Source organism: Glycine soja, chromosome 6, assembly GCF_004193775.1.
Source record: "Glycine soja cultivar W05 chromosome 6, ASM419377v2, whole genome shotgun sequence".
In the NCBI taxonomy this organism is placed as follows: Eukaryota; Viridiplantae; Streptophyta; class Magnoliopsida; order Fabales; family Fabaceae; genus Glycine; species Glycine soja.
The window spans coordinates 5,854-77,942 of record NC_041007.1 but is presented as its reverse complement, the minus strand read 5'-3'; the positions used below and the strand labels follow the sequence as shown (position 1 = coordinate 77,942).

At 33.7% G+C, this 72,089-nt stretch overlaps 4 protein-coding genes across 6 annotated transcripts; 1 reads left to right on the top strand and 3 right to left on the bottom strand.

The window, feature by feature from the left end:
• The first annotated feature begins 18,321 nt into the window (after positions 1-18,321).
• Positions 18,322-21,517, top strand: LOC114414384 (protein NLP2-like). Of its 2 annotated transcripts, XM_028378629.1 has the most exons (5): positions 18,322-18,539; positions 18,791-19,557; positions 19,656-20,526; positions 20,616-20,689; positions 20,880-21,079. In XM_028378629.1, the coding sequence occupies exons 2-5, from the start codon at positions 18,820-18,822 to the stop codon at positions 20,940-20,942; spliced, it is 1,746 nt and encodes a 581-aa protein (XP_028234430.1). In that variant the 5' UTR covers positions 18,322-18,539; positions 18,791-18,819; the 3' UTR covers positions 20,943-21,079. The 2 variants fall into 2 exon arrangements, with proteins under 2 accessions (XP_028234430.1, XP_028234429.1); XM_028378628.1 differs by having other exon boundaries at positions 20,616-21,517.
• Positions 21,518-24,634: 3,117 nt separating this feature from the next.
• On the bottom strand, positions 24,635-49,139 carry LOC114414388 (alpha-1,3-mannosyl-glycoprotein 2-beta-N-acetylglucosaminyltransferase-like). 2 transcript variants are annotated; one of them, XM_028378633.1, is made up of 18 exons: positions 48,832-49,137; positions 48,699-48,749; positions 48,514-48,601; positions 44,155-44,217; positions 42,858-42,892; positions 42,695-42,771; positions 42,549-42,594; positions 42,370-42,432; positions 40,700-40,766; positions 40,561-40,629; positions 39,291-39,360; positions 39,126-39,187; positions 34,729-34,819; positions 33,237-33,330; positions 26,083-26,145; positions 25,958-25,996; positions 25,703-25,873; positions 24,635-25,155 (listed from the first exon to the last, which is right to left on the bottom strand). In XM_028378633.1, exons 1-18 carry the CDS (start codon positions 48,898-48,900, stop codon positions 25,039-25,041), a joined length of 1,335 nt encoding a protein of 444 aa, XP_028234434.1. In that variant the 5' UTR covers positions 48,901-49,137; the 3' UTR covers positions 24,635-25,038. The 2 variants fall into 2 exon arrangements, with proteins under 2 accessions (XP_028234434.1, XP_028234435.1); XM_028378634.1 differs by lacking the exon at positions 44,155-44,217 and having other exon boundaries at positions 48,832-49,139.
• A 1,829-nt stretch (positions 49,140-50,968) lies between these two features.
• LOC114414386 (monosaccharide-sensing protein 2-like) lies at positions 50,969-57,139 on the bottom strand. The gene is made up of 6 exons (XM_028378630.1): positions 56,648-57,139; positions 56,426-56,533; positions 55,762-56,328; positions 54,082-55,019; positions 52,264-52,451; positions 50,969-51,631 (listed from the first exon to the last, which is right to left on the bottom strand). The coding sequence occupies exons 2-6, from the start codon at positions 56,502-56,504 to the stop codon at positions 51,187-51,189; spliced, it is 2,217 nt and encodes a 738-aa protein (XP_028234431.1). The 5' UTR covers positions 56,505-56,533; positions 56,648-57,139; the 3' UTR covers positions 50,969-51,186.
• Positions 57,140-58,640: 1,501 nt separating this feature from the next.
• Positions 58,641-71,249, bottom strand: LOC114414387 (histone deacetylase 19-like). Its single transcript, XM_028378631.1, has 8 exons — positions 71,040-71,249; positions 70,020-70,603; positions 65,689-66,129; positions 65,000-65,230; positions 62,001-62,071; positions 61,860-61,917; positions 59,126-59,191; positions 58,641-59,023 (listed from the first exon to the last, which is right to left on the bottom strand). The coding sequence occupies exons 2-8, from the start codon at positions 70,545-70,547 to the stop codon at positions 58,925-58,927; spliced, it is 1,494 nt and encodes a 497-aa protein (XP_028234432.1). The 5' UTR covers positions 70,548-70,603; positions 71,040-71,249; the 3' UTR covers positions 58,641-58,924.
• Positions 71,250-72,089: the final 840 nt, after the last annotated feature.

Sequence of the window (72,089 nt, the reverse complement as noted above, 5' to 3'; positions counted from 1 at the left end):
CATTTTTAGATTTGAATGAGACTCTTGTTTGTTTGCCCTTTTGACATGCATCGCATAATTTATCTTTTTCAAATTTCAATTTAGGCAAACCAACTACTAAATCCTTTGAAATTAATTTATTTAAGTGATTCATGTTTATGTGAGCAATTCTTTTATGCCATAACCATGGATCATCATCTTTACTTAGAAAGCAATGATTGTTTTCTTGTTTTATGCTTAAGTCTATCATGTAAACATTATTGACTCTATGTCCTACATGCTTTATATCAATGTCATGCTTATGTTCTATAAGACATTTCTGAGAATCAAATGATACTAGATAGCCTTTGTCACATAGTTGACTAACGCTAAGCAGGCTATGCTTAAGACCTTCAACAAGTAGAACATTTTCAATGGAGTTTGAAGAATTTGTACCTATTTTACCCACTCCAAGAATTCTACCTTTGTTGTTGTCACCATATGTTACATGCCCGCTTTTCTTTGGAGATATGTGTGTAAAATTTGATGCATCTCCAGTCATATGTTTTGAGCATCCGCTATCTATGTACCACTTCTTTCTCAAAGATACCTGCATAATCAAGTTTTTGACTTAGGTACCCAAATTTTATTGGGTCCTTGCATGTTAGTATTAACTGAGGATCCTTTTGGGACCCATATCATTTTAATATTACTGTAATTTTTCTTGAAGTAGCAAGTTGATATGCCATGTCCTCTTCTTCCACAGTAAAAACAAGTGATAGAATTAGAATTACATTTTTGTGTGGAAGTGGAAAAGTTTTTATGAACCTTTTGTAGTTTTTCAGATTTATACCCTAGTCCATTTTTATTAGACACATATCTTTGTTTACTTAATATAACATCTAAATTATTTCTACTATATGAAAATTTTGCAAGTGAATTTTTTAACTCTTTAATTTCTTTTACATATTTATCACAACAACTACAAGAATCTGTTATTTTCTTGTCATTTATAGTGGAGATATTAACTTTTTCATTTGTTTTAGAGATTGAAACTTCATTTCTAAGAAGATCTAATTCTTTGTTTAATTTTGAAATTTCATTTTCTAAATTTGAAATTGTTTTCTTTGATGATGAAACTAATTTTGCAAGTTTAATTGATTCTTTATGCAAATCAGCAAATGCATCTTGCAATTCATCAAAAGAAATAGATAAGTTGTTTGAAGATGTTACCTCTTCATCACTTTCGTAACTTTTTGCCATAAGGCAAAGATTTATCTCTTCATTTTCAGAATCATCAGAGGATTCCAAATCATTTTCATCCCATGTGATGTATGCTTTCTTTAGTTTCTTCTCACTATGATTTTTCTTTTCAGATTTTTCCATCTTTTTCTTGAAGATGGGACAATCAACCCTCAGATGTCCAGGTTGATTGCATTCAAAGCATTTTAGAGTAGAGGATGAATTTTCTGTCCTTCTCTTTGATTTAAAATTTGGTCGCCTCTGATTTCCTCTTACTTTAAGAAATTTGTTGAACCTTTTTACAAAGAAACTTAGATCATCATCATCATCAGCATCATTATCCTGATCACTTTCTTCTTGAATTGAAGATGATGCTTTAAGAGCAATTCCTTTCTTTTTCTTGTCATTTTCTTCATTTTGGTGCAATCTCAATAGTTCCATCTCGTGTTCCTGCAACTTACCAAATAAAGTGGCAAGAGACATGTTAGACAAATCTCTTGATTCAGAAATAGCCGTTACTTTGGGTTGCCATTCTCTACTTAAACATCTTAGCACCTTGTTTATAAGATCTTCATTTTGAAATTCTTTGCCTAAGGCTGCTAGATGATTTACTATATGTGTAAATCTCTTTTGCATACTCTGAATATTTTCATTTGTATTCATTCTAAATAATTCATACTCATGAGTTAGTGCATTTATCCTAGATCTTTTAACATCTGTAGTTCCTTCATGTGTTAATCGAAGAGTGTCCCACATTTCCTTAGCACTCTTGCAATTTGAAACTCTGAAATATTCATCCATTCCTAGGGCAGATGTTATTATGTTTTTGGCTTTTAGGTTGTATTGTACTCGTTTTCTATCCTCTTCAGACCATCTATCTCTAGGTTTTTCTATGGTTATGCTTTCACTTGATGAACTACCATCTATTGAAACTCTTTCTACTGTGGTGGGTATATAAGGCCCTATTTCAATGGCTTCCCAGATATTTAGATCTATTGCCTCGATAAAAATTTGCATTCGGGTTTTCCAGTAGTGGTAACCCTCTCCATTAAAGATTGGAGGTCTATTGATAGAATTCCCTTCTGGAAATAAGGAATTTGCTGAGGCCATCTTTTTCTTGAAGCTTCTAAACTTTGTACAAGAATGAAGCTCTGATACCACTTGTTAGACAAGTGGCCTCAGATATCTTAAGAAGGGGGGGTTGAATTAAGATATTCGAAACTTTTTCCCCTAATTAAAAATCTATCTTACTTTTTACTTAAGTTATGAATTCCCTTAATGACAATCTTCTTAAATATTAATTCAAATGAAGCAACTTGAATATGAATATAAAGCAATAATAAATAAAGGAGATTAAGGGAAGAGAAAATGCAAACTCAGTTTTATACTGGTTCGGCCACACCCTTGTGCCTACGTCCAGTCCCCAAGCAACCCGCTTGAGAGTTCCACTAACTTGTAAATTCCTTTTACAAGTTCTAAACACACAAGGACAACCCTTCCTTTGTGTTTAGAGATTCTTTACAACAAGAGACTCACAGTCTCTTAATCCCTTAGAGAATGAGAAGAAGAAGAGGAACAAATCTCTCTTGAAAGAGATGGATTTTACAGATTGAGCACTCAATTAATTCCTTAATGAATTGCACTTGAATTGGCCAAGGAATTCTTTAAGAGGATAAAATGAAATTGCTTTTTGAGAGGATAAACACTTTGTTGTTCTGAAAATCTCTGAGCAATTTCGTGTTTAAGTCACATATATATAGACCATTGGTGGTCATGAGTAAAGCCTTTGAAAAGTTGTGACTCTTGAAATTATTTTTCTGAAATTCCTGTCTGGTAATCGATTACAGCAATTGTGTAATCGATTACAGCTTTTAAAATTTGAATTAAAACGTTTACTAACTGCTGGTAATCGATTACCACAATTGTGTAATCGATTACAGCTTTTAAAATTTCGAATTCAAATTTTTATAGCTGTTATAAAACGTATTTGGCCACTGGTAATCGATTACATCCTCTGGTAATCGATTACCAGAGAGTAAAAGCTTTGAAAAACACTTTTTATTTTAAATCACTTGGCCAAACCTTTGCTAATTCAATTAGGAATTCCCTTCCTAATATTCTAGTGATCATCTTGATGTTGTGACTTGTAATCTTGAAGTATTGTCTTGAATTTTAATCTTGAAAAGCCCATTTGCATCAATTGCAACACATCATCATGATCATCATCAAAACATCAAAGCCAATTGCATCTACAAAACATTGTTGCAAGGGTCCAAATCATAGTTTTTTTTTTATTTTGTACTTCTATTTTGAGGTGTTATTCCATGGAACTAGTGCACGATATATTTTTTTTGGATTCTTTGACGTTCAAATCATAGAAAAAGTAAGTCACAAATATCATTAATGTTTTAATGTGTTCGACATAATTTAAAAAAATGCATAACATGGGTACTTAACCATAGTTGCAAGGGTTCAAATCAAAGTTTTTTTATTTTATTTTGTGCTTTTATTTTGAGGTGTTATTCCATGGAACTGGTGCACAATATAATTTCTTTTTGGATTCTTTGACATTATTATCATGGAAAAAGTGTGTCATGAATATCATTAATGTATTCGACATCATTTGAAAAAAATGCATGACATGAGTACTTACGCATAGTTGCAAGGGTTCAAATCATATTTTTTTTTTATTTTGTGTTTGTATTTTGAGGTGTTGTTGCATGGAACTAGTGCACGATATAATTTTTTTTGGATTCTTTGACGTTATTACCATGGAAAAAGTGTGTCACGAATATCATTAAAGTGTTTGACATAATTTGAAAAAATGCAGAATATGGGTACTTAACCATAATTGCAAGGGTCCAAATCATAGTTTTTTTATTTTGTGCTTCTATTTTGAGGTGTTATTTCATGGAACTGGTGCACAATATATTTTTTTTTGGATTCTTTGACGTTGAAATCCTAGAAAAAGTGAGTCACAAATATCATTAATGTATTAATGTGTTCGACATAATTTCAAAAAAATGCAGAACATGGGTACTTAACCATAGTTGCAAGGGTTCAAATCATAGTTTTTTTTTTATTTTGTGCTTGTATTTTGAGGTGTTATACCATTGAACTGGTGCACGATATAATTTTTTTTGGATTCTTTGACGTTATTACCATGAAAAAAGTGTGTCACGAATATCATTAATGTATTCGACATCATTTGAAAAAAAAATGCAGAACATGGGTACTTAGCATAATTGCAAGGGTCCAAATCATAGTTTTTTTTTTTATTTTGTGCTTCTATTTTGAGGTGTTATTTCATGGAACTGGTGCACGATATAATTTTTTTGAATTCTTTGACGTTCAAACTATGAAAAAGTGCGTCATGAATATCATTAAAGCGTTGGACATAATATTAAATGATGGTTGAAAATAATTTTTTATATATATATAAAATAATTTTCAACTATACCCCTCAATCACAAGGTATATTAAAGCTATGATTTTATATATATATATAAAAGAGGGGTGCTATTGTCCATAACCGAAGTGTACACCTCTCTCTCTACTCTTGTGTATGTATGAGTGCGTGGGTGCATGTGAAAAAAAAAACACATAGAAGACATTTGAAAAGAGAGAAATTTTTCACATTCGAGAATCATAAATTATGGAAATCAAGATTCTTATTAATGAATATATTTCATTTGATTGGTCATAATTTTTTTAAAAAAAATATTTAGATAAATTTTCTGAAAATAAAAAATTAAATGATATTTTTACTAATTACTTTCATTATTTACCATAATAATTAATCTAATAAGAATAACATGATATTTCTAATGTAATAAAAAAAAATTAACTCATGATAGTAAAAATTTCACCTCCCTTATGTGAAAGATTTTGTGAAAAACTAATTTAAAAAAACATTTTCAAAAAATCTTCGATCTCAAGAATGTTATTTTTTATAATTGATAAAAAAAAAATTCCCCTACCAAAACTTCATATGTAAAAAGAATCATATAAAGATTTTAAGATTATTTCCATAAGAAATATAGATATTCTTAATTCAGGCTTAAAACCTCCAGTCCGTTTTAAGATATATTGAAACCTATCTTTGTCTTCACATAAAAGATTTAGTTTTTTTTAAGCAAAAAGAAGAATTTAATTCAAGTTATAGGAAATGTTTTTTATTTTTTTAAGAGAGGAAATGTTTTGATTATATAAGAAAAATTGGATAATAATATTATTCACTAGCGTATAATTTTTTTTTTTTGAAGTGTAGTTTTACGTGTATAGTTTTATTCACTCGCGTATAGTTACCTGTTATCTTACATTTACACTTTTGTTACTATATATTACAATTGTTTTTACTAAAATATTTACATCATATATTCTCCAATTCTATTTATTTCTTTTATTTTTCTAGTTATGAAATATGAGGAGTAAATTATATGTATTAGAACATTTTGACTGCACTTACGTTTAATAGAAGAAACAATTTGTCTTTGAGAATGTGAAACTAAGATTCAAACTCTCATAAAATCAACTCCAACAGGAAGTGCTCTACACATATCTATAATAAGAAAAACCCAAATGAGAAAATTGCACCGTGTGAGATATGTCATTGTGGGTCCCACTTATGGAATGGGCTTCAACTTTAGCATCCAATTTTTAGTGGTCATGTGAGATCAATTGGGTTGTTGTATGAATATAATATTTAATTTATTTCACTTATTTATTAAACTTGTATTTTATTTAGTCGTTGGAGTTCGTTTTATTTTTCTTTTATTGGCATTCAACATTGATTTTTATTACCATTGAGATGAATGTAATCCAAATTAACACTACTATAAAAAATCATTTTAATATTGAATCAATTGTTATACAATATTTTGTAACAGTCAATTTTTTTTAATGTTATATAGTATAATTTTGTAGTGTATAAATAATGTATTTTGATATATTTTTTTACAACAATTCTCTCAATTTCTTTAATTTTATTTCATCTATTTACTCTCTTAAATTTTATTATTCGTATTTTCTTTTCTTTACACACAAATGAATTCCAATAATCTTAACTTTTACTTCAATTGGATGCCTAATTGTCAAACCCCAAATGCTCAAAATGTTCAAAATCTTTTCCAATCTTCAAATTCTTCAAATAATCCAAATATGAGAAATTTTTCCCAATTTCCATTCTTTAATGATGAGTAGTGGTGGAGATTGTTATGATCAACAAGTATAAACACCGGTGAGATCTATAACATAGTCTCAAGTTCCTCTGTTTTCCTCCAAAATTAACTTGAATTTTTTTGCAATCGATGAAGATATAAGCTTGAGTGGTCATGCGAATTCTAAACAAAGGTTTAGCATGGATGAAGATAAACTATTCATTAATGCATGGTTGAATGTTTCAAATGACCCAATTGTTGGGGTTGATCAAAAGGGAGATGACTTTTGGTTAAGAATAAAAAAATATTATGATGAAAATCTTGTTAACGAAGGAGAAGGGAGAGTAGGTGCACTAAATTCTCGTTGGACAAAGATGCAATAAAATCTTGTTGGACAAAGATGAATGGTGATGTTCAAAAGTTTTATAGGTGTTATGCACAAGCCTTCTAGATGAAGAAAAGTGGGAGCTTTGAGGATGAAGAAAAGTTTCGGAGGCGTACACATCATCATCTCAATCAGACACAACAAAAATTTAGAATTTGACCCAACACCATCTTTACAACGTCTGATGGGAACAAAAATGGCAAAAAGGAAAGCTAAAGTGAAATCCAAAGAAACAAATTCTGACCTCACGAAATTAAGGCAATGCAAGAGTCGTTAAGTCAGGTATAGGTAAAATTAGAATATCATATACGTATTGAGGAGACTGAAGTATGGAACCGAGACTTTAAAGGATTTTGTTACCCTCACGAAGGATACAACTGGGATGGCAGAGACACAACTTCAATATCACAATCATTTGTGTGAAATAATTAAGAAAAACATAGGTTGAACTAAGCATTGGGGGTCAAAGTAGCCGTTACACAACATTAGTTGTTGATCCTTATATATTCTTTTAATGCTATCATTTTGTATCACACCACTTTGTTTCCCTAGTGTCTCTTTTCTTTAATTGTATTTGTGTACTATTTCTTGTCTTTTTCTGTCAAATGGATCCTTATGATTCGTATTCTAACAGTGAGCTGAATTTGAAATTTATCGAATATAAATTGAGTGTCATTCATACCAACATAAGTGTATTAAAAAAATATGTGATAAATGTGTGGAAAAAGAAGGTAGCAACTGCAAGCAACGTGCTCGTAAAAGAACTTATATACCAAGAAATCGTGAAGAAGGTTATATTCACTTATTTAATGATTACTTCTCCGCAAGTCCAATATACAACAATAATCAATCCTGACGAAGGTTCCAAATGCGAAGACATGTATGTATTCCTACACATTGTCAAAGGAGTTCAACAATGATGAGTATTTCCAATTGTAGAATGATGCAATTGGAAGAACGAGTTTTTCACCGTTGCAGAAATGCACCGCTGAAATTTGCATGCTGGCTTATGGATTACCAATAGATAGCATGGATGAGTATGTGCACATTGGTGAAATGCTTACAGAAGTTTATCCAAGGAGTGAATGAGGTATTTGGGATTGAGTATCTGAGAAGGCCTAACAAAAATGACATTGATCGTTTTTTGAAAATTGGAGATGCATGTGGCTTTCCCAATATGTTAGGTAGCATTAATTGTAAGCACTAGAATGGAAAATTTGTCCTACAACATGGAAATTTCAATATCAAATAGGAGATCGCACCAAAACAACTATTATGCTAGAAGTAATGGCGTTGCATGACTTGTGGACTTGGCATGCATACTTTGGTGTTGTTGGTTCAAATAACGACATCAATATTTTTAATCAATCTAAATGTCTTTAATGAGTTTTTGCAAGGACAAGCTCCTGAGGTGCTCTTTACAATAAATGGTACCACATACAACATGGGATACTATTTAACATATGGTATTTATCCAAGATGTGCTACAACCATAAAAACCATCCCAAAGACACTAGGAGAAAAAAGAAAATTGTTTGTCCAACGTCAAGAAGCATCAAGGAAAGATGTTGAAAGAGCTTTGGGAGTGCTTCAATCACGTTTTCCAATTATATGTGGCCCCACACCATTTTGGAGCACAAATACATTGAAGCAAATAATGGATGCATGCGTAATATTGTATAATATGATTATCGAAGATGAATGAGAAGGATATGATATCAATTTTGATTATTCATACGATGGTTCAAGTAATAATGTCTCAACACCTAAAGTTTTTAATCATGAAGCTTTCAGTAGATATTTAGAAAAAAGAGTGCATATGTGTAAAAAAGAAATACATTATCATCTTCAAGCAAACTTAGTGGAACATATATAAGAGCGTTTTGGAGCGAGAATACCAAGAATTAAACTCTATTTTAATGATAGGTTATTTATATTTCTTTATGTATTTTAAAAGTTACTATTATTAATTTTACTTTGCATTATATTTTATGTATTTTAATTTTGAAAGTTAAATTTTATTTAATTAAAATGTATTATATATTTATTTATTATTTAATGACTGTTATTTAAATATATTAACTTAAAAATATGAATAATAAAATATAAAAAATAGATTTATTGTGAGGTCCATTTGAGAAACTCTTGTGAGTTAGTTGGTTAAAGTAAAAATTTGATATAATTATTTAAAGTAAGAAAAGTGATGTGACATTATAAGAAAATATAAAATATTATTAAAAAATAAGAGAGAAACTTTGGTGGATTTGTGGGTTAGAGATACTCTAAAAAGTATATTTACATATTTATTGTTCGACAATTGCTATAGTACTTCTATGTCTTAGTGGATTTTTGACATAATCCTCTCTACATCTGCTAAAGCAATTCAAAATAATCAAGTAATTAGATATATATGATTAATATATTAAAATTAAGGTTGAATCGTATAGTTAAAGTTAAAAATCATTCAAATACTATTCTAATCGATTCTTGATAGAAATAATTATTAATCAAATTTTACTTATCTTCTTATTGAACTTCGGATTAATCAAAATTTATTTTCCCGACTAAATTGAATGATTAAAACAAAAAAAAATTAAATTCAAGTTTGGCTATTAGGTAATTATAATCTATATTCATGCTAAATTTAAGTTATAAATAACTAAGTAGATATCTTAATTATTTTTTTAGGAAATCTTAAAATTTGTTATTTCTTTATACTTTATACATATCTATTGTATAATCTACAGTTAAGTTGAATAAAAACCTTAATTACTATATTCTCTATAGATTTATCATTCTCTATATGAAAAGGTGCAGTAGTCGAATTTAATTTCTACAAAAAAAAAAGTGTGGTACTGTGGCCGAAATATTCTTCTATAGGGATCTAAAGTCGCCAACTCATGATTCACAAGGATTCCAAATGTGAACCGCAGTAGAATTGATAAATAAGGATGCACTTTACCCTTAGAAACTAATAAAAATAACAGAAAGATAGAAAAAAAAGTGCATGGTCATTTGGGAATTAGAATAATAGTTATTCTGTAGGCTAAGCTTTCCAAAACGTGGCTTCCCAGAGCACTGAAAGGCACATATTTAACTTAAAAGACGACATTAATTCTTCACCGCAATCAGGAAAGTGACCCATAAAAAATTACAATTTCAGGACGTGTCATGAAGATATTTGCCATTAGAAGCAAAAGGAATTTATATTTGAAAATTACCCAGTCCACTTCTGAACTTAACTATCAAACTTTTCTCCGTCACTTATTGTTATTATTTTTTGTTCCATGATCTTTATAACTATAATATCTTAAATTTCCTTTCATATCTCGACTAATATACATTATATATTAGATACACATTATTAGTTAATTATTAAGACGCAACTGAAGTAGCAAGAGTGCCTTTAACATTAATTTCTTAAATTTAAATATACTTTTGAACTTTTCAAATATTACGTTTATATTTAAAACAAATATAACTAGATTTTAAAAAACACCAAGTATTTGTTTGCATTATCTATTGTTATTTTTGCTTAAGTTTTGATTTCTCTAAATATAACAATTTTTAATTGCTCTCATTAAAAAAAATATTTAAAAAGACAGAACCAATAATATTTAGAGGAATGAAAAATAAATAAAAATATCATTTAAAGGTTAAAATAAATATAATATTATGAAAAAATACAATATGGTAAAAAAATTAGGAAGATTAAATTATAAGTTGTTAAAAAATAAATAATAATTATTAAATCTCTGATATTTGTAGAAACAAGATTGCAAGAACACAAAGAAAATCAGATAAATCAAATGAGAAAAACATTGGAATTAGCTTTTATTCAATCTCATCTAAATATTCTAATATAGATATTAATTCAATTTTATTTCCACTTTGTATATGGGATTTGTTAATTTATTTAATTTCTAATTCCTTATTAATTAAACATTTACTTTTAATTCCAAAAATATAAAATTTACTTCTAATTAAAAATCCTAATTACTAAGGTGAAATTAAAGAGAAATAAGGTTAAAAAAATAGAAATCCATGAAGATAGAGAGCATCTAATATATAACCATCCCTGCTTTAATTAAAGGATTATTAGGTTTATGCCTCAAAACATATTTTTAAATATAATTTCCATTTACAAAACAGGTCAACCATCATGTTAAGGTATAGAAAACACAAACAAAGAGAGATAAAAATCAAAATTTTTGTTAATAACCCAAACCAAAGATCTATGGATTATATTGAAATTTATTTAACCCTAACAAAAGGAGTTTTTTTTGGTGAAGTAGGATTTTCCATAGCCGAAAGTCAATGACTAATTCCTGGAGGTATTGAGATCAATTTAAGAGATCGATCTCTTGCAACAAATGTTTTTTCATATGCATGATTCAGGGATCGAATCTATGATCACATGTTTAGAGGACAAAATTATTTATCAATCATGTCATACCTTGTTGGTTTAACAAAAAAAGTTTACTTAAACAGAAGAAATAAATAAAATCATAAAAGAGAAGAGATAAAGGAGAACTTCATATATCTTTGAAGATGCCTAAACTTTTACCATTTTCATCCTTCTTGTTCATGTAGAACTCTTAGAGAAAGAGAAAGAAGAAAAAAAAATGATGACTCCCCTACAGGTGGGAAGAAGAATGATGAAAAAATTCTTAATTATCTTTCTCTAAACTTATTTTTTTGAGAGCTAGATATTAAAAGTGACCCATGCTTAAGGCTTTATTCTTATGTGTTTTTTTAGGCATAAAGTCGAATATGGGTTTGACTCTCCCCATTTGCATCCTCACACCTTGACTTTCTAAATTGATTGACACAACCATTATAAAAAATGTCACTTTCTATGATATCAGTTATAGAACCAATCTTAAAAATACTGAAATAAAATACAATTTTTTAAGAACCAAGTTCAAATTTACTGTATTTTCGGAGGGCCAAAAATATACTTAAGCATTTTAATTATTTTCATCTAAACAAAGCGTTACAGGAGTAATTTCATTAAACATGATGCTTCCTTTTTCAGAATAGACAATTTACAAAATGATCCAATACTAAAATAAACTAAAATCTAAAATAAAATATTATAAAAAAAAACTAGTATTTATGAAATTATGGAGATCAAATACAAAGATTTTTTTTTCAAAGGACTAAAATCAAATATAGTATATTTACAAATGATAAAAAAACATATTTAACTCTAAATATAAAATTTTGATTATCTTTTATTATTATTTAATCAAATAAAACAAAAAAAGCGAGTAAGAAAAAAAATCTAAAAACACAATGTTAGAAAGATTATTTTTAAAAAAAATCTCTTTATTAATTTTAATTACTCTTTTTTTCTTCTTTAAGCAAACATAGATTAATGAATAATGAGTTTGTTAGAAGAATTTATTTACATATTATTTGGACTTTTCTTATGGCACAAACACAATGTAAGTGTTGTTCAACGGAAAATAACATAAAAAAGCACAATGTAAATGTTTGTAAGAAGTTGTAAAAATAATTTATGATATGTTCAAAAAATATGATGAATGCTACTATTGATCACCTTTATAGGTAGTCTATAGTGCACCATCTTTATTTATCATAAGATTCATCTAGTCCTCATTGAACACTTCTCCACCCTCAACCATGGTGGGTCCATTGTCACACTTTCACAATGTTATGACGATGATTGTCACTCTGATAACAACTTCAACGTGATTGCCATTGCATAGTCTGACAAGTCCATCATTCAACAGAAAACAAAACTGATTCCAACTAAAAAAATAAACAACTAAAAATTTAACATTTTTCAAAGACCTTCACAACGGTATTGTTCGTGTTTGGATGAAGCATAATGGAGATTGTGATGATTCAATGACCAAGACTCGATGTTTCAATCTTAGTGTCAGAAAGTAAGTTTATGAAGATAGTTGGCAAAGAGACAGGGAACGATGTGTTTGTAGAGGAGATTGGGAACAAAGCAAGAGAAGAAGTGGAGGTTCAAAGAAAGGGATCAAAGGGAGCAAAGATTGTGGAATGATTAGTCTAGGTTGAGAAGAGCGACAACACCATTGTGGTGTTGTCATCTTGTGAAAGTTGAGGTGCAAGGAAGGAGTCCATCTCAAGACAATCATCAATGGGATAAATGGACATGAAAGAGCACTCTAATGATTGTTGAGACTTGCTCGATGACTCGTTTTGAGATATACTTATGGAAAATCATGTTGGAAAAGTTTAGAGAAGAATATTTAGGGTGAAAGTTGTATGGTTTTACTATATAGATTAGATGAATTAAACAATAAATAAAAATGGTATACCGTAGTCCACTTATAAAAATAATCTATAGTAACATTCGTCAATAAAATATAATATGATTTTCTTCCAGCTTATTTTAATTTCCTTTTTCAAAATATGTATGAAAATAACTTATAACTTTTATAAAAGTAGTTTAACTTAATTACCTTTTTAATTTAATTGAAATGTTTTTCAAATTTATATTTTTTTTGTCTTGACCACCAATATCCTTCATTGAAGGTAATATTTTTTGAGCTTAACAGGATCAATATAGACCACAAAATTTTTCCTTCAAGTATTTTAATATAGATGCTATGATGTTCAAGACTCAAACTATAAATTTTTTATTAAGTTGAAACAACCATACATCCGTTGATTCATGTACTTGGTGGTTTTCAAACTACATGATTTTCCAAATAGTCTCTAATTAAGTTAACATTATTTTTTTTATTATGTACATAATCAATAATAATTTTAAAGTTTAAGAGGTATGAATTTTGCTTCATAAAAGAAAAGTGTACACCTACTTATTTCTTAAAAATGTGTTAGAAAATTGTAATTATGATTGATTTTAAAATCCATTCAGATGTATGTTGTTAACATATTTTTTCTAAAATATAAGTTGGTGTACCTTAGGAGACCCCCTCCCTCTCTCTCTCCCTCCTTAGTAAACCATTCTTCGGGGAGTTCATCATCCAACGTCTAAAATAGATTTTTAATTAGCTTTTTAACTGTGTACCGAATAAAAGGCTTTTTATATCCCACGCAATCTCAAAATCTTTTAATTTACCAGTCTAATAATGAACTTAGTTATTTTATTTAAATAAATAGATATTCAACACTTCTATCTTCTTAAAATATTATATTATTGCTTCTTATTTATTCTCGCTCTATTAAAATATTAGATATAAAATTCTTAATTGTTTTTTTTAATTTTATCTCAACAAATTTATTTAACGTATTTTACCTTCAAATTTTTAAGAAACTTATGAATTTTATTTTTTATTATTTTACTCTTATCATAATTATACTTTTTATTTCTAATTTTTTATTTTTTGGAAAATTTTTATTCCTAACTTTTGTGTTTATCAATAGATAAATGATGAAGGATAAAATAAGTTTCTTAAAATGTTGGAAGTAAAATATAACAAATTAATTTATTGGGATAAATTTGTCAAAAAATTAAAAGCTAAGAGTAATATATATATATATATATATATATATATATATATATATATATATATATATATATATATATATATATAAGGTTAAAATATATTTTTGTCTATTATTATCTTATTTTGAAGATTAGTTTTGGTCTTTTATCATTTAAAATATTTATTTTGTTCCTTTAACTCTCAAACTTGAGGTAATGTTGTCATTTCAAATCTACCATCTCAATTTGAACTCTTTTTTTGGGTTAAATTAGGTTTTTACTCTTTTATTTTATTTTTTAGATTCGTTTGATAACTGCAAAATTTGAGTTTAATTGATAGTCAATTTTGATTAAGAATGATTAGAATTTCTTTACTTTAATGTTGTTTTTCAATGAAATAATAAGAAATTTAATATCATATTAATTTTTAACCAGAAGAATTCAAAAGAAGAATATTACAAGTGCTTTGGAAAAAAATTGAAGCAAAAACGTGAAGAGAATGCCTTAGAAGGAAAAGTTGAAGATTGAGACAGCTAGCTTAAACTTAGCGCAAAAAAGGGCCAAGAAGGAGCCCAAAGGCACACTTAGCGCGAAGAAAACTCGCACTAATCCCCTAAATGCCTCGCTAAGCCTAGAAGTGCATGCTCAGCGGCGCGAGGTCCGATGAAAATTAAGCTACCTTAGACCTATAGAAGGAGTAGAAAGCAAAAGGAAAAGATACACCGAGACTCAGAGCTCTCTAATGAATACATTCAAAGCCTGAACATCTCTAATAGTAAAGCTCCGAGCTGAATCGATTTTAAGAATTAAAAGATCAAATTGAATAAAAAAGTTAGAAGACTAAATTAAAGCTAAATAATAAATTAGAGGACCAAAAACCAAATTTAACCTTTTTTTGCATTGATTCATGACCTGAAATTTGTCAAATTAAATTCAATTACATTAAAACTATGGAATATAATTAATGTTTAAAAAAACCATAAGCATAATGAAACTTATGCGAGAAGTGAATCTATTGAGTAATCGAAAAAGAACTTAATATTAAATTTTTGACTTAATTATCAATTTGGTTATTTTATTCATTTAGATTGTTTATTTAGGTCCTTTAATTTCTGAAAATTCCAATCAATTTTTTTTTTATAAAAAATGCTTCAATGCATTCCTTTTTTTTGTTTGAAAATGCCTCAATGTGATCCTATAAATTCTGGCAGAAAATATCACAATGAGACATTTTTTTTAAATGATCACATTGAGACATTAAAGGATCATATTGAGATATTAAAAAAAAAAGAATCTGATTGAAATTTTCAGAAATGAAAGAATCTAATCGAACATTCTAAATAAATAAAGGGATCAATTTGATAATTAAACACAATTTTTATAGTTTTTCAATTGTTTGTGACACTAATTTTTTTGGGCCATTTTCATCTTGTTTATTTCTCATTATTTGTTCAAATATTAGTAGGGTTACATAATTTTTATCCAGAAGAATCTAATGACACAAATTTTATGTTTTGAATAAGTTAAAAAATATTTAAAATTATATCCCAAAACCAAAATCAATCATTGTTTGAGAAGAATAAAGAATAATATTAACTTAAATTTAAGAATTAAAGATTAAAATAAATATTTTTAACGAATAAATTAAGTATCAAAATGACTTTTCACAATAATATAAATTACAAAAAAATATATTTTAGGTTATATAAAACTACTTCATTTATGTAATTCTTACTAGAACAATTGATTCTAAGAGACATGAAATTAATTAAGAGTGTGTGTATTTTTAAATCTTGTTATACATATCTTTTGTTTATTTTGAGAGTGTATTCAATTAAGATTTTAAAAGATTTTTTTGTGATAAAAAGTCTTGGGATATTCAATTAAAATTTTTAAACAATAGAAATAAGTTTTATAATATTCAATAAAGACTATTTAGATTTTTTTAAGAAAATCAATAAAATTCATAGGTATCTATTAAATTTCTTTACAACTTAATAAAAGTCTTATGATATTCAAAAGTATATAAATTTTGATAAATTCTTTCTTAGGATCAATTTTAATAGATTTCATAAAACTTTTTAGTAGAAATTACACATTAAATAATCTCACCAAAATCCTTAAAATTTCATGAGACTTTCTTTCTTTTCTTTTTAATTGATATGTTTTTATTTTTCCATCACACATAATCATTTATCTTTTTATTAAAAGTGATTCACATTCATATATATATATATATATATATATATATATATATATATATATATATATATATATATATATATATATAAAAGAGAGAGATGGATTAGCTTGAGTGAAAGCGATCTCTATGAGTTATCACAGAATCTTATTTCAACAAATATCGGCAATAAGAATTATTCCCTTTCATTTTCAAATAAACCAAAAACCACCCATCTAGCTAGCTTGCATAAGTAACCATGCCCAAGGTTTAACCACAGTACTTATTGTTTAAGTTTCGGGGTGCCTTGTGTCAATGAATTCACCAATGAAATGAGATGAATATTCTTTTCATGGTATCAACTTGGGATTAGGATGACGGAGTGCAACATAAAGCTATTTAAAAAAAAAATCTCAAAATTCTAAATAGTAGCTAGTTTAATTTGTTCTACTTTTTTTTCCCCACAAAATCTGTAGAATTGCCACGTGGAACATGGAGAGGAAGCCTGCAAGAGGCCAAGAGCTACGCCCTTTCTCCCAACTTCCCGTATATTCAACTGTAGCTTCTTCATAAGGATTTTATGAACTTAATTATGATACCGAACCATTTATACTCTCTGAATTTTATATTTTTTTATACATCTTTTGTCTCTTATTTTTATTATTACGTTATTTCTCACGTAATCACGTTTATATATTTTTCCCTTTATTATTCTTTTCTTAATGTTTTCTTTCTCATTACACTATTTCGTCCCTCACTTTTTAAAAAATTATAATTTTAATCTCATTGATCAATTTTAGATTGGTTGACCGGGTAATTTTTTATTTTTTTGATAAATTAAGTTTGTTAACAAGTAAATAATTTTTTACAAAATATTTATCATCTGTATAATAAATAAACATATGTTAGTCAAGATTTAATACATAGATTAATGTTTAAAATTTACCACAAGAATTAAAATTACAAATTTTTTAAGAGTAAGAGATAAAATATCTCAATTAAAAAATAAAAGAATAAAATCACAAAATTTTTAAAAATAAGAAATAGAATGTCTCAATTAATAAACTTGGGATTGGAAACACAAATTTAATAAAATAGAAAAAAAAATTACATTTTAACTTTAAAAATTAAGAAAAAAAATACATTATGTGTACCTCAATAATGTATTTTCCTTTTACTTCCCGGTAAATTAAGATACATTATTAACATTTTTCATAAAATTGTTATAAATCTACCTCCTGATAAAAATTTAATATTTTTTATATTATTAGGCAAAAATTATATTAATATGTGATTTATATAATATAATATAATGTAAAAATGATATTATATATATATATATATATATATATATATATATATATATATATATATATATATATATGGACTTAAATAAGTCGACCTATTATATCTAATACTTCTTTTAACACCTAAAAACCTTTTATTGAAACTTTTTAAAAAGTTTAAACCGGACATTTTTAATAATAAAAAAAAAGGTTTCGAATAGGCGATGCCTTATGCAGGTCAAGCTGCATATCCCAATAATCTACCTAAGCTATTTGCGAACCTATTTTCTGTCCTAAAACCCCCCATAATAAATTATTGATGTTTCTTATAAAAAATAAAAAAATATTGATGTAATAAATATTTTCAACTAACGATCTTAAAGTACAAAAAAAAAAAAATACACCAGTAATTCATTATGGGATTCTTTAATCCCATTTTTATTTAGAGTGAGATAAATAACCCGCCCTATCTCATAGGTATAAATATATATTCACACATTAAGTGATTATTGTTACTCCTCCTCAATGCTATTTACAGTACTGGAAGACTGAAAATTGGTATATATATTTATTCTGACACGTCCTAGGTTTTTCTAACTTGTGGGCCCTACTGACATTCTAGAAAATTTTGCAGTTCCGGGTCAATAAATAGAAGACTTTCATTCCCTGGTAACTGTATAATAAGCAAAGAAGCGCCCAGTTACTTGGAGTAGAGATCGATCAGATATACGATAACATTCCTCTCTCGGTCTTTCCTACAAAGTTACAGTTCAGACCTTTCGGTTGTTCATGATCTCACTGCCAAACTAGAATTTTTTCTTAATCTTAATCAATTGCATAGCTAGCTCCAGGAGGTCAAAGCTTCAAATTTAGTAAGGTGAAGGCCTTGTACTTGATCCCCATTCCCCCTTGTTTGTGTGTCGTCTGCATGTTTATTTCTCACAAATAGGAGGTTGGCTTTCAATTTCACATTCTTAACAGATTTCAAGCTGGAAGTGCTGTATAAATTCCACAAATAAATTAAACTTCATTTTCCTCTCATAGACACAAGTACTCTTTATGTAAAGCTTATTCCAACAATCCTTTTTCAAACAAAGTAGTCTGACATAAGTAATTAATTAATGATAGGTACGTACGTATATAGAGATCGAGGAAGGATGGAATATGGTGGGTTGGTGCAGAATGCATATGGTTCATATGGGAGCTTCTCAGATATTCTTGGCCCAGAAACGGATTTCATCGATGAGCTGTTTGTAGAAGGATGCTGGCTGGAAACAAGGGTTGGATCGTACCTGAATTGTGGCACGGAGGCTAATTCTTCAAAGTCAAACACGATGAGGAGCATGGAGTCGACGCAAATAATATTCCAACAAGAAGAATCATTACCAGACCCGGAAATTAGTTTGATGGTGGGGAAGAGATGGTGGATTGGGCCAAGGGAAAATCCGGGTCCATCTTCCTCTGTGAAAGAGAGATTAGTGATTGCTGTTGGGTACTTGAAAGAATACGCCAAGAATTCCAATTTGCCGATTCAGGTGTGGGTGCCCGAACGTAGATCTGCACGTGCTCAGCCTCAGGATAATATTTACCCATACGCCGCCGCGCTTCTTAATGGGGATGCAGCAGCTTTTCAGATTCAAGAGGATTGGGTTCATGTTAATGATCAGTACTGGACTCCCAACGTCCGCTTCTTCAGAAGTCACGAGTACCCGCGCCATCTCCGTACTCCTGGATCTCTCGCACTTCCTGTCTTTGAGAGAGGCACTGCTATGTGTCTCGGTGTTGTCGAGATTCTCATGCCCAACAACCCTCCCGACCTTCAGTGTACTGTTGATTTTACGAGCAGTACTTCTTCTCATCATCACAACTTCATTCCACCAGCCGTGACCGTCAAGGTACATAATGTAGGATGCATGAATAACTAACTATATTTATTAATTAATTAATTTCAGACAGAATAATTGATTCTACATCTGATAAATCAATGAATCAGGGCTTTGACGAGCTGTACCAAAGTGCATTAAATGGGATAGTACAAGTTTTGACGTGTGTATGCAAAGCGCATAACTTGCCTTTAGCTCTGACATGGGCTCCCTGCATCCAACAAGCAGGAAAGAGTGGATGTGGGCATTCAAACGATGAGATGAATTATGTGTCGACTGTGTATGCTGCTAGTTTTGTGGCGGATGTAGAGCTATTGGGTTTCCTGGAAGCCTGCTCTGAGTGCCACCTTTTGGGGGGGCAAGGAGTAGTTGGGACAGCTTTCACAACCACCAAACCTTGTTTTGCAAATGACATTACTTCCTTCAGCAAGGCGGAGTATCCTCTGGCACATCATGCTAACATGTTTGGCTTGCATGCTGCTCTGGGCATTCCACTCCGGAGTGCCTCCGCTGATTTTGTTTTAGAATTTTTCCTGCCAAAGGATTGCCATGACACCCAAGACCAGAAGCAGTTGCTCAACTCCTTGTTTATGCTAGTGCAACAAGCTTGCCGGAGTTTGCATCTTGTCATGGAGGAGGAGGAGGAACTAATCGCGTTGCCGTCCGTCGTTGGCAAAGAAATGGAATCATCATCCTGGATTGCACATATGATGGAGGCCCAACAGAAGGGGAAAGGTGTCTCGGTGTCCTTGGAATACCTCCAAGAGCCAAAACAAGAGTTCAAAGTGACAACCAACTGCAGCAATACTAATGAGCAGGTCAGTGTTGGTGTTGAGAGTACTGCAGCTTTTTGTGGCCGCCGGGTTGGCCGGAAATCAGCTGGCGACAAGAGACGAACCAAGGCAGAGAAGACTATCAGCTTGCCAGTTCTTCGACAATACTTTGCAGGAAGCCTGAAAGACGCTGCCAAGAGCATTGGCGGTACGTAAATTATTAATTTGCTTCTTCTTCTTCTTCTTTAATTTAATTTCTTTGTTTTTGATAACTCGATCATTTCTGATTGCGCGCAGTATGTCCTACCACTCTAAAAAGGATATGCAGACAACATGGGATCACAAGGTGGCCTTCAAGGAAAATTAAGAAGGTAGGCCACTCTTTAAGAAAACTTCAACTTGTGATTGATTCCGTCCAGGGTGCCGAAGGTGCCATTCAAATTGGCTCCTTCTATACCAGTTTCCCAGAGTTGAGCTCTGCAGCCAATGGCGTTTCTGAATCATCCAACATCAATAATAATAATAATGATAATTCTAAGTTTTTTTCTGAATATAACCAAGGTCAAGGAGCTACTACATTCAAATCCCCAACAACTTCGCCTTGCAGTCAGACCACTATTGTGATGTCAGAGAGCCAACCACTTGGACTTGGTGCATCAGTCCAGGTGGTCCAAGAGGAAGCAAAACATTTCGCCCACCAACATCTTGAGTCTCTACCTCCCTTGCCCCAATCTAGTACTAGTGTCTGGAACATGGGTACTTTTAGAGTCAAAGCTACTTTTGGGGATGAAAAAATTCGCTTCAGCTTGCAACCAAATTGGGGATTCAGAGATTTGCAGAAGGAGATTTCAAGACGTTTCAATCTAAACGAGATTAGCAACATTCAGCTCAAGTATTTGGATGATGCTCGAGAGTGGGTTCTTTTAACATGCGATGCTGATCTTGAGGAGTGTAAAGGCATAAATACATCATCTCAGTCTCAGAGCCGCACAATTAGACTCTTCCTCTTTCATGCTTCGCCTCTCAATCACGCAAATGCATTTCCAGGCACCAGCCCCAGCTCCTAGACAGATAACACCATTTACTTGTTAGTAATGTCAACAATCCCAAGTGAACACCATTTTTCTATTACTTCTCTTCATTCAAATGATACAAGGATATTAGTTCCAAATAATTAACTTAATTTGAAATGCTAAAAATATACACATGCAAGGTCTCCGTCTCTCTATTACTCCATCGCATTTGTTCGCAACATATATCCCCTGCTCCCCCACAATATTAAGGAGCGTAAATACTTTCTTGACAAGCATTCCAGTCTTCATTTATGTTGTTAGATATTTAGAGCCGCGAGAAAACCATTCATTACAATTGAGACTCGTAATTAAATAGATAACTAGTACTAATTAAAGAAGGTTAAATTTGACAATTTTTAAATAGATGCATATTATTTTTTTAAATAAAATAGATGTGTAGTATACTTTAAAAATTTGTAATTATATTTCTAAATATAAATCATTTTCAATTGATCGTCTCTAACTAGATTTGTATTATAATTCTTTCGAACTATAGAGACTTACTTTAAATGATTTAGATATCCACTAAATATTTAAATTAACAACTTAATTTATACTTCAACTATTTAACCTGATTTTTATTCTTTATTGACATGTCATCTAGTTTCATTCGAAATCAAATAATTTTTTGTTCTAGTATTTGAATATCACTGAGCGGGTAGATTAATCAATGTGAAATTATTCTAATTCAACTAATTAATTTCAAGTTCGAGTAGCTAAAACATTATTAGTTAAAAGCACTTATAAACTAATTTATTTAAGTAAAAGTTTTTGGCAAAGTTAATTGTTAAAGTATTTGAAAAAGTAAATTAACATATAAAATTAAATATTTGTATGACTTTGTTATAGAAATTATATTTTGTTTTTCAAAAAATCATTTTTAGATAATTATAATTTGGAAAATATTTGATGGATATCCAATGTGTTATCAAACAGCTAGAGAGAGTAAAAAGAGAAAAAAAATATTAATATTATAAGATTTATGATGTAAAAAAAAGTCTTTAAACACCCAAAATGAAATGACACATTGAGAGAGATAATGAGAGAAAAAGAAAAATATATGATACGATAGATGATGAAATTAATAATAAGAGAAAAATAGAGATGAGTTAAGATTGTTGAAATATAAAGTCTTTTTTATATAAATGTAATAGAAAAATAAATATAAAAAGAAATGAGAAGTATTTGTGTGATATATACAATTATGAATGTTTTTAGTTTTTGTTGTTAACTTGGACGGTTAAGTCATCATGTGATATTTACTGATATGATAATCACTTTTTTTTTTTTTTTTTTATAAAACTACCAATTTTATTTATCTAATTTTCTATTTTTAGTCCTTCAAAAAAAAGTTTGACCAATCTTAGTCTAAAAAAATTGTGTTATTAGTATCTCCCGTTTACTTGGACCGTTAACCCAAAATTCATGTAACCTTCCTTCTTATGGCTATATTATGCAGAGCATCTGAAGCAAATGGAATGCAAACCTTCATAAACAATGTTTAGACGCAAACCTTCATAACACAAGGTTTAGATGCAAATCTCAAACAATATTTTAAGGAACTAGTCGTCTCGATAAATCAAGCTGCACACAAATTTTAGCAAGTTGACCCATGAATGAATGAATGTCATCAATTTGTCAGTCTTCAACACCACTTTGAGTTTACACTTCATTCACCACAAGAAACGACAGTTGTATAACTCCAAAGGCAACTCTAGAACACGAACCCACACCACGACTTTCATCACCTCCTTAACACTTGCCAAAAAGAATGGTCTTCACCTTTGTTCTAACAAACAATGGCCATCAATCATCCACAGTTCCTCAAAAAAGACATGCTTGTAATTCTCTTCTCTAATAAATAAATGAAATAATGGTCAAGAATAAAGGCATGTTTGTAATCCTCATATGACGAGAAAACTACAATATAGTAGTTCCTAGGCATGTCGATGATCTGAATATTACTTGATTTTGCTCACTCTTTCTTGAATTTGGTCTCCATAACCTTAAAACTCACCTTTTTACCCAAAAGGTGAACCACCAAGGTATTTTCCCCAAAATGCCAAAGTGAGTCACCTCATTCCTCAAACTTCTTATCAAACACCATACCTTATCTCAGGATATAGTGAACACTCCTTCACCGTTTCTTTGCAAAATTTATTCTTTGGAAAATGCTCTTTCGGTCCCTCACAATGATATTCTCATACTTGTTAACACATGTAAGCATATTGTATTTGTTGCAACCTCCTTGTAAACCAGAACGTCCTTCCATCTTTATCAGATGATCAGAGCCAGCATCCTCTCTCACTTTGGCATTTTCAGTACTATGATGGAGTAGGTCTTCTTTCTCATTAGAAGCCTTACGTTGAGAACCAAAAACCCTCGCAGAACTCTCCATTTTTTCTCTCTCCTATGGCTGAACTCATAATAGGCTTAAATTAAGTACATGTTTTTTTTTCCACTTTTTTTTCTATTCACTCTCGTTTCCCCCCAGAATACTCCTAATATTACACACATTCAAACAATAAGCTCTCTTTGTCTTCCTTTCTCTATTAGTTTATCTTCCAAAATTTAGTTTTCAAAACTTTGTAAAAGTTTGTCTTCCAAAATTAATTTTAAGGTATTTGTATATTTCAAGATTAAACTTTGAAAATTTGTTACACATAAAAAAATATATTTATTAAACATTTCAGAATTAAACTACAAGCTCTTTTTGTTACACATTTCAAAGGTCTAAAGAATGGGTAAAATATAAGAAACTCACTTTAAATTTGTTTACCTTATGTTAATTGGTCTACAATGTCACATCATAGTTAAACAACTCAAATTTTCTCAAATGGTAATTTTAAGTAATTCTTAAATTATTCCCTTAAATGAAAAAAAATATTTTTACTCATAAGAAACCAAGACTTAATTTTAAGCAACTTAATATGACATATAAATCATCTTCAATGGTAAAAAAAAAAAGTTAAGCAACCGTGTTTAAAAATAAGCAACCAGCATGGAGATGCTCTAATAAGATATAATCATGTTTCTTGATTATGTTTCCAAAACTATAAAAATAATTTGGAATATTGATAAATAAACCTTTAGAAGTTTAATCCCAAAGTATGCAAATAGATTTCCAAAAGTTTGATCACAGTAAGTGTAATAAATATCTTCTAAAAATATAATTGTAGAGTATACGAATTTATACTTGGAATATAAACTTCAAAACAATAAAACCACACTTGCTAAAAAGCATTATTGAAAGAAGAAAATTTAGAAGTGTGAGTGGCAAAAAAGTTTTTTTTTGAGAGTGCAAATCTACAATGCCATTAAAAGTAGAGCTTTCTGTCACATGAATGAAGAATAGGGATACATGAGATTCCCATGGCCACGCTAAGGACCTCACGGCATCATTAGACAAAATTTCCACTCAAAAAATACTCGGGATGGTGGCCATAATTTTGTTCCAGCGCATTCTGGTGTGCATTTTTTAGCGCTTAAAGCGCAGATCATAGCCTCTTTTAGGCAGTGGATTTGACAATGAGAAGTATCCCTATCGTATGTTACTTTAAGCTCAATATCAATAACTCCGCAACACTTCGTTGATATCTGAAAACAACTACTCTTACATTGTGGATATTTCTCTTCCTCATCCAACATTAAGACTCTTCGATCTGAAGTAGCTTCAAATATTCTGGACCAACAAGGAATATACGTCGTGAGGTTTGATATCTGAAAACGACTACTCCTTTATAGGCTGTCCTGGGCACACCATCCTGGGAATTGCCAAATGCAGGGAAAAAATGTAGCATAAAATTAGATCTATCCACAAGAAGAAAAAGGCATAAAAAAACAGATGGGAAACATAGACAAGGGTCATTACGCACAGCTACACCACATACAACCTACATGCATGATCCGATGAAACCAATAATATATTCACCTACAGGCCACACATCTTAAATGTATTCTCAAATATATTCAAGCTTTGATTCAAATTACTGCATTTACTATTCACCATCCTACCCAACCAAACAAATGGAAAACTTCTAAGGAATCTTTAACCTTTGATTGATCAACTTGGGAAAACTAACTACCATAGCATGCCTGACTATTGATGCAGAACTCACGGCCTTCTAATATGTATAGACACAGAAGTTTCTAACCTAGCTTTTCGTTTCAAATTTCATCCAGGACTCAGACTAGGGTAGTTGGATTGTAAAACTAATCCAGTGTATAATCAGGCATTGAAATTCAGGACTCTCCATTGCATAATATGATGCATTAGCCTTTTAAAGTAAAGAATAAAAATCGTTGAATTACCTTCCACTCTTGAAATATACCAAATTGGCGAGCAATGTTTTCAAAGTCTGACTGATCTTCATATTTGATACGCACATCGCCATCTATATTATATGCCTTTAGAACCATGTCAGCTCCATAGACAGGTGTAGCTTTCTTAACAACGTTCGCAAAGTGCATAGAATATTTATCCTGGAAAAGGCAAAACAAAATTCACATACCATTACTTAATTCATTTACAAATGCTCGGACACCAAACAGAATGCAGCATCTCACCTCCAGTAAATAGCTCAAATCCATTGATTTCCAATCAACCTTCCAAAAATCCAAAAAGTGAAATAGCATCATTCTAATAATAAGAAACATATTTAAGACTGTATTGTTTCATAAAGCAGGTGTACCTTGACATCATTCAGCTTGATTGGCTCAAGAAATTGCTTAAAAAACTGTCCCAAACTAGAACCCTGTAAATATTGCAGGACTTGTAAAAATTGCATGAACAAAACTCATGAACAAGGATTTTAGAGTAAATGGAAAGTTCAAACAGTAAAATAGAGAACCCATGATATCTGTTTTAACTTTTTATAGCTCTCTATATCATTTTAATGAATGGAAGGATAAGCTACACTAAAAGGACAATGGAATATTCTCCTAGAAAAACATAACAAAAACAGAAAATACAAGAAATAATGCTTACAAGAATGAACAGACAAAGCCACCCTATTGAAGAAACCAGTAATTGAATACAATAAAGAAGCTAAAAGGACAGATAGATGTCTGATTTTTGCTGTTAAAAGTTCTAGAAACACGACATATAGAGAGTATCCAACACAACAAAAAATTTATTCTGTAAGAAACATCATGAACTTCAGCCAATGAATATGCAAAAAATAAACATTTAGCATAAAAAAATGTATCCTTTTTTTTTTTGCACAGCAAAAATCTATATATAATTTTATATATAATGTAGTACTAGGAGTACTGCATACAGGAAAAAGAGTACAAGGCAAAATTGCCTAACCCATCTGAAAAATACAAGATAACGTTATCTGAAACAAAAAATCAATCCCTAAGACAGCTCCTCCCTCAAACTAGTGGACCATTGATTAAAATGGATATGGAAATCTTTGTCCATACATTTTAACCAGGCCCATGAATGGAATAAAGCTTCATCCATGACTTTTTCGGAGTTGAAATTCTGGTTATTAAAAACCATTGAATTTCTATGTTTCCAAATAGTCATGGATAGAGCTATCCAAAGCACTGCCCATCTATTGTCTATACATCTTTTGCTACTCCATCTTGAGAATTGGGTGAAGTGATCTTTAGGATCAATGGTGAAGGGACCCACTCTGTCAGCCCATCTCAAAATCTCCCACCAAAGGCATCTAGTTCTTGTGCAATCAAACATGACATGACCAATAGTTTCCTCCTCTCCATCACATAAAGGACAGGAATATGATGGAAGGCACACCTGCCTCCTTCTTAAATTAGCCTTAGTAGGCAATCTATCTTTAAAGATTCTCCAAGAGAAAGCGGCTGCTCTTGGAGGAATTTTCAAATTCCACATAAACCTGGAAGCATTATCTTCATAATCTGATCCGCCGTCTTCCATGAGGAAATTGTATGCTGACTTTGTGGAATAGGATCCACTAGGTTCAGCCCTCCAAGTGAGATAATCCATTCTAGAAGAGTGAATCTGAGCCCCATCAATCTCATCCATGAAAGCTGCCACCGTATCAATTTCATGATCGAAGAAATTTCTCCTCCATTGAAACTTCCAATCCCACCCATTGTCAATATTCTGACCCATTAAATTGATAGTGAGGTCCTGTTGCTGACTCACCTGATATAAAACAGGGTATTTGTCTTTAAGGGTTATATCATCTTCCCTCCATTTGTCTTTCCAAAACTGGATTCTGGTCCCATTACCCACCTTCCACCTCAAGTTATTGGCCAAACTATTCTGATGTTGCTGCTGGAAGATCGATTTTAAATCCTTCCACCAAGGAGAATTGTCAACACTACCTCTACCATGTAATAAGGCCTGCCATCCCCCATATATAGACACTAAAGTTCTTGCCCAAAGCTGATGGGGATTATTTGCCAGCTGCCATCCCCATTTGCCTAGTAAGGCTTCATTGAACTTGTTCAAATCTTTAATACCCAATCCGCCTCTGGCTTTTGATAAACAGACTGTATCCCATTTAACCCAAGGGATCTTAGAAGTGTCATTGTCGCCGCCCCAAAGGAAGTTTCTTTGGATAGCTACTATTTTTTGAGCAACTTTTTTGGGAATTCTGTAGAAAGACAACAAATAAATAGGCATTGCTGTCAAAACAGAGTTGATAATGGTAATTCTGCCCCCCATAGAAAGGCATCTGTGCTTCCAAGATGCCAGCTTGGTCTGAAATTTGTTGATGATAGGCTGCCAAACACTCCCACTTTTTGGACTAGACCCCACTGGAATTCCTAGATATAAGAAAGGAATATCCATCTGCCTGCAGTTGAGAAAAAGAGCCGCATCTCTACACCACTCCTCAGATTTTCCAAAGCATCCAAACTGACTTTTTGAATAATTAATCTTGAGTCCAGAAGCCAACTCAAAACATGATAGGATAGACTTTAGAACTCTGACATTGGCTGAAAGAGCATTACCAAAGAATAGAGTGTCATCTGCATATTGCAGAATATTTATATCTTCCTTCAAACTTCCAACTTGATAACTGCTGTACAGATTTTTGGATATAGCTGTCCTCATTAAACCTGTGAGCCCTTCTGCCACCAAATTAAAAAGGAGGGGGGCAAGGGGGTCACCCTGCCTTAAACCTCTCTTGGGTGCAAACTCCGAGGTGGGACTTCCATTAATTAAAATGGAAACTGATGCAGTAGCAAGGCAACCATGGATCCACTTTCTCCACCTTTCACAAAAACCCATCCTTAACATCATGTAATTAAGAAAGCCCCAAGAGACCGAGTCGTAAGCTTTTTCAAAATCAACCTTGAAGAACATGCAAGGTTTATTTTTTGATTTAGCTTCAGCTATAACCTCATTAGCTATCAACACTCCATGCAAAATATGCCTTCCTTTCATAAAGGCTGTTTGCCTTTCATCAATCAGCTGAGGTAGAATAAGGGCTAATCTATTAGCCAAGACCTTGGATACAACTTTGTAGACACAGCCTATAAGAGAAATTGGCCTATAATCGTTAAAAGCTTGGGGATCCTTGATCTTGGGAATAAGAGCTATGAATGAGGCATTGCTTCCTTTTGGGAAAGAAGCATTATAATAAAACTCATCCATGAAACGCATAAAGTCAGGCTTCAAAGTCTTCCAAAACTTCTTGATAAAATTGAAATTAAGCCCGTCCGGGCCCGGACTTTTATCACCATCACAGTCCCACACAGCTGAGGTTATTTCAGCATCAGAAAATCTAGACACAAGGGCTTCATTCTCACTTTGACCAATGGAAGGTAGCTGCACACCATCCATGGTTGGTCTATTGAAATTCTGCTCAGAAAATCTTTCTTTAAAATGATTGAAAGCCTCAAATTTAACCCTACTAGGGTCTTGAACCCATTCCCCATCAATGATCAATCCTTGAATAGCATTATGTCTTCTTCTATGATTTATCAGCTTGTGGAAGTAAGCTGAATTTCTGTCCCCTTCCTTTAACCATTTCACTCTAGCCTTTTGCCTCAACATAGATTCATAGGCATTAGCAGCTTGCCATAATTGCTCCTGAAGAGACTTCTTGAGCTCCCTTTCAGATTGATTCATAATTCTGTTAGATATACCAGCCTCCAAAGCATTCAACTCCTTCTTTAAAACCTGAATTTTCTTAGCATTAATAACTCCATTGGATGAACTCCACTGTCGAATGCAGGCTTTAATGAACTTCAATTTTTGCTTGAGGGCGTATCCTCCCCATCCATTAGGGTGATAATTGCTCCATTTAAGGGTCACCATTTCCTGAAATCCCTTGTCCTGCAGCCACCAATCCATGACCTTGAAAGGCTTAGGACCCCAATCAACACTTTTGGATCTTAGAAGGATAGGGCAATGATCTGAAAAATCTCTGTCTAGTACAAACTGTGTTGTATCAGGCCAAAGAGTCAACCAATTATCAGAAATGAAGAACCTATCCAACTTGCTCATAACACTTCCATTAGGTCTGATCCAGGTATATTTTCTACCTATAGATCTAACCTCTTCTACAGCCATAAGAGAAATCCAGGAATTGAATTCCTCAATACTGGATGCATTAGCCAGATTCTGAGATGAACTCAATCTCTCATTATGATTTCTTATCGAATTGAAATCTCCTAAGATACACCACAATTCATTTTGATAGGAGGACTTCAAAAGCAGAATCTCTTCCCATTGATTTCTCTTCCCTTGTATATCACAAGGCGCATAAACATTAATAATGATGACTTTCTTGTTTTCCTTTACCCACAATCCTTCCAGCAAAATAAAACCACTCCCCACTGACTTCCTATTCACCACAAAGGAATCATTGTTCCAAATGCATAACAGGCCACCAGCAGAATTAGTAGAAGGAAGACATTCCCAAGTAGCATTACTATCCCCCCACAGGTATTGACATAGCTTCTTATCAATGGAGTCTTTCTTAGTTTCTTGAATGCATAGAACATCAATCTTGTTGGCCAGAGATAATTTTCGAATAGCTGACCTCTTGACTCCACTACCCAAACCTCTAGAGTTGAGAGAGAGAATATTCATGGAGCAATTGTGTTGTTTCCCATCTCTGTTGTTGCTGCAGCTGAATGACTTGTACTAGCCTCATCCAAAAACTCCTTACCCCTGTTTTTAAAATTTTCATCAAAAGATATACCCAATTGACGAGCTATCTCCCAATGCTGATCACCTTCCACTCCATTGAAATCATTATTAAAGCTACTTGGGGGAATAGGACTATGGGGTTGGTGATCCTGCTTAGGGGTCAAAGGACCAGATTGAGAGTCACAAAGGTCAACCCCTTCCTTATTATATTCGAAGGAATTACCTGCTACCATCACCCTTGTATCCCCTTTTGTTCCAATTTCATTTAAAATTGGGCCAAGATTTAAACGGGCCATGGATTTTGCTATATGACATGTTTTTCTTCTGCTATAAACTTTTAAGGCAGAAGTGGAGTTGCTCTCTTTTTTAACTGGGCTTGTCTTCACCAGGCCCATCTTCCGAATATCTACATCCTTCTTCTCACATTGGGAATGCGATACAACGTCCCTATCATCCATGCCCAGCAAGTTTGAAACCTTATTGACCATTGGAAATTCATCAGGTTTGTTGACTAAAGGTTCTTCTTCCAAGGCCCCTTGGTCTCTCATTATATCACCAACATCTATTGTCCGATGGGTCTTCAACGAGATCCCTGCCGCTGCAGTTTCCTCAAGTGGTATCTGAAGTTGGGTTGGACATGGAGACCTAGGCTCATACCTTCCATAACCATGCAAACTCGTAGGGAAAGAGCCGTTACACTTGTTCAAATCCAGCGTGGCGTGGCTGAGGTCCTTAGAGACCTGGGTAAGCGTGCGCCAACAAGATGGCGACACGTCAGCATTGCTGCCGGAAGTTACGTTCCTTCTCCGCGAACGGGACCCTGAGTCCCGACGGCCCCTCCGATAGTCTCCCTTAGCCAACGACGGCGTTTGGCTGGGAAAAGCGCCGATATTATTGACCGGGAGTCCATCAGGGGATTTACGGCGTTGGTTAAGGGAGTTTGGCTCGTCGTCTTCGTCATCCAAGTCTGTGTAGAACGGTGACGAGAAGAATCCTTCCTCTGGTTTCAGCCAGCTGTTTCTTCCCCACCCAGAAGTTATATCCTCTCTCACCTCCACCGAATGTCGACACCCATCAACTACAACGTTCATCGTTTTAGCCAAGAAAGGTCTCTCCTTCGTGCGGACCAAAACTCGAGCAATATCCATCCTCCTCTTGTCCTCCGTTGCCTGGTCTAGTTCCATCAATTCGCCACATGACGCCACAATGTCTGCTAAGTGTGGTGCGTCCCACGCTTGCAGCGGAACTCCCCAAATGAGAAGCCATGTTAAGCGATATGACGGCTTCATCGCCGGCGACCATTTCTGGATGGAAGAGAAAGGAGTCACACCTGTAAGAAGTTCCTTTTGATTTATGGTGTTAACAGTTTCTTCGTCTATGTCATGAAGAATAACCATATCTTCTCCCCAATATGCCGATTTCAGTTCTATTCCACCCAATCCCTGCATCTCCTGTAGCTCCTCACCCACCCTCTCGAACATACCTTCATTTTTTAGATGACCCACCCAAACCTTATCAAGCCACTTTGTCCTTGATTCCTCTGTTTGAATAATTATTGTCGCTACTTTGGCGTCTGCTAGTGCTTTCCCCATCGTGAGCCCCTGTATCCCCTTTTCTCCCTGCAGAAAATCTTGCTTCACCACGTCCGCATATGTCTTTGTCTTGGACGGCAAAGTGTGTTGCTGTTTTAGAAAGTCAAGTTGTTCGTCCTGCATGACTTTACCTCCTATACTGCTTTTAATCCCTGTTTGCTTCTTATCAACCTTATAGCCTCCTCGCTGGAATTTTGGTTTATTGACGAACAATTTCATATCGTTTATGAATATGTTTTTATCAAGTCTTCGTTCCAACCTATCCTCATCCTCCACCCCTTTGAAACGTACAAAACCATATCTATGGCCTTGTTTGTTCCTCTTCTTAGAAATGAAAACCTCCCATACTTTTCCCCACTCTTGGAAGATCTTCCAGAGTTCCTGTTCTCGGACAGAATCAGGGAAATGAGAAAAGTAAAAGGAGGTTATGTCTGGTCTGTCCCTCCAAGAACTAAATGTTCCCCTTCCGCGATTGATATGCCGATCGGAAGCATGTGGTCCATCTACACCCCTTGCATTCTCTGACAAGGGCTTCTTCGAATCCCTTCTCCTGCTCTTCACTTTTATCCATGCACCCTGTTGTTGGTTAGACCGAGTGTTACGTTGCTCTCCATCATCGTCAAAGATTGTATATGCTTCATATGTGAATCCCCCTCTTCTAGACACCTTCCTTCTGTTGGAGTGCTCTCTGCCAAACTTTACACTCCGAGTATCTCTAAACTTGGTGCGACCTCTCTCTCTCCAAGTCTCCGTTCGACTCTCTCTCACTCTATCTCTCCTGTTCACCTTTCCTTCCTCTCTCGCCCTCTCTTGCGTTCTTTCCTTCTCCCTGTCTCTCTCACTATCTCTCTCTCTGTTTCTCTCTCTATCTCTCTCTCTGTTTCTCTCTCTATCTATCTCTCTCATTCTCTCTCTCTGTTTCTCTCTCTAACTTCCAAATCTAAAAAAAAAAAAAAAAAAAAAAAAAAAACTCCAGATTACCCATGAATGCATGCCATCTGCAAATAAAAAGTCTATCACGCAGCACAAATTTATTTGTTTTTACTAGACCAATAAATATTCTTTAAATTATGAGGTTCATAGCCTGCAAAGGTTCTACAGAATATAACTTATTGGTATAAAAGGTCGATCTTCTGAGTACAATTAGCAAACTTACATGCTCACCAAAATTATATGTTCTGCATACTTCGGGCCGGATAAACTGTCGTCCTTTGTGATTCTCTTTAAGTCTCAACCAGTCATCCCAGTAAGTGAAATTTTGTCAAAGAAAAATTTATGTACAAATATAATTCTACAGAAATTAAACATGGGTAAATCCTAAATAAGGAAATCTTATAAGAAGCTTGGGAGAGTCACACTACAAAAGCTAGCTATTGTAGTTGGAGAGCCCACATGAGCTGGCTGTGCACTAGTCCTTTGACTAGTCCCGAGCAAACACTACAATGCTGATGTCATCACGTGCATTGCTTGTTTACATCTGAGAGACATGATGGAAGGCTCTAATACCAATTGATAAGCATCCAATCCCGTGGGAACCCTCCCTTAAAAGCTAGCTATTAAGGAGAGAGAACCAACTACTTAAGGTCTCCACCGAGCATTCCATATTTACTCAATGTGAGACTTAGGCACCCCATATTACCTAAGTCCCTATCAATATCCCTTTAAAAAAATCAATGTGAATGAAAAATTAGCACTTGATATGACTATGTACAATTTATTAGCTTGACTAACTGCTCCAAATGGTTATTAGTGTTGAATTCCTCACCTTTCAAGTCATTTTGTGGGATTGAGTCGAGCTTTAAGAGAAAATTCTAAGAAAGTATCAAAGCTTATCTTAGATCTATTATTGGGCCACCCTTATTAGTCCATGCCCTAGATGTCTATTCCTGGGTGTAATCACGTTGTTAAAAAGCGGCCATGACAGTGCCATGGTGGAAGGAAGTAGCGGAAATCCTACCAGCCGCCATACAAAATCGGTGGCCTTGTGGATTTTTCATGGCGCGCAATGGCAGCTGCTATCCGTGTTGCAGTTATGGTGTTCAGAACAGCTATGGCGGAAGATGGGTGCAACTGTCGAAAGGAAGATGACCTAGTTGGGTCATTGGACCTGATCTAGGCCCAAACAAAAAAAGGGGAAACCCTAAAATTTTAATAATAAATCAGTTGGGACAGTTGACCCGGTCCATAAGCAGCCCACTGCTCTGAAGAAAACATTTTAAAGAATTAAAGAGAAATGGGTTGGGTTGCATGACCTGACCCAAACCCAGCCCAAGTCTAAAATTTAGGCAAGAAACCTCTTCATTGCCAAATACCTCTCAACGCACAACCCTATTCACAGTTTACACCCAACCTACCTCTTTGCAACCTCCACACCACAAAAATGCCATCGCGAACCCAAACCCGACATGCACCACATCTGGACGCCCCACCCAAACGTTAACGGCTCAACGCACATCACCTCTCAACGGGACTGCACCATCCTCACATTATAAACTGGTTTTGTGGGATTGAATTGGGCCTTAAGTACAAATTCTAAGAATTAGTATTCTTATATGATAAATATTTTTACCAAGAGTTCCTTATTCGGAATACTCCCAATAAACAAAAATGACAGACACAAACATGAATGAATGAAATATTAAGGATATGCTTTTGGCCATTTTGGTGATAGCTCATCCCATGTAGATCTGGCCAGCATCCATCCTAATCCAGGAAAGAAGTCTGAGCGATAAAGTTCATCTGCAGATTAGATCAAACAAAATTCATCAGAATAGTAGCAGAGATCTTCCAAGACAACATAATATTTTCAAGAACATGAATTTATTTTTGGACACATCATACCTGTAAAAGTTAACAGAGGAAGTATATGATCTCATGTTTAGAAACTCATTACTATGCAGGTAACATAATTTAACATGTGTTCATAAAACAAAATAAATATGCATTGAAATCCTGTATTTTTTTAAGTGTTTGAGTGAATTTAAAAAGAAAATTTTGACCATGGAAGGCAAAGGCTGAATAAGTCCATTCTGCAGGGTGGAATCATCACTCAAGCAAATTCAAAAATTATTTGTGTCTCTCTTCTCACATGAATAATATCTACATTATTAATAAATTTCAAATGATATTCAAAGAATATTTCATACAAAATTAGGAAACATTAAATATTTACATCACCCCCATCAAGCTGGAGAATGGATACCAATCATTCCTATCTTGGAAGTAAGCTATAGAAAACACTACATTGATAATCCTTTGGTTAATACATTTGCTAACTGATGCCCAGAAGGAACATATGTAGTTGTCATCAACCCACTATCTAACTTCTCTTTAATGAAATGTCGGTGTATCAAAATATGCTTAGTCTTGTCATGTTGGACCAGATTATGGGCAATATTGATAGTCAATTTGTTGTCACGGAACAATTTCATGGAGCCTTCATACCTTATGTTCAAATCATCTAGAACAATATTTATCTGTAATACTTCACACATTCCTTGGGCCATAGCTCGAAACTCTCCTTCAGCACTTGACCGAGCAACATTTTGCTTCTTACTCCTCCATGTTACAAGATTCCCACCAAAAAAATATGTAATACCCTGATGTGGATCTCCTACCAGTTACTGATCCTGCATAGTTTGCATCAAAGTCAGATTGCCTCCCCATTTAAACAAGAGCTCACTCCCTATAATACCTTTGAGAAATTGGAGTATCCAGTTTACAGTCAATGTGTGTTCTTCTCTTGGATCATGCATGAATTGGCTTACAACACTAACTGCATATGCTAGATCAGGCTTGGTGTGAGCAAAGTATATAAGCTTCCCTCTAAGTCTCTGATACTAGGCCTCATCAACCTTGGGGCTTTCTTCCTCATTACACATTCTATGATTTTAATCAATGGGAACACCAATGGATCTACACCCAAGTTTGTATGTCTCCTTAGGAAGTCAAGCACATATTTTCAATGAGATGAAAACACCTTCCTTTGAGTATTCCTCCTTAATCCCTAGGAAATACCTAAGCTTTCCTAGGTCCTTAATTTCAAATTTTGCAGCCAACTTCTTTTTTAGTAGTCACATCTCAATTGGGTCATTTCTTGTTATGATTATATCATCAACATACACAAGTAGAACAGTGAATTACCTCCTGGGGAATGTTTTAGAAAAAGTGTATGATCTCCTTGGCTTTGCTTATAACCCATGGGCATCATTGCTTTTGTGAATCTTCTGCACCAAGCTCGTGGTGACTATTTTAACCCATATAAAGCCTTCTTTAGCCTGCATACCTTATTTGTTCCACTGAAGGAGCTAAAACCTAGGGGAATCTCCATGGACATCTCTAAGTCTCCATGCAAAAAAGCATTCCTGACATCAAATTGCTCGATTTCCCACCCAAAGTGGGCAACAACAGAGAGTAGAATTCATCTTTGCTATCGAGGCAAACATCTCCTAATAATCAGTGCCATATGTCTAAGTATATCCCTTTACCACTAGTCTTGCTTTGCATCAATCAAGAGTACCATTTGATTAATGCTTGATCGTGTAAATCCATCTGCATCCCACTAGTCTCTGATCATATGGTTTGTCAACAATCTCCCATGTTCCATTTCTTTTAAGCGCTTTCATCCCCTCCTTCATGGAATGAAACCAATTCACATCTTTCGACGCTATTTTTGATGAGGTTAGAATTATAGTTTTGTTACGTTGCACTAGATTTTGTGCAATGTTTATTCCAGCCTTGATATCACAATACAACTTTATGGGTCAACTGATACTCTCAAGTTTCAATTCCTCTAGAACTCTTTTTAGCCACATCATCTCACAAATTCCTTGGGTCCTTGATCTATATTTAGATTCAATACTACTTTTAGAAACTATATTTTGTTCTATACTGTGTGACAAGGTTGCCATACACAAAGGTACAATACCCTAAAGTAGACCCTCTATCTGTGAGATTATGTTTTGATATTATTCTTGATATTGTATTTATTAATTTAATAGAATATTCTATTTCCTATTAATTGGTATTGATTACAAGATCAATCAATTACTAATTAATAGGAAATAGAATGGCCGAACCTACCCAGTCGACATCATTGACTTTTTTTAAGAAAAGAAAAAAAAAAGACCTTTTCTCTGGAGCAATCTTGAAGTACCATAAGATTCTATAGGTTGCCTCAAGATGTTATTCATAGGGAAATTGCATGATTTGACTTAGAAGACATGCTGCAAAAGCAATAAGGTCTTGTATGAGATAAGTAAATCAGCTTCCCTACAAGTCTTTGATGGTGGCCAGTATCCAAATCATCTCCAAGTTTCTTATAAAGATCAATGCTGTGTCAACTGGTCCACATCCACTCATGCTAATCAAGGTTGTACTTCCTTTGGGATAGTACAATTCCCTTTTTCAACCTAGCCACTTCCATTCCAAGAAAATATCTTAATGACCCCAATCCTTTATCTCAAATTTTGTTGAAAGTGATTTTTTTTTAATTTATTTATCTCCAACAATAAGTCATCTCTTGTAAGGACAATATCATCAAACATAGATAATTAGAATAACAACCTTCCCTTTAGATGAGTGCTTGACATAGTGTGATCTGTTTGACCTTGGGAATATCCCAATTTTTGTAATAAACTAAGCAAACATCTTGAGCCTTCTTCAACTTACAAACCTTTGGACTATACTCTTGTTCAAACCCAGGTGGAGCATCAACAAAAACTTATTTTTTTAAGTCTCCACTAAGGAATGTGTTGTTGAGAATCAGAAATATTTAATTTATAGATTTATTAGGATCTGATTTATAGGAAACATATCTGATTCAGAGGAAACTGAATATCCTCTCATTATCAGTATTTATTGTAATGACCACTATAAAATAGAGTATCTGCTGTGTACTTTGACACACGGTTTCAGTCTATTATCCCTCTATATTTTCTCTCATTTTACAGGGTATCTAGAGCTAGGTTGAGGGAATAAGGACTTACCCAATGAACACTCCTCTCAGCTTAAGGACTTAGTTTATTTTGGTTTGGTTCATGGTGGTGAACAAAAACAGTGCACTGCACTCAAGTACTTTTAGGGATAGAGTTGATGACAACTTATTTTGGGAAAAATAATTTAGAAATACCTATATAGGAGTTTTGAAATTCAAGAACTGTATTAATTAAATAGGTTGTTGTTAATATGGCTTCTCCCCAAAGGTATTTAAGAGATGGAAATTTTTTTTCAAAAAATTCAGAAAACAAATGTTTCATAAAGTTAATAGTGAAGCTTGGTAGCCTAGCCAATAGTTCCATAACATTATTTCTTTATCCCTAGAAACAATAGCAGAGTTTAAGCCATGTACTTTGATTTAGTCCACTCAGGTCACTTTCATCTTCAAGTAAATAGAGTTCATTGATTTCTCTAGCATTGCCAATCATCCTCCCTAAGTTCAATTCATGAAACTTAAAACAAGAGAAATCAAATAGGCTAAATTATCGTTTTGGTCCTTTATGTTTTTGTGTTTTATGTTGTCCTTTATGTTTCAAAAGACTCATTTTAGTCCTTCACGTTTTCGAAAAGTTCTATTTCAGAGGTCATTTGGAAAGCATTTCTTTCTTATTAGAATTTTTCTGGGTCTTCATCAGTGTGGCAGAACCTCTGGTTTGAGGCTCCACATGATCATTCACTAGAGGTGGTGTTGCAGTTTCACTTGTGGTTGGTGAATGAAGAGAATGAATAGGCAATGGTCATTGCCATTTTCACCATTGGAGATAGCAAGGTTCAGAGCCAAAGCTTCGATACCATATCAGAAAAGAGAAGGAAATCTTTTATTTCTCTAGATCTTTTTAAATAGTACAGCCATTGATTTATAGACAGAATTAGTCACAAAGAGGAAACCAAATCAACCACAATCATGGAGAAAAATCAGGAAGCAATAGCCTATCACATTATCAACCATGATCTGATCATAATTCAAATTTTATTAGAAAATAAATTAGAGACAAACTTGTGAGTTGTGACAGTGTTATAAACAAAACCTACAGATGAATAAACTTACATGGATCATGTACAAACTGCTTTTGTCCATTGTCATTCCATGAGGAAACAGCCATAATGGATCTAGAATAGAAAAATTATCAACAGAGATTCCAAAGTCTTAAAAAACTAGTGTAGCGAATCAAAAGAAAATAAATTCAGCATTCTGCAATTCTAGAAAACATACTTATCCTTGTCAAGGAGAGTCGCTGCAGCTTCAAAATAATCAAAGAAATCAGGTGCTATTTCCATGTCATCTGAGATTGGATAAAATTGTAGTATTAGCTTCCATGTTTTTACCAATGATAAAAAGATTAAAAAGAAAGCTTAATTATTAATTTGGTCCCTTAATAATTTTAAAAGCTCAATTAGGTACCTCTATTTCCTAACGCTGCAATCATGACCTTTAATTTTAAAAAGTGGCTCAATCAGGTCATTTCCATCCAATTGAAGTTGACACCATTAGATTTGCGAATTCCGACGGTTTTTGTTATGAATAGTGGCACCACTATATTTATTATTAATTTAAAATTAATATATATATATATATATATATATATATATATATATATATATAATTAAAAAAAAGTGAAACAAAAAATTTAAAATTCAAATTGGATGCGTTGTCAAAGGCCCTTGCCAGGCTGAAACCCTCAAACTCCATCATCACCACCAAACAAAGTCCCGTCCTGCAATTCCTCCAAGTCACTCTCAGGCACTGCAATGCCAGCAACCAGCGAATCCTCTTCACCATCAAATCGGCAAAACCCCTCCAGCCTTGGTCACATCCCTTTGTTACACATCCCTATTACGTGTTTAGGGGTTTTGATTTGTGTTTCAAAACACAACACCACCACCATTGCACTGTCGGTCCTCACTGCAATGTTGTGGGCGCCAATGAGGTCCACCATGTCCACCTTGGCACTGGCAAGATTCAGCAACGCACACAAGGGAGAGAAAGGGAGGAAAACGACCTCTGGTAATGGTAACAACGTGCACCGCCACCATCATGGCTGTGGCGGTCCTTAGGGTGGTTAGGGTTCTGATTATGATTGATTTGGGGGTGGTTTGGGTTCTGCTTACACTTTTTAGGATTCTGATTGCAGTTTTAGTTCTGAAAACTGGAGTGTGGTTCTTATCGTTGTACATGATGGGGGTGAAGGTGAGAAAAAATACAAGCGGAAGCTTTTTAATTTTTAAAATAATATTAATAAATGTAGTGGCGATTAAAAATCGCCACTATTCATAAGGAAAACTGTCACAATTCACATCTTAACAGCGTCAGTTTAACTAGACAAAAAAGATACAATAGGGGCATTTTTTAAAATTAGAGGACCTAATTGGAGCGTTCTAAAATAGAGGGGCCTAATTGATATTTTTTAAAATAATTGAGGGACCAAATTAATAATTAAGCCTTAAAAAAATACATAGTGTTGAAAAGATATAGCCCATTTCACCTTCAAGAATGATCACACGGCTGAAGTTATGCTTGTAGAACAGTTGATCTAGAGCCCACTTGTAATGACCTGATAATGGAATCAATTGAATATTCTTTTTAAATAGAGAACACATGGAAATCAAGAAGAAAACTCTTACGTGCAATTTTGTAGTAAGCAGTTAACTCTCCAGGCCGTTCAGTTTGAACTGGTTCAAAATCCAAGTGCTGCATCAAACTATTATTATTAGTGCAGACTATAGAGAACCTGGTTTTTTATTATCAAATTATTAGGTCCCTCAATAACCACAAATCAGAGATTATAGAGATCAAAATAATTTGTGAAAACACAATATTAGTTTTATATTTCTAGCACATCACTATGCCAAGAAATTTGAAAATGAATAATCTTTAATTCTTTATGTAAGACTAAGGAACTCCCCAACTCATACTTTTACATAAGCAATTCTGAATTCAAGATCTTTGATTCTTCATTTGATAAGCAATCTAGACAAATTCAATAGCCCACTTTTTCAAAGATAACAAGCACCATGACGGATTTTTTTTTTTACTTATTGGAGTATAGTTTTACTACTGTGTATCTTTTATTTTCTCAACATCTTTACAGCAGTAGTTCAGTTAGGTATTTTGTTCTGGTTTTGTACAGGTTGAATTCATTCTCTCAATAATACAATTTCTCTCTTCGAATTCTATTACGGTATCAAGAGCATAGTGCGATCTGCAAACCCTAAACCATGGCTTCCAATCACAATTCTAATCCTCCTTCTCTACCCTTCAATGCTGAACCTCTTCATTCTGTTCTGCCACCAACACAGGCCTCATCTTTGACACCCTTCTGTTACTTTCTTGCACTGCATTTCTGAGAAATAGGACCATGGACTATCTCTTATGGTGTGGAATTAGTGATAAAAGGTCATCAATTACACCATTATCTGGTAAATCTCTAAATTCCACCAAAATACCTAACAATTTCAGATTGTGATGCTGGTCACATCTCCAATTCCTACCTCACTTTGGAACACCAAGACCAGCTTCTACTTTTGTGGCTTCAATCATCGATCTCACGCAATATGCTTACGTGCGCCATTAGTTGCAGATCTTCATGGCAACTATGGGAGAAACATCCATTCCTATTTTCAATCGTGCGCCAATGCAAAAGCTCATCAGCTTCACATAGTACTACTTTGGAGATTCAAACAATTTCTGAGTTCCTTCTCCGTACTCAGGCCTTAGTTGATGCTCTAACAGAGATTGGTGTTGTCTCTTCAAAGGAGCAGCTTCATATCATTCTTCAGGGATTACCTCAAGAATACAAATCTACAGTTTCCCTAATTAGTAGCAGGTTTGATCCTCTTTCAATTGACGAAGTTGAAACCCTACTATTCACACATGAAGTGCAATTGGAGAAATTCAAGAAGGCAATAAATACAATTTTCACATTCTCGCTGTCAATGTAATTTTTTCACGTTCTATCATTTTCTCTTGTTTTCTCTCTGATTCTTGTCTCCTAATAAAAAAACTATAAATCTGTGAAACGGAACCCCATCTGTATTTACATTATCCAATTCAGGCTGAAGAAACAGAGTGCTTGCAAATTTCTGTATCTTGGCTTGCACACTTATCTTATTAGTATAATTATAAATAATTAAGGAGCTAGTCTTTGATCATTAACAAATTTAAAGTAACCATCACAATTATAGCTGACTATCAGTTTACACGCACTAATATGCAATTGGCCTTTGAAAATACTAGGATACAGATACACTGAACTGATTTTCAAAGTACAGCTCGTTTACGTAAATGTATATACCTGCATATAAGATAACTGATCATAGCTCAAAGCCTTACTTTTAACATTTGGATTTGATCCATCCTGAATAGATAATAAAGGACCACAATCAGCTGTTTATGTTCAATTTGCATTTACAAAATATTGACAATGTCTCAATCATTTCAGGGAGACAAAATAAGGCTAAACATACAAAATACCTGAGATACAAATAAAGGATATCTTGAAGAAATGGGCCTTTGGTATCTGTAAAACTAAGTAGATCATGACTCAGATGGACAAAATAAATGCTTACATTATCAAGTATAAAAGATTAAAAAATCAAATGTTATAATATGATGCATACTTCAATACAGAATTAATAGTCCTCTCCAGGTAATCAGCACGATTACATGCCATGATCACAACAGCAGCCACCGGAACCTAAAACGTTCGGCACAGAGAATCACACAATAAACTCTAGAAAGAGGAATAGAAGACAGAGCAGACTGTCAAACATTCAGCTCAACCTGCACTTTATCAATCAGCCTCTGCAGGTCTTTTCCTGAAATGTTTATTTATAGAATAGAATGGTTAGTATCTTGGATAACTAATATACAAAAAAATCATTAGATTGTTTATAAAATTTAGGACATTATTGAAATATGTTTGTATTTATATGAAACTAACAATGTAGAGTGCATATAATGTAAGATGCATAACTTCAAAAATAATATATTTGATTGACAGCTTGGATTCATGAAGAGTTTCCTGATCATAAACTGACAATGGAAGAGTTTGATTATGACAATTTACAGCTTCAAATGGTCAAATATGTTGTGTCAATAATGAAGAATCGCATTGTTGTGCAGTTGTTTATTACAGTTGCACAGTAGGTCACACACACACACGCACACATCAAGGTACTCTAACCACACACAGATCAAGGTACTCTAAGATTAACTCTTTTTAGAGTTACTCTCCATTCTCACACATACACACACACACACGGAAGGATCAAGGTACTCTAAGATTAACTCTTTTAGAGTTACTCTCCATCCTCACCATTCATTTACTTGAAATCCAATGGTTAAGATTAGTTACTTATTAGAACCATTAGGTTTCAAGAAAATGAGTGGGGAGTAACTCCAAAATGGAGTAACTTGATGCTCCCTCTCTCTCTCTCTCTCTCTCTCTCTCTATATATATATATATATATATATATATATATATATGTATGTATATATATATATATATATGTATGTATGTATATAGTGAGAGAAAGCATATCTTGCATGAAAAAACATTATGAGAGTGAGAGGATTAAATCTAAGTCATATAATCATACATGGAGGGTTAAGATTTAATGTCAAAAAGTCACATGACTGTTTAAGTGCTCACATAACATTAAATCTTGACTGTCCATGTTTAGTTATATGGTCTGGAATTAATCATCTCACTCTCATATAAGATACTTTCCTCTCATATGATATGTCCTCTATAAATATACATACATACATATATATAGGGATGAGAATCAACAAAAGAATTTAATAAGGACCAAAAGCAAAAAGACCCTTATATTATAGGAACTAAAAAGTTAATTAAAACATTAATTAATTAAACAAAATCTTACTCATAAGCTTATTGAAATAATCTAAAAAGAGTTTATAGGAAAATAATAAGTCAAATTCATAAGCACAACCATATAAGTTCCAAATGCCCCCTTAATCACATGTTATGTAGAAAAGATAGAAAAAGGCATACACCACCACCACCACTACCATCCCAAAAAAAGAGAGACCTTTTTACTAAATTATAGCATACTTTCAAGATCTTGTACAAGAGACTTTGTTTGTCCACATTCTTGGTCTCGACGTTTCTGCTCTTCTGAAAGAATTCAAGACAACGACCAATTTAATCTGACAAAAATATCATATGCAGAGGAGGCCAAAGATTAAATAAACAAGTAAACCAAAATACCCATTTCTAAATGCTAATAATAGGGCTCATATATTCGACTATTAACAATTTTTTTGTTTCAGAAAGGGGAACCAGAGGCCCAAAACAAGAAACAGAAATAACAATGAAAAACCACAAGAGTAGTAACTCCCATGTTAGAATAGTTGTTTTATTATTTGTTGTACAGCTTTATAAAGCTAACTTTTGTTGTATCTATCTCTGAGTTAGGTGTCATGGGCTGTAGCCTTTTTCTCTTGATTTGTACTTCTGTTTCAGACTCCACTTATATATATATATATATATATATATATATATATATATATATATATATAAGATCAGCTGAGTGAATCTCACTCAAGCACTTCAATAATGTAATTTGAAACTCAGACCATTCAACAATGTAGTCCTTAAATTTAACACAAATCATGGAATATGTTTGTTTGACTATAAAAGAAGTTAGGAAATCTAAGTCCCTACTCCCTACCATACATCCCTTTCAGCACTTCCACCCATAATCCTCCATCACATCTTCATTGCACAAAACTGGTTGATGAGGGATAGGTTTTTAATCCCAAGTCCCCTTTCTTACTTGCCTTTACATAGTCACAGGGTACTCTTTCAATTATGAATGAGACTTTCCAGGATTGCTCATCATGCCCCCAGATGAAGTTCCTCTGCAGCCTTTCTATCCCCAAAATGATACTTCTAGGTACAAAACATAATCACCATGGGGTAAATGGGTATTGCTCCAGCAAAAAACAGCTAGCATTACCCTTCCAGCTAGGGACAGGTGCCTTGTCTTCCATCAAGAAAGCCAATTTTTATCTTATAAAAAATGTTCTAAAAATAATCCATTCAAAGTGCCCCTTCAATAATGATATTCCAATATAACACCCCAAACAGTCAGTTTCGACATATTCTGACATCTGAGTTATAAACTGCTTGAGCTCCTTTGTCACATTGAAGGAGAAATAAATATTAGTCTCACTGGTATTTACCCTTTGGCTGGATAATTAGTAAAAAGCATCTAGATGTCTTTGTACATTCAATCTGCTCCATAGCAGCCCATCCAAATTAAGACAAATCATCCCAAACATGAGATGTGATAATAAAAGGAACCTTATCCCCTTCACTATAAGATATCCAATCACCCTTCCCACATCTATTATGTTAGATAACTCGTCCATGTAGAGGACAGAAATTATTTTTTTTGATCGGCAAACATATAATATATATTGATAAATTGAGTACCAGAAGTACTAAAGTACAGCTATATAAATGTCCTTACTCTGGTTCCAATACAGACTAAATGGAGTCTGGTGAGGAACCACAGCCAGGCCATACTATGGTATTAAATGCTACTATTAATCTATGATTATATCCTCTATTGATACACAAACCCTTCTCTAAGGTTACTAGACCACTGGTTGAAATGAGTTACAAAATCCTTCTCCAAATTTCTGAGCCATGTCCACATGAGGAAAGCTGCCTCATCCATCATTTTGTTGTTGTCGAAAGAGTCATTGGAGAATATTATGTCATTCCTTTTCATCCAAATAGTCCAGGTCACAGCCAGCCACCAACATTTCCACCGATTAATCCTTAATCCATCAGCCACTATTGATCCATGATGGAGGAAATGTTGTCTTGGATCTTGTGGGAAAACTCCCACAGTGTTCACCCAAGACAAGGATTCCCACCAAATAGGGATGATTTTGCTGCAGTGAAAAAATAAGTGTCCCACTTCCTCCTCCGCGCTTCTGCAAAATGGGCAGGTCCTATCAACGATCTCTACTTGTCTCCTGAGTAGATTTACTTTAGTTGGCAACCTATCTCTAAGCAACCGCCAAGCAAACACTGCATATTTGATTGGAACCTTCAGCTTCCACAGCTCCTCAAAAGCCCTGTCCTGTGTCCCATCTATGTCTCCCCCCCCCCCCCTCATCATCTTGTAAGCACTTTTCGCCGTGTATTGCTCACTTGGATCTGCTGTCCACACCCACTCATCTCTTTTGTGTATCTGGATAGGCTTGCTTTCAATATGTTGTAAAAAATTAACAGTCATTGGTATCTCATTGTCAAACAATGGCCTCCTCCATAAAAAGTTCCACTCCCAATCTGCTTCCTTATAGCCTCCCATGTGCTGGATAATTTGGTTTTGTTGGCATGAGATTAGGTACAATCTGGGGTATTTTGCTGCAAGTGATTCTTCTCCATCCATCCACTTATCCTCCCAAAATTTGATTCTATCTCCACATCCAGGCCTCCACTCAATGCTGTTGTGCATCCCCACACCCTGTAAGTTTTGAAAGACCAGCTTTAGATCCCTCCACCAAATGGACTCATGGTTGTCTCGATGTGCTTCATCCAATCCCCTCCAGCCTCTATATTTAGATTCGAGGACCCTAGCCCACAGTTGACCTTCATGCTGAAATAAATTCCACCTCCATTTGCCTAACAATGCGATGTTGAATGTGTTTATGTCCTTGATTCCTAGTCCCCCTTTGTCTTTTGGGAGACATACTGTCTCCCATTTGATCCAAGCAATCTTGTTTTGATCTGTGCCACCTCCCCATAGGAATCTTCGTTGTATAGACACTAACTTCTCCACCACTTTCTTAAGAATCCTGAAAAAAGAAAAAAAATAAATAGGCAAAGATGTTAAGATGGACTGAATAAGAGTCACTCTCCCCCCAAATGAAAGGTGTCTTTGCGTCCACTTATTTAGAACTCTCTCACACTTTTCAAGGATAGGATTCCACATGTGACACCTTCTAGGGTTTGCCCCTATGGGTATGCCTAGGTAAACAAACGGGATGGGCAGCAAACTACAATTCAAACAACTGACTGCTTCAATCTTCCACCTATCTGTCATTCCAAATGCACCGAAACAGCTTTTCGCAAAGTTAATTTTGAGTCCAGAAACCATCTCAAAAGTCCTCAGAAATTATGGGGACAATAGATAACCTTGATGGACTATTCTACTAGGCATGAAACTTTTAGTTATAGAGTCGTTCCAAAAAACAAGTGTTGATAAAGTTGTTATACAGCCTGCCACCTAGTCATTGTAACCTCTACCAAATGGTTAGGGAACCCAACTTCCACAGTAACATTTTTTATGAAGCCATGGTTCAGCCTATCATAGGCTTTTATGAACTCTACCTTTCATTCTTCTCATAGAAAGGAGCATTTCCAGAGCTATTACTATTTTATCATGAATGCACCTAGATGGTACAAAGTTGGGGGTACCACCCTAGAGAGATCTGGTTTTATCTTGTTAACAACTATCTTTGTGATCACTTTATAACTTCATTACACAATTATATGGGTCTAAACTGCAATATATTACACTTGTATTATATCTAATAAGTAATAATGCATATGTGCTCAAGGAAAATATTATTGGTTCCAGTCAAAATTCTACTCCTACGTCCTACATATTATGGTCAGCAATATTGCTTCATGTTTCTTTATCTCAATCCTATATTCATTGACTTCAAGACTTCTGGAACCATAAGAATTCCTCTTGCTTTAAAACTTGTTCAAGCTACCCATGCAAGGATCACCATGCATGGGATGCTCCTTTTTGGCAAAAGCTTCCACCAAGTTTGCATCCTGACCTGCAATACTTGTTAGTTACACCTCCCTCTCTTGGCAGTGGCCTGTCTAGTCACCCTTTGAGATAGTGTCCAAATTTTCTGCAAAGACACAAGAGATGGAGTCATGGATTCCCTTGGACACCATCCTAAACCTCCTCCTTCTGACTTAGACCAAGACTAGCAGAAGTTTAATTGGATCAACATCAACTCAGAGCCCAGCAAATCGACCTATGCGTTGCTCCACTGTGTTCTTGACTCTTGTCATTCCTCATTGTCCTCCCCACCCTATTCCCAATACAGGGAAGTAATTCTGGGTAATCCTACTCCACCAGCAAGTACAGGAATCGCAACTACACAGATAATGTTCATAGATCATCCACAGGCCACCCATCAACTCATGAGCTTGAATATTCTGGATTGTAAACGTCACCAGAGAAAATTCATTCCCCAGATCAATAACAGAGTTTCTATAGCTTAAACACTTTTCTTTTGTTGAATTATTGTAACCCCCAGCATTAACGGTTAGAGTGAAGGAGAACGTTTTAGTATGACCAAGATATTCATGCAAACAGAGATAAATGTAAGACAACATTCCGCAATTAGTATTAATTAATAAAAAGCAAACCTTCCAGGGCCACAATTCGTCCTTGTTGCAAGCTAATCTGATCAATCAGCGATCGCGTTTGACTTGTACAATGGTTTTCAGCTTCGATCTGTGAAACAAGAATTAGCAACGATATTGATGACCCACCAAATACTAGCTATGGAAATATAGAATATAAATTAATATGAGCAGAGGAGTTGAGTTACAGCTGCAGCGAGGCGATCAGCATATTCTGATTGTGTTGCGAAAAGCCTCATCTGAACAAGTATAAATGACAGGTTAAATTAACAGTGCCGTGGGAAACAAACACATAGTTAGGGTTAGGGAGACAGACACCACCTGGATATAGATGAAGACGCCAGCTGCAATCAAGAGAAGAAACCGAAAATCACAGAAAACTTTCGCCATTTGCTATACCACAAATTTTGAATTACTACGCACAGCACACTACAGCAGGTTTCTGATATACATTACGTTAATTAAGAGCAATTTCTATGCCTTGCGCTCAGCTACCTACCTGTAACTCCTCCGGTCAACTCAATTTTCTGACGAGAAACCATGTTCCTATTGCCTAATTGGTTAGGTTTTGGTTTTGGTTTTGGTTTTAGGTTTTTAAATTTTTCAAAATTAAAAGTAGGTTTTAATTTGTAAATGCAAATTTTTGTTGTGCATTTGATAAAGTTTTTTAAAAATTAAGTTCAGATTGATGAAAAATAAGCAAATCAACATATGTAACAGTGAAATTCAGCTCAGATCCTTTACGCAAAAGATATAATAAAGAGGAAAGTTCCCACTAAAGTGGATCAACAAGAGATGAATTATAATGAAATAATAAATTTTAAAAAAAAATTAGACAAAAGTTTTATATAAATCATTTATATAATTATCTTTTATGGGTAGATATTATTTGATGAATAAAGGATATCTGAATATAAACGAAGTGATTTTGTGTCATATCTTAACATATATCTCATTCTTAATTCAAACAAGAGCCTTAACCAATGCTTAGGAAGCCTTCAATCATTTTTAAGTTGTATTAATTGAAAAGTTATTTAAAGCGTTGTAGAAAAGATGAAAAATACTTATGAGAATGTCGAAATACAAATATAAACACCTAAATAATGTTATGGTGACCGCATTTACCTTATTTACTTCAATTACCAAAAGAGAAAATTGCATTATATAGTTATATCATCAACTATGCTCAAGCAACAATTAAATCAAATACCTGATTAATAACAAACTCTCAAATATTATCGGCAATGACACAAGCAGAAAAATATGGAAGTAATATCTTATGGAAGACATTCATAATAATAGTACTAAATTACTGTGGGATGCTAGATGAGAAGTTTTTTTATTTATTTATTAGTTTGGGATAATAAAATAAAAAATTATAAATAATTTTTTATTATATATTTTTTGGTTATTTTTAATATTAAAGTGTTTATTTTAATTATTATGCCATTTGTGTTATTCAATTTAATATTTTGATAGCATATATGATTTTTCAGTTCACATATTCAAGCCCTCAATATTAATATTTCATAGAATACTTATAACCTAAGATATGCAATATTGTGTACACGAATTATTGTTGAAAAAGGAAAAAAGCAAAAAATATGTAACTTTTTAGTAAAAATTAAAAGATACAATGTCAAAATATTAATGATTACAGTTCAAACGTGTAGCTATGAGTAAAAAATAAATGAATATAACTTATTTTAATTAATTTTTATTTTAAAATATTTTCATCTCATTTTTATATTGTATTTTTATTTTTAATAAATCAATTTATATTTATAAAAAATTATAAGAATTCAGAGTTTGTGAAAAAATGAAAATTATAAGAATAATAATATATGAATTTTTTCAAAAGACCAAGACCCGTTAATTTGTTTTAAGGACTAAAAGTAGAACTCGTATAAAATAATGACCTAAAAAGTTAATTAACCCAAGAATTAAAAAGCGAATCTAAACATTGGAACCACACAAAAAGAACTTAGGTTTTAAATCATCAAAGAATGTCTAATCCTTCAAGGATCAATGAACTAACAAAGAGTGTAAATAATGTAATTGAACATAGCAATCATAAAAATAGGGTTCAATTCAATTAAATACACGTGTCTTGAAAGAGAACGGGAGAAACCTTAAGTTAATTCACTTTTAAATTTGAATCAATATGAGCATAGAAATAATAGTAATAAATCTATTGAAAATTATCGTGTGAAACCTAATCCCAAAAACTATTTGATTTGATTTTCCCTTAATTGATATTCTTGTTTTCTTGTTCTTTCTTCCTAATCCGTGATTATTTTTTATGGGGTGCAAGAAGCTTTAGCCCAACTATCATACATAGCTCGTGACGCTATTGTTGTTGTAGCCATCCCAAAATCTTCTGGTCACCATACACCAGCCATTATTGTCATAAATTCGATAAGTAAAGCAGATCATTTAACACTTTCAACTACGAATAGCAGGGTAACTAGGAAGTATATAAAGTTTCATAAATGAACCAGAAAATGAAAGTTTTTCTTTATAGAAACAAAGTTTCTTGTTTCTGAATCTCAACCCACGGAAAAGAGAGAATAAATAGAAAAGAAAATTTTAAAAGAGGGAAAAATTTTAAACAGCCGTAGATAGAAAACAATTAGAAGGTACCGTCAAAACTTTTGAATTTATCATATCCTTAGGTCAGTTGTGCTTGGCATCGTCAACCTGTTTTGCTCCAACAGAGAAGAACTCAATGATCACTTCCAGTGGCATGCCCTTGGTTTCTGGAACTTTCAAAAAGACAAACACCCATGCTATGAAGCACGCGACAGCATAAATACCAAAAACACCAGCGAGGCCTAAAGAATTGAGCATAACTGGGAGTGTGTAGGTGACAATGATATCACAGATCCAAAAGGTAAGAGCACAAATGGCAATGCAGAGGCCACGAACTCGAGTGGGGAAGATCTCTGCACAAAGTATATTAGGAATTGGCCCAAATCCCATGACAAAGAAACAGAAATAGACAATAACACTAATGGTTGAGATTGATGCATTTGCAGTGGTTCCCAAATCCACAAGACTCCCCAGGACTAATATGAGAAGAGCTACTATTAGGACGGGGATTGTACTGAGCAGCAAAGTCCTGCAGAAAGGAAAAAGCATACAGTATCATTAAGATGCATTGCAACTGAAAGAATACAAACAAGTACTGGGGAAAGACACAAGGAATCACGGGTAAACTGCACAAAGAACAAAAATTATCTTGAAAACAGCAAGAATGACTAAACTTAAACAACCCAACACCAATATAGCTTTGGCAGTGATACATTTATTAATAGAGATAGCCATAGAAAAGATATTTCATCAAACAACTTCTAGATGAAAATTAAATAAGAAAAAAATGCACCTAATAGGCCTATAAGAAAATAAAAATAAGTGAAAGATATTTCGCATGGGAACATGAAAACAATATAAGTAAAAAATTGCACCTTATAGTTATACAGGAGGAAAAAAACAAAAAAGGAAAAAAGGGGGCATTGGAACCAGCAAAAATCTCATCAGCATGAACATCTTAATCAGGCTTGATACAGCAAAGAGTGAAAAAGTCAAATCCATCTGTTATAGATATCTATTCTAAACAGAATGATTTTAGAAATGCACGTGAAGGGGGGAAATGCAATAGAAATAATCTTTTCATAAGAAAACACCCCAACAACATATTTCTTATTATTTGATAAAGAAGTCAATAGAAAAGGGTAGTGGGGAGATGAATACCTTCTGCCCGAAATATCCATGAGCCTCATGGCAATGGCTATACAAGGAAGCATCAACAAGGTTGTCACCGCACTAATAAGAAAGGACGAAGAAGTAGAACCAAGGCCTAGACTTGAAAGAAGATAACCAACACCTGCCTGCTCAAGAATTTGAGGTGTATAGTAGAGGACCCCATTTATACCAGAGAACTGCACTTAAAGAGGATTTAAATAAGTCCAGCATAACTTTTCACCAGTAGCATAGCCAGGCCTTATTGGTTGACATAAAGATTTTAAAGATTAGTTAATGAATAATAATTTATTGACTTAATTAGCTACTTGAGTGAATTAGTTGTTCCCATACTGGAAATATTTTCATCAATAATTCTGTTTTTGCAATTTTTCCTTTTTTTATATAATAGAACATCACAAACATGTGACTCTATAGTAACTCCACCTGCTATTAGACAACTTCCAAACCAAAAAGCAGATCTTTTTAGGAAAATGCTTAGCTTGATCTTACAAATTGCCTCAGCTTTGGAGTTAAAGGAGTTTTTTCTGCAGGTAAGTAAAATCAGTAACAACTCAACCTATAAAGTAAAATTTATTGAAGCAAATTATTCATGTGAAATTTTGAAAAATGAAAATTCTATTGATTACATAGAATGATATAAAATTTTTTGCGGTAATGTAGAAAGAGCTTCAATCCCTTTGGTATTTTCTTTTCTAGGCCATGAATATAGGAAATCCAATCAAGATTCAATAATATCTAGTATGGCCTTATAATTTTTTACACAATTTCATCAAAGTTGGATTTAGTATCATATATCATTAACTGGGAGATACGATGTAATTTATTTTTACTTTATTAAAAAAGAACCCTCTTTTTAGTCTCGAATTCCTAAAATGTGTTATCAACTAAATCTAATTGGAATAATCTAATCATAATGAACCAAGAAAATGTTTCAACAAAATTGGGATTCACAATTTCATTTATGTGGATAATTCATAAAAAATATCAAGCAATTTTGTGCTTGTTTTACCAAAACAGAACTCAAAGTATTGTTCAAATCCAATGAAATTTGGCTTGAATCATTTTCATAGTATTTACAAATTTTACATATGAAAAAAGACTTGTTTAAGCTGTCAGGTGAAAGAACAAGACTGATTTTATATTTAACACCAACTAAAACAATTTCACCCACATAACTTTTCAAATAACATCTCAAATTTAATCTTTTTTTTTTTTTTTCAAAATGCACTCTTCTATAAACTAATAGTTGCTAAAGTAATTCTCTTCAAAAATTAAAAATCTCAGCCACAGCAAAATCCCAAACAAACTCATTTGTTGAAGCTCAGATAAACTGTAAGGACAGTTGAAACTGGGAAAGAGACTATTTAAGATGAATTGCATGAGATAGATACAAATGACTGACAACTATTTATCTAATAACCTAGGTCAATTACTGTATAGCACAGCACTACAACTAATACAAGCCCTAACCCAATTAGATTATTAACATTAGAAAACACCTTAAACCCTCACAGTCCTTAAATTCTAACAAACACAATAGAGAGGACATCTTATAAAATATATTCTTAAGCTGTATGAAAAATTGCACAGGTGAAACAGTGTTATAGGATGACAATAAACCTGTCCTTGCCTGTTCAGCATTTTTAAGAAGGCAGACAAGAAGAAAAAATAAGCACCACTAACCACCGCTTGGATACAACACAATGAATGTTTCATCAAAAGGCAAGGAAACAAAGTACTAAAGTGCAATATTACAACAGATGGGAACAAAGTACTAAAAAGCAGATATTAAAAATATGTCATTACCTGCTGAAGAATTTGCATTCCCACCCCCACAATTAATGCATGCTTTACTCCAGGTTCAAAAAGGTCACTCCAACTTGGCCCTTTTGCAATTGTTTCAGACGGATGAATCATAGCTGGTCCAACTGGCCGTTGACACATAAGGTCCTTGTTATAAAGGGCTGACCGACTCACCAGAGCAGCAGCCTGTACAACCTCACCATCAGTTGGTAAATCACCACCAGGGAGTGAAACCACAGACCCACGTCTAGATCCAGAACCACCATCTTGGTGTAAATATATTCTCTGGAATCCACCTTCCTTCTTTCCATCTGGGCTCTCTCTTTCAGACCATTTCCATGCTAGCTGCCAACCACCACCAATCCCAGTACTACCAGTGGGTTCTCCTGCATTTCCATGTAAAAGACTACCTTGCCTCATGCTTGAAAGGTTACTATGGGCAGGAGGAGTTATGTCCTTATCCATACTTGTTGTTTGACGAGAGATCAATGGACTCTGCAAATTGTCATCAGAATCACAAGCAGCAGCATCAGAGACATAATCATCACCCTCTCTGGCTAGGCTTTCCTCATCCCAATCTTCATTCCTTGGCTGATTTCCCCCAACACTAAACATACTCCCAAAGTGTGGAAAAAGGGTGCTTCGCATGCTTCCTGTTTCCGGGTGCTTCTCATGGATACTACCAAAGAGGGTCACTAGAGGGTCCACTAGACCGCTCTGATTTACCATGCTTCCTTTCCTAGATACAAGGCCAACAGAATTTTGTCCAGCAACAGGTCTAGCAACCCAGGACTGACCTTGTTCCGGTCCATACAACTTAATTTGATCTTTTTCTCTGGATTGATCCTCTTCATCAAGTTCATTGGCTGGACCAATTATATACTCTTCTATGGCTGTATCACCCCCAACTCCAAGACCCTCAACCAGTAGAGCCATTTCACCTGTCCATGCCCAATGACAATTATTATCAAAGTCATGCATATATACTCATTAATTACTGCAGTAGAAACAAAAGAAAGTAAACAATTTGAAGTTAGCAGGAATGTCCAAAGCCCGAATCCACAAAGGATCAAAATCAACTAAATCTATGTGCGTCTATATCGAGAGAATGGAAAAAGTAAAAATAAAAAGATTATCAACAGTTAATATAAACTGAAGCTTCCAAAATGATGTAAATATACACTTTAAATTATATGCATTATTGGTATCAAACATTGTTACACAGACATCCAATAGGAATTCACTCTTTTAGTACATCATCCTATTCATTGACATGATGAGGTGATAGGGTGAATTTCTGTTGGATGTTTGTCTAAAAATGTTTTACACTAAGTGTGCATGTGCACACACACATATAATTTGAATGTTTAAAGTACCCCCCCCCCCCCCCCCTTTAAAAAATGCATTCAATATTTATAATCATATTTACATGAAAAATCAATCACTGTCAGAGTCAGACCACACTGATAACAATCTATCGTTCAATGCCAATTCTTGTTAGCTATCACAAATGAACAGTGAAATTTTTTTGCAAACTGGAATAGATCAGGCTCATAGAATACATATATATAATCGCCCAAAAGTGAACAGCTGAATGTCCAGCGCATAACCAGCTAAGGTCTAATTTGAACATCCAGAGTAGTAAAGCATGAATAAAAAATGAAGACTAGACATGTAACTAACCGGAAACATCTTCCCTTCCACGAAGCCGCTGCAAAACCTTCTTGGCCTCAAGCATTCGGCCCTTACTGACAAGCCATCTGGGAGACTCAGGCAAGAACAACAGTGTGAGTGCAAAGAAAATAAGAGAAGGGATTGAAAGAACACCCAACATGATTCTCCAGCTAGGCGCCTTCATCAGTGACATCCCAAACACCATACAGTAGGAGAAAAACATTCCCAAAGAACCAGTGAACTGTGGAAGTGTATTGAGTAATCCCCTAATCTCAGGAGGAGCTGTCTCAGATATGTAAAGAGGAACCAAGGTAACTGCTAAACCAATTCCCAAACCATCTAAAAGTCTAGCAAAGAGGAGGATATAAACATTTGGAGACCACAGCATCACGAGAGAACTAACAAAATAAAGCATAGAGGAGATAATCAACATTGGACGTCGGCCTAGCAAGTCTGATAGGGCCCCAGAGCATGTAGTAACCACGGTGGCTCCAATAAGTGACATAGCCACAATTAGACCTTCAACTGTGGGTTCATTTTCTAATTGAAATTCCTTTTTTATGTACAGGATAGATCCTGCATACAAACTCTCGGGGTTAATGGCTAGATAAGCCATTTTAATTCATTCATACAACGTTACATGAAAGAAAGAAATAAAATCAATTCACCAAACCTGCAATAGTCGCATTATCCCATCCTTGTAGTAAGTTACCGATGGCAGCAGCAACAGCAACAAGAACAGCTCCACTCATAGTTTCACTTAGTTTCGTAATCAATCAGCCTGAAAAGGCAAATATATCAGCTCAACCACTGTAATAACATAATAATAAATTGATTGATGAGGCAGGCAAGGATGACAGATCCAGAATGCAAACCCTATTTTCCATTTCCATACCTAATTATATCACCTTGGCTTGGAGGGTGGGTGTTTCAATTATCTCAGACTCAGATGCAGAAAAGGACATGGGTCACTCACTGCAACATGGGGCGGGGGGCGGGGGAGCTCTTTCTTTCTTTCTTTACTATTACTATTTTTATTTTTTTATTCTTAAAAAAATAATACTGGAGTGCAGTACTAAGACTAAGATAACGAAAGGCGTATAGAAAACAGCACAAGTAGCGATCCTATTCGTCGGGTCGAAAAGCAGCTGATAATGAAATGAAATTGAGCCCCCTGTTTTTTTTGCAACAGAGGCTCGTTAGTGGACACCTGCCCTTTTAGCTCTCTCACTGCTCTGCACGTCATCCCCCTCCCCGATCGGAATCAGTTATGCGTCAAACAATCATCATTCAGACTACACACTTGAAGCTTAAATGTCACTTTCATTAAAATAATAAACTAAATAATTCTTTTGTTTTTCCTTTTCTCCCACGATCGATCACGAAAAGGTAATAGGCAGTTTCTGGGTTCGCCTCTGCAACAATAAAATTGGACTCATAAAACTAAACTATTATTTAGTTTTAGCGTAAAAAATTATACAACATGAAAATTAGACTCATAAAACTATTTTTTAAACTTAATTACATTTTCAACTCCAACTATTATAATTATGTAATCTTGATCTTTCATTTTTTCTACATTATTCTTTATTAAAATTTAAAAATAATTTAATTCGAGACGTAAAAGTAAGTGTGTTTAATCAGTTATACTCACATAAGTTTATTTTAGTAGTTTATTATTTCAAGTAATTTATAAAAATAAACTAGTTTATAAATTACTTTTTTTTCTTCTTCTCATTTTATCGCACTAATTCTTTTATCCCTTTTTATTTAAAAATCATTTATCTTATCTTATCACTCTCACGCGACAATCAAATAAAAATATGTTATTATGAATTGAAATTATACTTTTTGTTATTTTATTTAATTTCAAACTAGTTATTTTAATTAATTATTACATTGTTTATTTTTAATTTTAATTAAATATTTGATTGCTAAACAATAGTTGATAAAAACAAAATTTTAAATAATATAATTACAAATTTATTTAAGTATTAAAAATGTTTTAAATGGTATAAGTTTATTAAAATATTGATTTTAAACAATATAAATAAAATCGTCAATTTTTTACATTATGATTATGCTTCTTAATAATTATCAGTTAGGTTTTTTCCGAGTTACCACAAGTGTTAGGATCCCAAACAAATTTTCACTTTTCCCGTGGGTGTGGATTCAAATATCCCGTGAAGAATAAATGTTGAGATTTCTATTTATTGTTTGGTAGAAGGGGTAAATTTTAAAGATTAAGATGAAATTGAAACTAAAGAGTTTATGTGATAAAGGAGATAAAATTTAAGGATAAATTAAGATAAAATTAAAGTTTAAAATATTTATTTGTAATGGGAATAAAGTTAAAGGATAAATTAGGATGAAACAAAATTTTAGGATGTCTTTTTACAAAAGAAGTAAAGTTTAGGGGAGTTAAATAATTTTTCCATCATTCAAATTGACTTGTGCTTAAAAGAAAACAAAAATAGAAAAATACATGCCTAAATTTATAATATATATTATCTTTTCAAATAATATAAATTTACACTCCTTAACCATATGTTACTTGTACATGTACATATGTACGATCTAATTTAATATGAATTAAGGTCGAGATTTATATATCATTAATGTTTTAATAACTAATTACGACAAGTTAAAGGGTATTCATTTTGGAAGGAAAAAATTGCACACGTTTTTATTTTATTTTATTTTTTATAATCAATCAATTATATATTTAAGGAGATGATAGCTGAGAACTAATTAGCGTATTTGAAATTAGAGAGGACATATATTTAGTCTATTTGATAAAATTAACTTGTAAACCGCTAAAACTTATAACTAGATTATTTAACAAGATAATATGTTTCACATTACCAATTAGACATTACACACATAAAGTTTTAAACAAAGATCAGTATAAGAAAAATAAACCCATCTCAATAATAGCACTAATACTATTCTGTAACAAGATGTAATGCGACAGTAAAAAAACCATCATGTGATAAAAAAACCAATTTAAATTTGCAAACTTGCCCCTAACATTAGGAAAATGCGACTGCGTGTATACAATGACGACTATGATGGAACCAAGCAGCAGCCACATCTCAATTAATTTGGAAATGCGACAGCATAAATGGAAAATCAATTTAACTGTTCACCAATCAGTTAAAGCCTATGTTGCTTAACACTTCAGGTCCGTCTCTTTGGCCAAATCATTCACAGTATTTTGTTCTACTTTCACATTATCTTCATCAGCTTTCTGACAAGAAATATCTAGAGCCTGCAAGAACCAAATTCAGTGATAGAATTTTGTAAGAGTATGTATATTCTCCCGTATACACGCTTAGTGTTAAGCATTTATGCTTTGTATTGTGAAATTCACCTTCATGCAAGTTTCAGCAACTGCAGTATCAGAGCCTCTCAAATGCTCTCCACTTGTCTGGTCCTCCTGGAACGGTAAGCCAGTATTACACATTGTACTAAGTTTCATATGAATTTATGCACAAATTTGTAGAAATTATTGTACGTCAAATAACATCAAAAGTCTTGGTTTCCGAAGATGAAATGTCTAATGTTTTTTTGCCCGGTGAACTAATTGCCAAAAAAAAAAAAAAATCTTTGACAGGCAGACAACACACTAGTGACACTACATGACTACACATAATTTTATCAGTGTATTTGAACTGTATTAGGATGCTTGACAGACAAACTAAAACAATCAATATTTTAACTTCTATGGAGATCAGTCATATAGATTATTAAGTATATGATCCTGCAGAATATAGTTTTTAATTATTATTTGTTATTCCAACATGTCCCTTCTAGCTGTAAAGTGGCCACAGAGCATTTCTAAGATCTTCCCTGCACGCCGGGAATGATAGATATCTATTTATTAGCTTGAGAGAGAGTTTTGGAGATTATGATATTATTTTCTTATTTTAATTTCTACAATTTTCTTTTAACTTAGTTCCCTTAACTAAAATTTTGACAGCAAGATTATAGCGAGTAAATATCAGGACTCCCTATATATATACTTGTACTCATTATCATAAAATAATATTCAATTCTTTACATATTTCCAAGTACCAATCCTTACCTTTTAGTCTTAGGGACACCTATTTGGAAGGTACACTCCAAAAGAGTATACCATTCATTTAAAATGAATTACATCAAGAGTAACTCATTTAGAATTACTCACCATCCTTGGTTCCACTATTCATTTTCTTACAATCTACTAGTTAAGATTAGTTACGCATTAGATTTCAAGAAAATAGATGATAAGGATAAGGAGTAACTATTAGAGTCTCTCTCTTATATATATATATATGAAAGGAAATCTTATATGAAAGTGAGATGATTAAATCTGAACCGTATAACTATAAATAGAGGGTTGAGATTTAACGTCAAAAAATCACATTACATTTTAAAAAACTCACATGACTTTTTTAGTAATCACATGACATTAAATCTTGACCGTCCATATTTGGTTATATGGTCCAGATTTAATCCTCTCACTCTCATATAAAATAACTTCCTCTCATGTGATATGTCTTCCTTCTCCCTCTCTCTCTCTCTCTCTCTCTCTCTCTCTATATATATATATATATATATATATATATATATATATATATCAAATTATTCCAAGAGTAACTTGAAAAAAGTTATTCTCCATCCTCAATTTTCATTTTCTTTTAATCTGATTTTAACGAATAACTTATCTTTGATTTTTATAATTTTTTTATCGGCAAATGTTAATGGTTAGTTTGTTAGTTTTTTATAGCAGGAGGGATCGAACCCATGACTTTTCCCTCCTCCCCTTCTTTCTTAACCAATCAACCAACCTTATATCTCCTCTTTGATCGTTAGATTAAAAGAAAATAAAAGGTGAGGACGAGGAGTTACTCTTAAAAATAGTTACCCTTGGAGTAACTTGAATCCTTCTTATTACACACATGTAACTCACCTTGAATCATTAACTTTTAAAGTTCCTCTTGGGATAAACTTCAAGGGATCTAGGGTTGAAGATTAATTACTCATTAGATTTCAAGAAAATGAATGATAATGATAAAGAGTAACTCTTAGAGTCTTATATATATATATATAAAGGAAACATCTTATGAGAGGAAACATCTTATATGAAAGTGAGTTGATTAAATCTAGACTGTTAAACCATAAATAGAGGGTTGAGATTTAATGTCAAAAACTCACATGACTTTTTAAGTAGTCACATGACATTAAATTTTGACCGTCCATGTTTGGTTATACGGTCCAAATTTAATCTTCTCATTCTCATAAAATAACTTTTTCTCATATGATATGTTCTCTCTCTCTCTCTCTATATATATATATATATATATGTATGTATGTATGTATATATATCAAATTACTTCAAGAGTAACTTGAAAAAAGTTATTCTCCATCCTCATTTTTCATTTTCTTTTAATCTGATTTGAATGAATAACTTATCTTAGATCGTTCGAATTTTTTTTATTGGCAAATGTTAATGGTTAGTTTGTTAGTTTTTTTATAGCAGGAGGGATCGAACCTACGACTTTTTCCTCCTCTCCTTCTTTCTTAACTAATCAACCAACCTTATATTTCCTCTTTGATCGTTAGATTAAAAGAAAATAAAATGTGAGAATAAGGAGTTACTCTTAAAAATAGTTACTCTTGGAATAACTTAACTCCTTATTACACACATATAACTCACCCATTAACTTTTAAAGTTACTCTTGGGATAAACTTCAAGGGATCAAGGTCAAATGGAACAACTTGAAAATAAAACAAAATTAAATGGGATAGTGCTATGTAAAAAACTCATAGGGTTTTGATATTATCTATTAACAGTGAAATTAGAAAACATTCATTCGGGAGTAATGGTTACTTTTTTTGTTGAACAGTGCATTAACATTTATGCAAATATTGTGATTGCAACATTTATATAATTGAAATAATGTACTAAGTATAATTTTAGATTGTCTCTGAAAACATGGCTAATTCAATAGATTTATATACAATTTCTGACATGTATAACATGTTTTACCACTATTAGAGTCTCAACATGAATGAAATTACTATAATTTAATTAAATGATTCAAAAACCAAGAGACACATACCAGATCATTGGGCTGATGTTCAGAAATTTCTTTCTTTACTTTGCTCGAGACAAGCTCACTGATAAACGAGGCCACAAATTGAGGACATGATCATGTGATATTTAATCTCATAAGAAAGAAATTGAGTATAAAGCAGAATACCGTTCGACATCAATGTCCATGTCAGAATCTGGATCCCATGGCCCATCTCCATCATCATGATCTTCATCGGCCTGAAAAATTGTACGCATGTGTATGTGAGCATTTCGAAATGAGCTTCAATAAGAAGACAAAAGTCAAAATCTAGTACGGATAAGGATTCAGATAAGTTAAGATTTGTTTTCGTTTGTTGATTTATGTTAGATTTTGGGTCTAACTAATCCCTACAAAACCAACTTTGTAAGGAGAGGGGTGCCTAAGCTTTATATACTCTAGTCAAAATGGGTGTTAGAGTATACAATCTACTCGAATTATTGGTTGTACAGTGTTGGAAAGTCACCTTAGGTGCGGTCACCCCTAACCCACCTTAGTTGTAGTGGGTGGCTGTGGGTAAAAGGGGTGTGTTGAAGTTCCACATTTTGTCTTGGGATAGTGTTAAGATAGAATATATAAGTCGGGGACAATCCTCACCTTAAAAGCTAGTTTTGTAGGGTTGACTTAAGCCTAAACCCAAATTGTAATATGATATCAGAGCCTATCTTAGATCCATTGATGGGCCACTTGCGTTTGCCACTCTCCAGGCGGGTAGCCTTGAGTGTGAGGGTAAGTGTTGGAAAGCTGCCTTAATTTCGATTGTTAAAATAGGGGAAAACAGAGGGATATTTGTCTGGAAATTATGTCTGAGAACCCCACGGATGCACTATTAAATGGATGTAATAACAATAGATACTAATAATGAGAGGATACTTTGTTTCCTCAAAATCAAATCCTGCTTTCCTATAATAAATGTATATTATTTTACCCCCCTTAAAGTATAAGCTCTCAGCTTGTCACAAGAAAATTTATTCCCAACTAAATAAACATAAAAATGGAGTTCCACCAAAAAACAATGGTTTGAAAGACAACTTCGGGATGTTGGCGAAGTCGGGGAGTATTGCTAGAAAGATAACATTGTTAGAGAGTTGGAATAACCGTCGGCCTAAGAAAATTTATGGCAAGCAAAGTAAGTTTTGACCTTCTTAAGAACCACATTTGGAAGCTTCAAACCAATATTAGTGGAAACCCAAAATTATTTAAACTTGAAAGAGAGGAAATCATTATAAATAGCCATGGGCAAGGAAAACAATGCAGAAATACACAACCAACGAAGCACATAAAAGTCATTGAAAAACATGTCGAAAAAGGGCGGCAGGATAGGCGACTGGAAAGTTCTTCGTCTCTTTCATTTCAGATGGTGAGCAGCAAGCAAAAGGCAATGGCCGACAGCAGGATTGACAACCAAAATGTTCTTCATTGAAAAATGAGTGACAAGCACAAGGTAGTGGCATGTGGGAGCCATCGTCAAGACATAGAGAAGGCAAACACAACAAACAGCAGGAAACTTGCACACATTGTTTGCAGAATGGGACCCACCAAACAAGGTCTGATTGGGGCAGACTTATGGGGTTTGTGGTTTGATTGGCCCGTCTCTGACGCCATTAACAACACCTTATAGATCGATGAAAAGGCATTTCAGATGGTGAGTTGTCAAAAGGATAGGTCGTCGGAGCTAGGGATGGCAGAAAAATCCATACTCATGGATAAAATCCGCCATGGTTAAATGGTGGATACTTTAAATGGGTATTCGTTACCCACGGGGGTACGCGTATTTTTTTACCCGCTCGATAATGGATAGGGTACGAATATCATAGTACTCGTACCCATGGATACCTACTACCTGTGAAATTATAAAGTATCCTTATACATATATATATATATATATATATATATGTATTATCAAAGAAAAAAAAACCATATTACCTAAATCTAATTTTGATATTGTTTCACCCTCAATCTCTCTCTCTCTCTCTCTCTCTATATATATATATATATATAATATTTTCAATTTATTTGGACTAATGTTTTTCTTGGAACTTATGCTTTGAGAAATTGTAATTTTATTTGTACTTTGGATTTATGTTTATTCATGCTTAAGACATACTTATTTCATGCTTAATTTTGTTGTATTAATGTTTCTTTTTTGCTCTTGATTTTTAATTCACTAGCTTTACTTGATGTTGAAAATCACTATTTTTAATTTTTTTTAAAATTTGAAGTATCCATCGATACCCGTGAGTATAAAAAAAATCCATGGGTATTTTTCAAATGAATACCCAGTGACGTCAAGAACGATGTCAACACGATCGGATTCAAACACATGCTGTTCATCGACGAGAGAATCAATAATGGTTTGAATGCGAAACAAATAGTCAGAAATTGAACTATTGGTCAGAAAAATGTCATGTAAATCATTGCGGAGTTGCTGCTTTTTCGCACGAACAATGGAGTAAAAGTGCATGTGGAGCTTGTCCCAAAGATGCCACGTAGTTTAGCAACCAACAAGCCGCAGAAGCACCTCGCCGGAAATAGTAGATTGAAGCCACGATAGAAGGAGCTGATCCTGTTGCTCTAAAGCAAGAACAGAGGGCAAAGTAACACCAGCATCACGATCGACAATGATGAGATATCAAGGCAGAATCTACAGTTTAATGAGAATATGAAAAAGGCAATGTCCTTTGAGAACAAGTTCAACCTGTTGACCCCAAAGGAGGTAGTTGGAATTGTTAAGCTTTTGTGAGATGGAGTGCGAAAACTCCTTTGTAGTGATAACCGCCGAAGAACCCAGAGAGCCACTGTTCCTTGGTGGAGGAGGGGAACGAGGAGGAGCGGAAGCCATGATTGATTGAAACAAAACTCTATCATACCATATAGAAATCTCAAAGAGAGAAAATATCACTAACAGAATTGAGGCCAAGAGAAATATTATTCAACCCAATGAGAAAGGGTTACACCTCATTTTATATAGGCAGTTACACAGAGATAACTGTCAATTGACTCTAGTCAGTTAACTATAGCAGTACAATTAACTGTAGTTAATCTTATACATAGAAGCTAAGAAAGGAAAAAAGTCTATCGAATAAATATACTCCTATAAAGTAAAATATATGGCAGTAGAGGTTTACCTCTCCAAGATCAGAATCAGGAGGCCTTTCCTGAAATTGGACACTAGGAGCATGCTGCAGCTTGGAAAGATTTTCAAGTAGTTTAGATCGAATTTCTTCAAGTAAATGCCAGGAATTCTTGTTTTCCATGTTACTTGGGGCAACATGAAGGGTATAATCTGGACCAAAATATTCATAATACTCGTGCTGTGGCATTTTGTCATCAACTTCTATTCCAAGAGCAACTCCTGTCTGCCTTAACATATAAGTTATAACATGTATAATTTTCTGTATTTGGATTAAATTCTTTACAAAACAATTACTCAAGTAATACATAACTAAACATGAAAGCTGAGAAGTGAGAAACAACAGCTACATGGTAAGCCCCATTGAATACTAAGAAGCTTTAGGATATCTAATTTATATTTTATAGTTCAAGACAAGCAAAATGAAACAATAACTCAACTACTTTGACCACTCCAACATAACTACTGCCACTGAACAAGTTACTTCATGTTTAGAATTCTGCATTTTAAATAATCAACATATGAAAGATGGAGAAAATATTGGAATTTCATGACATTAACCCCACTTGTGGGTTGTAGCACCCTGAATAAGATATGGTAGTCCTATGAATCAGGCTACCTTATATTTAGTGATATTACAATAAATAAATGGCAGAAATTTTATTAATTGAAACAACATTCTACCTCATAGCACCAACAACGAGCAACATTCCGAATGGTGTAGCCACCACCACCTAGTAGCAAGAGGGGCACATTGAATGATCTCATGTATTTGACACACTCTGCATGACCCCTAATTGAAAGATTGAAACATCCCAATCGGTCTCCAGATAAAGAATCAGCACCGCACTGGAGAACTACTGCACCAGGCCGGAACACTTCCATTATTTTTCCGATTATTGGTTTGAACAAAAAATGATAACTCTCATCATCAATGCCATCATCAAGTGGAACATTAAGAGAGTAATATTTTCCTTTTCCATATCCAATATCACGTACATCCCCAGTTCCAGGAAAATAGTCACCGAATTTATGGAAAGAAACAGTCATGACTCTGTCAGTAGTGTAGAAAGCTTCCTCCACACCATCTCCATGGTGGATATCAATGTCCACATATAGAACACGCTGCAACAGATGTAATATAAGCATTTGAAATCAGGAACAGACACAAAAGTTTGTGAAGAGAAATTTGAGAACTTCAGAATACTAACATTTTACCAGTTCACCCCGAGAAATTTTAATTCAGATAAAATTTAAAATGCTAAGTTTAAAATTTTGTTTTTTTTGCACAGCAAAAATTTAATAGTATTAATAATGATTCAGTACTAGATGTACTGAAAATAGCAAATAGATACAAAGGCAGATCCTGCCGAACCCAACTACTATAGATAAAATCACAGTAGCTGGATACCCAGCAATCAAACAACCCTAAGACATTTCTTCCTTCAATCTAGTAGACCAATGATTAAAATGAGTATGAAAATCTTTCTCTATACAATTTAACCAAGACCAAGTATGGAATAAAGCTTCGTCCATGACTTTTTCGGGGCTGAAAGTCTGGTTTTTGAACACCAGAGAATTTCTATGCTTACAAATAGTCATACATAGAGCTACCCATAAAACTTGCCATCTCTTGTCTACTGAGGTTTTCCCACTCCAATTTGAGAATTGCAGAAAATGATCTCTAGGCTCAATGGGGAAAGGACCCACTCTATTGACCCAGCTCAAAGTCTCCCACCAAAGATTCCTAGTTTTTATACATGAGTACATGACATGACCAACAGTTTCATCTTCCACATCGCAAAGAGGACAATTATAAGAAGGCAACTCCACATGTCTCCTCCTAAGATTATCCTTGGAAGGTAATCTGTTCTTGAAGATTCTCCAAGAGAAGGCACTTGCTCTTGGTGGAATTTTCAAACTCCAAATAATCTTGGAAGCGCTGTCTTCAGTAACATGTCTGTCCTCAGCCTTTAGGAGATTGTAAGCTGACTTTGTGGAATAAGAACCACCAGAATCAGCTCTCCATAAAAGAAGGTCCCCACTTGAAGGTTGGATGTGAACATCATCAATGTCTGCCATGAAAGCTGCCGCTGTATCAATTTAAAATTTTATATTTCAACCCCTCAAATTATACCTTACTCCAGTCCTATAACCTGTTGAACCCCTTGAAAATTCAAAAATGATGGAATCATCAACAGCTGAATTGAAACTGACAATGCCAATCTGCAATGTCTGATATAACTTCATTCCCTAAAGATTCACTATCACAGTATGTAACCTTTTTAAATATATTTCTACTGTTTATGAGCAGAATTCATAAGAGCCTGTACACTGTGTTTGGATGAGGAAAGAAGAAGGAAAGGAAGAAAAGAGAAAAAAGAAAGAAATATAGTAGAAAAGATGTATTGTGTGAGTGAATAGAAATAAGAAGGAAAGAAATGGAAAAAGCTATCTCAGCTTGTTTGAATGAATAGAAGAGTAGAAAGAAATGGAAATGTCATATATGAAATCCTTTTTACCCTTAACATATGTTCCAAAAACCAATGAAGGGTACCTGTGGAAAACACATATGCCTCCTCCTTCCCCCCCTAAAATCTACCCTAAAGTGAGGAGAAATTTTTTGGGTGGATGCCACACCCAAATTTTTTTTTCTCTCCTACAATCCACCTCCATCCAAATCACTAATTGTACATTTCTATTGTAACTCTCTCATCTCTATCTCTCTCCTCCCCAGATTCATCCATCCAAACAAACTGGTATTGTGCTTCTATCTACAATCTTGCTTGAATATTTTAGAAGAAAAATAATCCCAATTCCTGAAATAATTTCATTTGCCAAAAACTCACTATCAGGGTACTGTAGAAGCATATTTAATATGAAGTTTTGATGATGTCCCCTGATAAGCGCTTCTCAAGTTTAATCCAAGTCAAGAACTCAGAAATTCAAGATAAATGATGAAGTTAGTCCCTAGAATCTTAGAAAGCATTCTTTAATTGATGATGGTAAGCTTTGGCCAAAGGAATTTTTCCAAATGCATTTTATGGTTTTAAAAAGATAGTATTTTCTCTCTGGTAATCGATTACCAAAGGATGTAATCAATTGCCAGTGGCCAAATTGGTTTCTGAAATGATCTTACTAAATTTGAATTTAAATTTTAAAACCTGTAATCAATTACACAAAGCTTGTAATCAATTACCAGAAGTTTTAAACGTTTTATAACAGCTATTAGAAATTTGAATTCAAACTTTAAAGCCTGTAATCGATTACCAGTAAGGCATTTTTAAAAATAACTCCCAAGAGTCACAACTTTTCAAGATGTTTTCTAATGGCCATCAAAGGCCTATAAATAGGTGACTTGGGACACGAAATTTCCTCAGAGTTTTTCTGAACAAATTGTCTTATCCTCTCAATACCAAATTATCACATAACTCTCAAAAAGAATTCCTTGGCCAAAACACTTGCAAATTCAATAAGGAATCTTGAGTGATCTTCAATTGTAATATTTTTCTCTTAAAGAGAAAATTTTTCTTCTTATTCAAAGAGATTGATTAAAGGACTAAGGGTCTCTTAAGTTGTAAGGAATTCTGAACACAAGGGAAGGGTTGTCCCTGCGTGATTCAAACTTTGTAAAAGGCATTTTACAAGATAGTGGAAATCTCAAGCGGGTTGCTTGGAGACTGGACGTAGACACAAGACGTGGCCGAACCAGTATAAAAACTGAGTTTGCATTCTCTCTTCCCTTAAACTTCTTTAATCTATAGTTATTTATCTTTTGTGTTAAAGAAGTTTACTTTGAATTATCTTTTTAGTAATTCAAATTAAGGGTGCATTAATAATTAAAAAAGAGAGTTAAAATTTTAATTGGGGAGTAATCTCTGATATCTTAATTCATCCCTCCCTTCTTAAGATATCTGAGGCCACTTGTTTAACAGGTACAAAACCTTATCCAATATTTTTGTTTTGTGCTGTTTACAACCAGTAATCACAGGAGCTTGTATTGTACTTCTCTGTACAGTATGTACAGAACTTCCAATCTTTCCTTCCTGAATATTTTCGAAGACAAATCAGAATTCATCTTAACCAGTTGGATATAGAGTAGGCCAAAATCCCAACTCCTTGGTTTATAAAGATTGCAAAGTAAATGCCTTTCAATATAGCCTTTTTCCTCTAACTTAGTGCTAAATCACTAGTCAACGTGCATGAAAAAAAAGGTTATAATCAAAGGTCTCCCATGAAGACTAAACTTCTTTTTGCAATGACTATCATGAGAGCTTCTATGCTACTTCCCTATATTGACTTGTCCTGAATATTTTAAATATTTGATTCTTCAATCGGTAAGGAAACATGAACAACTATGATCTTAGCTAACTAAAGGGAATTTTCCATTTTAATGCCTTTCTTAGTCACTGCCTCAATTGCAACAAAATTGTAGATTATAGACATGCTCGTTATTTTAATGATATGTCCTTTAAAATTATAAACAGGAGGAATGTTTTCTATTGGAATTAAAATTGGTGTGCTACTTTTGTTTAGATGCATTAAAGGAGAAATTACTGGCAGATCATGTGTCTATTTCAGAAAGCTTACTCCTGGAATGTAACCAATTAACAATTAACAAAACTTCCAACCGATTAAGCTGTGAAATCTGAAGATCCATTTTTTAATAGTGTTAACGAGGTAAACGATACAGGGAAATAACTTCATGTGCCTGCTTATGCTAGGCACAGGACCTATGATAGAACACTAATTCTGAAATTGAAAAATTGAAAGGGAAATTTTATCGAATTCAAACAACACACTGCCAAATGACAGTTCCAGAGCCTAGGGCTCCTACAGAGAATAGTTATTTGTTCAAAGACTGAGCTATGTCCTTCATTATTCAATAGTACTAATTCCCTACAAAAATCCTAAAGAATATATCAAGTAAAAAAACAGACATTTCAACGAAATCAACATACCTGTAAAGCAGCACAAAAAAAAGAAATCAAAAGGAAATACACAATTACACAAACCTCATGCTGTTTGAGAAGTTCTAAGATTGCAAGGACTATATCATTAACATAGCAAAACCCAGAAGCCTCACACTTCTTGGCATGATGCAACCCTCCAGCCCAGTTGACAGCAATATCACATTGGTCATGATTTAACTTGACAGCACCCCCAACTGAACCCCCTGCATAAGTTTGACAGAAAGAGTAGAGGCCATCAAAAACAGGACAATCTTCACCAACATTAAAGCGTTTCAGTTGCCTTAGATGATCCTGCTGTGTTTCAGGAGTTATGCTTCGAAGGAATGCAACATAATCATCAGCATGAAAACGACAAAGGTCCCTGTCTCTAGCAGGAAATGGCTTGTGGACCTGCATGTGCTGTAGCAATCCATAATGGGCTAGAAGAGCATGTGTCATCCGTATACGATGTGGCTTCATTGGGTGACCTTGACCATAATAGTAATTCCCAACCTCCGGATCATAAAAATAGCACACCTTTCTCTTCACCCCATCAGGTGCAGATGGTAAAGAATTGCCACCGGTATCCATGTCTATTGTTTCCCGTTATTTCTCTTGTCAATATTCAACCATCCTAACAAAATTCCCTGGAAAAGAAGCCAAAGGGACTATTAAAAAAAAAAAAGTGAAACAACTCAACTCAAAAGTATTGACGAAAAGAGAGAGAATGAGAGATAAACAAAGGTAATGACCAAGATGGGTAATCAGAAAATTAAATTCAAAATAAATAAAAAAAGAGTTGGGTTACTATAGACATGGTTTATGGGCTGTAACTCTTACAGCTGGCATACTGGCACCATATCCACAAACTAAATACAAACCTAATAAACTAAGTACAAACCCTATCGGTCAATGTGTAGATTAATAAATAAAAAAAAAGCACGACGGAAAATATCGATCAAAATCATAGATTGTCATACTACTGAATAAATGAGAAAGTAAATATAAAACATAATAGTAATTGATTCCATAATTCCATTGTAAAAATGGATAGAGCTTATGTACCCTAGATTTTAGCCTTACCTCTTCGCTTTGCAGAATTAGCTGCACAGACACTCGGTCGACCAACGTAACGACAACTGACGATGAGAGAAGCAACTCCGGCCAAAAGCGCCTCACAGCCCTCACTGCTTTTTGGAAGCAGATCCTCTCCAGCGGGAAATCTTCTCCGGCTCCCTCCAGCAACTTTTTGAACCGTTGGATCTCACAAGTCTCTCTCACCATCTAAAATCAAATTAACGTATTCTTTTATTTACAGTTTGCAAATAAATATTACAATTAATAACAAATAATAAAATATATTATATTATTTATATATTAAATATTTATAAAATTAAATGTTATATGTTGCTTTTTTTTTGTTCCTAAACTTTTTTTAAAAAATTTATTAGTCTTAGTGCCTAAAGTTTTGGTCTATTATTGTTTTTAGTCCTTCTCTTAAGTCTTGTTGTTAAGTGAGAGGTGACAATAGTTATAAGCGCTACGTGTTAATATTGTGTGGCTGCTCATTTTCTGGGGTTTAAACAGCCCAAAAATGCTCTCTTTACCGTCCACCTTCTATCTCCTTCTCAAACCCATATTATGGTCCCCCTACACATGGAGCATTTGATGTAACACGTCATTAACGTCAATGGAGCACATAAGAAGGTTGTTGGGCCTTTAAGAGATTGCAGTTTGGTGGTGGTTTACGGTGAGGAGGAAACAGAGTGAGAGATTAATATAAGGTTGAGCACCACCTCTGTATGACATGTTGAGGTCGCAATATGCATTTGCAGTCTGAGGAGGAAGATGTAGTTGTTGCGGGCCCAAGAATTCTTTAAATTTGTTCTTAATTTTAGATTTAGGGTTTGGGGTTTAGTGTTTGGAGTTTGGGGTTTAGTTTTATAGTTTTCTACATGGTATATGCTTAAACATCCAAATTTACATGGTCTCTGTCTTATGAATCCTCAACAAGGCTTTAGTGCTTTTTTTTTTTTACTATCCTACCAGGCTACCACCTTATTATCCGACCTTTAGAACTCCTCTTGGTACCTAGTAGCCATGTAGTGTCCCCATTAGTAAAATTATTTGATG

Bases quoted from the DNA above. Each gene is read 5' to 3' on its own strand.
- LOC114414384 (XM_028378628.1), top strand. From the start codon at position 18,820: ATGGAATATGGTGGGTTGGTGCAGAATGCATATGGTTCATATGGGAGC. The intron at 19,558-19,655 runs GTACATAATGTA...TCAATGAATCAG, and splicing joins CACCAGCCGTGACCGTCAAG to GGCTTTGACGAGCTGTACCA. The intron at 20,527-20,615 runs GTACGTAAATTA...GATTGCGCGCAG, and splicing joins CGCTGCCAAGAGCATTGGCG to TATGTCCTACCACTCTAAAA.
- LOC114414388 (XM_028378633.1), bottom strand. From the start codon at position 48,900: ATGGCGAAAGTTTTCTGTGATTTTCGGTTTCTTCTCTTGATTGCAGCT. The intron at 42,433-42,548 runs GTATTTTGTATG...TTATCTATTCAG, and splicing joins ATCCTTTATTTGTATCTCAG to GATGGATCAAATCCAAATGT. The intron at 39,361-40,560 runs GTGAAATGGGCT...ATCCAATCTCAG, and splicing joins CCGTGTGATCATTCTTGAAG to ATGACATGGAAATAGCACCT.
- LOC114414386 (XM_028378630.1), bottom strand. From the start codon at position 56,504: ATGAGTGGAGCTGTTCTTGTTGCTGTTGCTGCTGCCATCGGTAACTTA. The intron at 52,452-54,081 runs GTAATGACATAT...CTTTAAGTGCAG, and splicing joins GAATGCAAATTCTTCAGCAG to TTCTCTGGTATAAATGGGGT. The intron at 51,632-52,263 runs GTATTCATCTCC...TCCTTTCTGCAG, and splicing joins ATGGATATTTCGGGCAGAAG to GACTTTGCTGCTCAGTACAA.
- LOC114414387 (XM_028378631.1), bottom strand. From the start codon at position 70,547: ATGGATACCGGTGGCAATTCTTTACCATCTGCACCTGATGGGGTGAAG. The intron at 66,130-70,019 runs GTTTGTGTAATT...CATCTGTTGCAG, and splicing joins AACTTCTCAAACAGCATGAG to CGTGTTCTATATGTGGACAT. The intron at 65,231-65,688 runs GTAGAATGTTGT...ATGTTAAGGCAG, and splicing joins CTCGTTGTTGGTGCTATGAG to ACAGGAGTTGCTCTTGGAAT.